The sequence below is a fragment of the Grus americana genome, chromosome 22 (genome assembly GCF_028858705.1).
Source record: "Grus americana isolate bGruAme1 chromosome 22, bGruAme1.mat, whole genome shotgun sequence".
NCBI classification, from domain to species: Eukaryota; Metazoa; Chordata; class Aves; order Gruiformes; family Gruidae; genus Grus; species Grus americana.
In genome coordinates, this window is record NC_072873.1 from 1,624,511 (window position 1) to 1,692,739 (window position 68,229).

A 68,229-nucleotide genomic window follows, 5' to 3' on the forward strand; every position below is an offset into this window, starting at 1 on the left:
TGGCTCTCACGTGAAGATCACCGCCACAAGGTAAAGCGCTAACAAGGTAAAGTGCAGGTAGTTTTGATGCTAAAGCGAGTCCGGATCATCTCGCCAGCCTCCGGAAGCCGTGACAGCGCTCGCTGCGCAGAGGTAAAAGTTGCAGTTGTGAGATTTTTATATGCGGCTCGGTGGTCCAAATAAATCTGCCCCGCGCAGACGGTACAGGTGCTGCTTTCTGTTACGGCAGTTACTGTCCTGTAGGTCCCTGCTCCTGGGGGGTATGACAAGAATTTAAGAAAAAAAGAAATGAGCAGAGCATGCAACAAGGAGAAGTCCATACTCTCCATGTTTTGTGGTTCCCATTTTTTAGTTGTTGTGGGTTTTTTTCCTAAAAAAACAAAGAACCGGCAATCAGGAAAGCTCTGAGACAGCCACCCCTGTGAGCTGAACTCGTCAAGAACGACCGCTGGAGCCTTAAAAGGCCCTAGGGTTTGTTTGCAGTTAAAAGGGAGTACTGGCATCTAAAACCATATCTGGTATTTTGCCATTGTGAAAAAACCTGCTCCATTCCCACGAGCACCGGAGGGGGAGACAGGTCTGAACCCAGAGGAGGGGATGAAGCAGCATTCCTCGCCCCAGAGATGCCCTGGAAATCCATCCAGCCCGTCACTCGTGTCCCCAGCGCAGCTCAGCGTGAGCGCGAGGGCTGGCACGAGGAGCCGGGCAAACCCTCGCTGCCGTCAGCTGGAGCCAAAGCCGCTCTCTCCGTGGTTCGCTAAGGCTGAGCCTCCTGGCAGAGTCCTGGCACCTGGGCTCGGGTGTGCGGCTTCCCCTCCTGACAGCACCAGCCTTTGCTGTGCCAGGCACGGGAGATGCCGCAGGAGATATGGGAGACGCCGTAGGAGATACGAGAGATGCCATAGGAGATACGGGAGATGCTACAGGAGATACAGGAGATGCTGTAAGAGATATGGGAGATGCTGTAGGAGATACGAGAGATGCCGTAGGAGATATGGGAGATGCTGTAGGAGATACGAGAGATGCCGTAGGAGATATGGGAGACGCCGTAGGAGATACAGGAGATGCCGTAGCCGAGGCTGTGAGTGGGCAGCAGGACCCCAGGCAGCCCCGGGAAGGGAGGGGAGAGCCGGCCACGGGCTGTGGGGTCGGGGCTTGGGGGAAAGCAGCTCATATTCAGGACTTGTGCTCTGCAAAGGTGTAACAGGATGAGGGAGAATAAAGCACGGAGGAGTCACCTCCTCTGCGAGACGTTGCTGGTGTTTTAGGGAGAGACGAGCTCCCAAGAAAAGCTTTGAGCCTCTGTGCCTCTGACAGCAGCAAAGCTGAGTTAAGAGCAGAATCGGTCCTGAATCAGGACCGGAGTTTGAATGATACTCCAGTGCCTGGGATTTCAGGGAGAGGATGGGGATAAAAAACTTAAAAATCCCTCCTTCCTCTCTCCCTGGGATTTGAGGAGCAGAGCAAGTGCTAATACTGATCGATTGTAGCCAGACACAATTAGGAATCTCAGATCAGCGTAATATTGCACACACAAACGGAGCAGAAAGCGTTATTTCCACCTGGGACGTGCAACACCTGAAATCTGTGTCTGGCAGAGCTGAGGTGCCCTGAGAAGCAAAACAGCAACCGAGGAGCGCTGCTCCTGAGAGAAAGGGAAAATCTTACTCACCACCTCCCCTGGGAACAGGAGCGAGGTGTGAACTGTGCCATGGAAGGTGAGATGCTAGAGCTAAACACTGAGAAACGTCTTGGGAAGTCTGCAGCATTTTCATTTCTGAAAACTTTTGGGAACGGATCAGACTCGTCCATTCGGAGTGATTTAAGCGGAGCTGAGGCTCTCGGGGAGCAGGGGAAGGAATGGATGACCTCTTAAGGTCACTTCAAGCCCTATTTTCCATGATTACAGGGACATCTAATACTTGAAAGGCTTTGTAATCAAAGTTGCCCTTGAGATGTTTCGGTGCCTCAAAGCAGAGCAGAAGGACCGTTTCAGTAACGCAGCTGCGATCTTCCCAACACATTCCCGAATTCCTGAAACACCAACTCCTCGAGTCAGGTCTGCTGCGGAGAAGAGCAGAGCTCGCTCGCTAAGCGCTGCCTGGCAGGGCAGGACGAAGCAGGGCAGCCCCAGCTCTCCTATTTAATTTGCAGGGAGACGAACGTCGTGGCTGGGTGAAACTTTAAGCTAAAGCATCCTCTGTCCCAAGCTGGGACCCAACCAAAGCTCGTGAAACGACTTGTGCTATCAGAGAAGGCAGCAGACCACGGATAACGCTACGAGGGTAGCGCTGCTCTGGCTGCGATGGGCTGAAGCTAAAGAAGAGCGAGGTTTGCGTCGTGGATCAGCCCCTGTTACGCTGGAGACAGCGGATGTGGGTACGTGGCCCTTCGCTCTGCACGTCCCAGACCTGGTCCGGCACGCAGAGGTTCAGCATTTTAAGCATCGATCGGTGGGTATCACACAGACGGAATGACATGCAGACAGTGCCCACCTGTCTCTGGAAATAACTTCTCCATAAATGGGTTTGGGTTTTTTTTGTCTGAAAGACTGTGAGAAGTTTTAGAGAGGTGCTGTCTGAACTGCATCACGAGCAGATGCCCTGAAATAACCCTGGGTCAACATTTAATGTTGCTGGATATTTATTTCACTCTATTAACTTTATATCCTACAGAGGCACTTAATGAGAGGAAAACAAATAGCTTACACTTTGGAGAAACAAGATATCGGAGTTGGCTGGGAGTGAAGTACCCAGAATACATATAATAAAGACACCGGGATAAACTATTCCATTTTATTGATAAGCAACTGCGCTAGGAGTGTAAATTGGTGACTTGTAACTGTTATAGTGCATCATTTATTACAGCAGGCACGACGCTCCTGCGTGGGTGAAAAGCTTTCGGAGACCCTGGCACGCTTGTGCGCTGCTAGTTAAAGGACCGAGCCACGTGATAAGTAGTTGCTGTGAAAGTAGTAATTACTCCCTAAAAGCACCCAACTCTTAATCTACCCTAACAAACGTCCTTCTGAGCCTTTATCTTAACGCAATATAGAGGCAACGCTTTTTGCTGGAGAGGCTGGTTGCGCCGGGGAGTTGTATAACTACAGAGCAGCGAGAGCTCGCGTCTGCCCGCGCCGGGGCAGGCTGGATGCGATCCGTGCTGCGCCCCGCGGTCTCCTGGTGCGGGAATACGGAGAGCGGTTGAACCCAGCCTGCGTCGGACGCTCTGTCCCAGCAGCACTTCTCACGAGAGCAGGAAAAGCACTTTTTATAGAAAGGAACTGTGCAAGGGATAGCTTTTACACGGAGACACGTACCTCATCACGCTGCATTTCTGCGCGTGCTCGGGACAAGATACGCTGGGGGCACCGTACCGGCACGGCGAAACCCTCTCCCACGCCGAAACCACCGACGATTCAATTTGGCCATTATTACTGCACTTCCACTAAGGGCTGCTTCTTGCTCAGCCCTGTCAACCAGAAATCCTACTTCTTTCCCACACAAACCCTGACGTGGCTGAGCCAGCACGAACCCGGGAGGATGCGCGCTTACACACACATCCCTCCTACATCCAGGTGTGCGGGGTAACTGCTCCGAGCAGCGCTGCTGAACTCCATGAAAACAACAACAACAAATCCGGTGCTGGCAGACCTGAGGGGAAGGTTGTAACTTGGATAACCTCCTGCAAAAGTGCAGGCTGCTCGGGGGAACCGAGCTCTGCAAGCCAGCGCAGCCACGGGCGCCGCTTCACTTCGGTGATGGCGGGAGCAGAGCTCAGCTCGGGGCTTAGGCTGGCGCAAACATAATCCTGCTCTGCTCCTTCAACAGACTGAAGCTGGGTGTGACGGGGGTCTAGAGCAGCAGGTACGCACCTGGTAGCGGTCCCTGAAGAGGATTTGCACGTCACGATGTTCTCCCAGAGGGGAAGCAGGGCAGGGCAGACACCGGGCAGCACATCCTGCCAGGCACGTCGTCACAGCAGAGCCGATGGGAAGTAGATTTACCCCTTGTATTCTGATGGCACCGTTAACATCTGCAGAACATCTGCTCTCCTAGATCCAGCTGTGCAGGGGCAGGGTGAGGTGGTGGCCTCACTGACCCACGTCCCCAGCAGCTGCAGAGCCACAGGGAAACGCTCCAGCACTCCCCGGGCAGGAACAGCCCGAATGGGTGCTCAGCTCCAGGCTAACCCAGCTGCTCTCCCGCACCCCACGTAGGCGGCTGCTGTGCCACCACCCTCCACCTCGTTAGCCAGCGCTGCCTCCCCGTTTCCCACTAGTTTCCTGTCTGCCACTCTCCATCTCGGGGTTGGTTTTTTTTTTTCCTCTTAGAGTGCACATTTTTGGGGACAGATACTGTTTTCAGTATTTGGGGGTTGCAGACCACCGTTGGGATGCCCTGGCTTGATGGTGACAAAAATAACAATGATGGGAGCTATCGATTTTAGCAAAGTTATTCCTCCGGTAAGAAAGAGGAGGAGGAGGTTGGATCTCCCTAAGGTAGCTTACACTTGGTAAAAGAAAAGATGGAAATTAAAGAAATTTTTACCATGGAAGGAGGTACTACGCAGAATTAAGGTTTAGACCGATGCCATATGTATTACGTCCGTAATCCACGTTCATTCTTGATTTTGTGATATAGTAATGTTTAATTGCCATTAACGTAAACATATTTTAAAAGGTTATTTTCCTGCTCTGCAGGTCAATGGACCTAATGAAGCAGCTCTAAGTGGGTTTGAATTGCTTTGATTAGGTGCGTGATTTCCTGTTTACCTCATGGAAGTGGGTTTGGTCCTGCCCAGCTAACGTCTATAAAAGCTCTGCAGGGTCTCCTCGGAGCACCAGAACGGGCTGAAATCCTCTGGGCAGCTTCAGAGAAGCAGAAAGGTAAGAATTTCTCTATCAGTCTTTCTTTTCAACCTTTTTTTTTTTTTAATATATACTTTTTTTTCCTACGATAACAGTGGGAGCGAGCGGTGATTGCGAGCGCCAGGCAGTAGCCGTGGCAGCGCAGGCACAGCCCGTAGTTTTGGCTGAGTTTTTCCCAAAGTGGTACGGACCGGCCGTTCGCTCGGTAGCGTTGGCAGGAAGACCTGCGGCAGCGTACGTGTGGGGCGGGAACGGGAACGGCCGTTATCTCGGAGGAGGGTTCAGCACACGGCGAGTGTCAGGTTGGGATCTGCACCTCTGAACGTGTGCTGCATAGGGAAATGGGGAGAAACCGGCTCTTAGCTGCTTTCGGGGACCTCCCAGCTCTGGATGAAACGGGAATAACGCTTCTCCCAAAGCAGATAGTATTGCCCAGGGGACTGGAAGACAGAGATCCCACCAGTTGCTCCTCCTTTTCCGAAGGAGTCAAACCGTTGGATCAAACCAGCGCAGGAGTCGCAGCAAAGTCCGTGCCAGCCGGGGCTAGCAGAGCTTGGCTGCTCCAGCTCAGTGTCGCACAGGCAAAGGGGGCTTGTATGAGCTCCAAAACGGTTTTTTCAAGAGTCTCTGAAAATGTGGACTGCTTTTCCTCCCTGTTTGGGTAAATTCTGCAGAGGAGGAGTACTGCTCTTCCTTAAAATTAAGGCTACGATGCACTTCCTCTCCTAGCGTCATAACTAATTACCCGAAGCCGAACAATATTCTTGCACAACTTAGTTACTTTCAGATCCACCATCGTACCCACAGTTAGATCGCCGATATATGAAATGAAAAACAAAAAAGAAGGAAAACCTCAGTTATTTAATCACTTTTTTCTGTTCTCATTTAAAATATTCCTCAGCTTTTTCTATAATGGAACTTAACTCTGTAACCATTTGTCTTTTATTGCTTTAGCTCAAAGTGGTTTAGGGATTTTGCCAGCGTTCAGAGTATCACACCTTTGCTTTTAAGAGCATTCCTCAGAACTTGATGTATCTGAGATAACGTAACACATTTAGTAGTTTTCTCACTTAATAGGAAGGGCTGAAAACATTTGTAAAAGATGTCACAATTTTCCAGAAACAAAAAAATGCCTCAACGACAAACGACTCTCCACAACAATACTCGGGCTGTTGTAAGAGTACAAGTAACTACTTAGAGGAGTAAAGTCCAATCAATGTATGAATCCATTTTTGAGGGATGGGATGCTTGTGTCCTGATCTAGACCTTCTCTTTTTGTTACTGTATTATTCCTGTTAGCAGCAGCTCTCCATTGCAACGAGGTTTCCAGAAACCGCTGTAACAAAGAGTGAGGTGAGGGACAACAAAACATATCTGTGAGCCACGATCAAAACCATTTTTGTACGGAGTTTGCAGAGCTGGAATAGTAATTAAAAGAGCTCAAATGTCCAAGGGCCATTGAGCCGAACTGTGGACGTGAGGACTAGGAACAGCTTGAAACCAATAAATCCAGGAATCCGATCCTGTCACTGTCCGTGGGATATTTTTCATAATTGATATTCCCTGGCTCTGGCTCCAGTCCCTATGTAAGGCATCATCCATCCCAACAGAAAACCCCCCAGAAATTAGATCAGGCTCCCAAACCCTGCAGAACCGCGGTGCGGGATAAGCAGGACGCCATCGCTACTGAATTGCCCGATCCAACGTACGTTCCCGGTCACATACTCGAGATTGAATCGCCCCTTAAAGCACAATGAGGTACCCACAGGGTCAGCTTGTAAACACGGAGGAAGACAAAGCCCTTGCCTCCCGGAACGCGCGACCCACAATGAATTTGACGGTGACAATAAAAGTATAGGGAACCAACATTAAAAGACACCACGGTGGGAAAGAGCGTTGGCATTGAAAAAGTAATTTAGCGGGGAACGGCAGAGGAGGGCTTTGTGGGACGAAGGCTGCTCCGAGCACAAGGACCGAAGAAGCACGTTTACGAGCACAGGCACGTGCCCAACCACCGCACATCCCCCCGGCTTCGCTGTCCCGTTGCTTACGTGTCCCGTGTGTTACAGGGGCCGGACATCCGGATTGTCCTCTGCTTTTGAACAGAGAAACCAGCCAAGAAAATGATGTCTTTCAAAGTTCTCTCTCTGCTCCTCGCTTCTCTGGGCTTTGTTTTGATGGAGGAGAACGTCTCGGGGTAAGTGTTTTGGAAAGCTCGCAGTGTGCTTTGAGCCTTTTCCAGCTCCCCACTGGAGGCAAATGGACTCTTTCCATTGGCATCCTGGTAAGTGGGTGAGAACATGAGTCCTGCGGTAGATCTCAGATAACAGAGACAGCCAAGCGTACAGAGATGAGCAAACGATAAGGGAGATAGATAGCAAACTAAAAACCTGAGCCTTTGAGCCAGAGCCAGGAACTCCCAAGTTTTCCCTACAAACTTCATGGCTGTGGGTTAGGAGGAACAAGCTGGAAGTCAACCAGGAAGAGAAGGTTGGCTGAGAACTAGAAACAAGATGTAATTATCTCACATGAATGAGGCTAGAGGGCATCCAGTATTTGGAAGCTCCTGAAGACATGACCAGTTACATAAAGCAGGTATATAATACAGACTTTCCCTCTCTTTCTCCAAATCCTGCTACAAAATTTCCGACTACCACCCGAGAAGATCCAGAAGAATCCTCATTAGAGCAGCAGGAGCTGCTGCAGTCCCAGACAATAGTACTAAAAAAGGATCAGCCTTGAAATCCTCTGCTAACTTAGGTAGCCACCGGCTATGTCGACACTGTCAGACCAGCACTGGTCTCGAGGTCAGCCCTTGTCTCCCACCATCCACCCCTGAACCTCTCGAGGACAGAGGACCAGGTTTCCTTGGCCCTAGGTGTGCAGCTCGCTGGAGGAGGGAGCCCGAGCACACTTGGTGCCTTAGCTCGGAGCCAAAGCCCGTGTGAATCGGGCTACGGCAGGGAAAACCACACTGACTGCAGGCTACCAGCAACTGTCCTGAGCTCATCTCCTCCCGAGCTCTCCGATCCGAGCCGCAGCCGTCCTAGCAGCCAGCAGAAAGGGTGAGGAGGGTGGCAGCCCCTTCTCCGGCCACCTCCTGGGGTTACAGCGCAGGAACGGACTAAAGGAGATTAAAAGGGATCGCAAAACCTCACCGACTTGTAGGGACCGCGTGGGCCACCGCGTGCAAGCCAAGCAAAACTCGGCGTAGCGTGCGCTCCCGGTCGGGGCAGGACTCACTCTGTCTCTGTGCTCTCACCCCAGCGTAAGTATTAGGACTCCCAGTGCCAGACCAGTGCAAAGACGCTACTCCGAGGCCACCCTGGCAAGCGATTACAGCCGCGCGATGGATCACATGCTGAAGAAGAACTTTGTGGAATGGTTGCTAGCCAGACGGGAGAAGAAAAGCGAGTAAGTGTGCAGACTTTCAATGCTCCTACGATCCAAACTTACAGCTGTCGTCAGCCAACTGATGGCTACAGAACGTCGAGCCCAGGATATTTTTCTTGGACTGCAGCCGTGATTCTCTAGGGAGTTCGTTTTCTTTTTTTTTTTTTTCTTTTTTCTTCTTTCTTTTTTTTCTTCTTTCTTTTTTTTCTTCTTTTCTTTTTCTAAGTCCTAGAAATGTTTCTGGTCTGTCGGCACAGAACACAACCAGCCCTCCCCCTGTCCCAGGACCGCCGCCTTCTCTGGCTGCTGGTAGATGGGGTGGGAGCTGGATTTTGTGGAAAAGCAGCATTTTGGCACCCTCTTGTGGCATCTCGCGCTGATAGCTTCCCATTTCACCTTCCAGCAACATCATCGAGCCATACAAGAGGGAAGCTGAGTCCCAAGTATCGGTTGCCAACGGCCAAAGATCGGACGTGGACACCCAGGAAGCCAAAGACTTCTTCGCCTGGCTTCTGAAAGCCAAGAAAAACCAGAGGTGAGCCGGGGGAATAGAAAGTCCGGTCGCAGGGAGCGATGAGGTCCCCGAGCGTTTAATTTTTGAAGGAGTATTTTTGGGCAGGAATCTATGGTAACGGCTTCAGCTAGGAAAACGAGGGGATTTTAATTTCAAAGGGAAATTTCACATTTTGCAATTCTGACTCATGAGTGAGGAAAAGAACAAAGACAAAAAAAGCCTCTCTAATTTTGAAATTTCCCACAAAATACAAATTTCAAAAATTTGGGGTCTTTTTTTGGTTTTGCAAATGTCAGCACAGACTCATCAAAACCCAGCGCTTCGATAAGGTCAAAGCATGGACTTTTGACAGGGCTGAAGCGCATCCGCTCCTCTAACACCCCAACATCACTGCAACGGAGAAGTCAAAATGAAGTGCTTTGACCTAATCAAAACCCTCTCAAAAGAAAGCTCGCCAGCAAAAATGACACTAAATTGATCCACTTCTGCAAAACGGTTTGATTTAATCCAATCAGCCCACCCAAGGGGGGGAAAAAACATCCCACTCATTCGCACTCTCAGCACGTTGACCAGTCCATTTTTTAAAAAGAAGAAACAGAACAGTTCTTTCCTCAAATTATGAAAAGCCTGAAAGCCACCTAAATGTAAAACCATGCAGGAGATGCTCGCCTGACCCAGGGATTTCCCAGTTTGTTTCTGATCTCTGCCCCTTACCAGGGACGCTCAGACAGATATATAGATATATAGATATATGGGGGTTTTTTTAAGATGTAATCATCTTAAAATCATCATGATGAGGGTAACGATGGCAATACGAGCTCGCTCGGAACAGGTACCTCTGGGCAAGGTAACCGAGTCCATATGGAAGGCTCTGCCGCCGCAGCTCGTGCCTTCGTTTCCCAAACCATCTGGCGGAGAACACACTCGCGCATCTCGGCGCCGCGCGGCTTTGTGCTGTGTCAGCATATCCACAGCCTGTCAATAGCCTGTTTCACCTCCCCCAATCTCAGCTTATGTCACAAATGTTCAAAAAGCAAATTAGACACACGAGTCCAAAGAAAAATCTGTTCTCAAGCACTTTCTATATTTACAAAAATAACGCCGACAAATGACTGAGGGATATATTTCCTTTCTTTAACACGAAGGGGATTTTATAAAACCTAACAGGTTGCTGCTGCTTAGTCCTAAAATGGTGGCACGAAGGAAAAAAAGCACTTACCGCACACAGCCCACATCCTTCAGGCACAATCCTAGAGTCTTCTGGCAAAAAAAATGGAATTTCTAACTACAGGGAGTCATGGGACAGTCACCCAGAACAAGAATCTGGGGGAATTTGTTGTCTTTTACAGCCTTTGCATGAAAACTGCTTTAGAAAGCAGGGAGCAGGGGATGACCCAGGGTGGGGGAAATGAGCAGAGTTATGGTTCACAGAGGTGTCTCAGGCCAAGCACTCAGAAAATCAGACACCGAGAATTGCTAGTCATAGGGAAAATACAAAATCAAAGAAGCGAGGGCTTTGAGGGATCTCAGGAGGTCATTTAGTCTGACCTCTGCTCCAAGGCAGGATCAACGCACCCTAAACTGTTCCTGACAGATGTTTGTCTAACCTGTTCGGGGGGCGGAGGGGGAAGGGAACCCTTTGATGCTAGAGATTAATCAGCTTGATTAACTTCATTTTTTAAAAAAAAAAAATGTTTTCTAGTGTCTCCCTTAATCTCCTTAATTGCAAATAAAAACCGCGACTTTCCTTCTTGGAAACAAAGACTTTCCTTTGTGAGTTTGGAGCGTAGGTGCTGCTTCACCCACGCTCTGCCGCCGTTTTGATGCCTGCTGGGTCTCGGAGGCGGTGGGGTGCAGGGGGGGTCGCTGGACTGTTCCTTCTTGTCCCCCAAGCCTGACAGACATGTTCACATGCCAAGATCAAGGCACTGCTGTGTGCAAGGAGCACACAAACAAAATGAGCTTAAAGCTTTTTGTGGGTTTATCCGACTTAGTTATTAGAAGACAAGGAAAATAAAATATCCCTGCGAGCTAGAGGGGAGCGGGACACGAGGCTGTCACACAGCGCGTCTGGGTTGTCGCTTCTCCTCTGTCTTTATGGCGTGGCACGTTTCTTGCAGTTTTACTTCTCCGGAAGGTTCAGAAGGTTTGAAGGATGTTTTGAACCAGGAGTTTCTGACATGGCTGATGTCGACTGATCTCTGCAAACCAATGTGAGTGGTTGTTGTACCTAGTCCTGTCGTTACAAGCATCCCTGCAGAGCCTTTCCCAGCCCTTGTCCCCAGAGGCACTCGCTGCAGTGCTCAATCAATGAGTTTAGGATTTCTTTAACCACCGAGTGCTTACACGGCACAGCTCAGCTGGATTTGAGTGGAGAGTTGAGAGCTCTGGCCAGAGTTTGGTTCTGCAAAAGTGCCTTCAGACCACTGATACGACAAAGATATGGGGGGGAAGACAAATTTCAAAAAATTACTATCTAGAGAAGAGAGGTTAGTAAATCCTTTCCCCCTCTTTTTAATGAGAAAAGGAGGTGTTCATCAAACCACGTATAAGAAATACTTTTTCTGTCCATCATACACTGCTGTGAAAGGCATTCAGAGAAAAATACAAGAAATTGGGATGCAAAGGTGCAGGGGAGGCCCCTGAGGAGGCTCAAGGGAAGAGTGAGCCCATCAGTTGAGTAAAATGAAGGCTGAGAGGAACAAAGTCACCATCTACCAAAAAAAAAAAAAAAAAGAGCAAGAAAAGAGCTGTTTATGCTAATGGAAAAAGTTGGCACAAGAACAAAAAGGGATGAACTGGCCATGAATAAATGTAGGTTGGAAAGAAGAGGCAGCTCTGTGCTACAGACAATTCCACGCAGCTTGGTCAGACAATGTGAACTGAGCGGCCGACCAGCAGGCCAGAGAAAACAAATCACTGTTGAGCTCATCCTGCAGAGAAACACTTATTTGCATCTCCCTCCTCTACCCAGTTGCTGATTTTTCTCAAATCCTGTAGGTACTTACTACTAGGTACTAATTTTGATAGGCATCTTGCCATCAGAATGCATTTGCAGGTTATCAGAGGGGGCTGGAGGGTCGAGAACACAATAACTTATGTCTCATTTCCTATAGGAACCAAATGAAAATGGGTTAAGCGCAATACCAGAGGAATTTACGGTTTTCTCTCCCCTTCTGCGTTGCTAGGGCTGTGTAACCCCAGGACCTTCCCGAGGAGCTCCCTCTTCATCCCATGAAGACGCGTGAGGAGGAGGACGACGATGTCTTACACTCGCTCTGTTCTGTCCATATTGTCTATTTTGCTAAAGCAAGCAATAAAGAGTTTAGTCTGAAGCTGAAGTAACACTCGGATAAGACTTGATTTGGGGATGGCCTATAAAATATCACTAAATTGCTAAAAAAGCGTCCTTCCAAACAAGGCTCACGCGTCACAACACCCACGGAGCCCCCCCTCCGTGGACTTACCTCCGTCCGGGGGGTCACCCCACCCCGGCAGACACTGACACCCCCCCACCCTTCAGTGAGGGAGACCCCCCCCACCCCCACCCCGGGGGGGGACCCGTCCCACAGAGGGGACCCAACCGCCCACACTGGGCCTCTCCCCCACGCCGGGGGGCCCAACGCCCGGCGGGGCCTCACCCCCCCGTACACCCCCCCCCATACACCCCCACACGGCCCCTCCGCGCGCTCTGAGGGGTCCCCGCCACGCGGGAGGGGGGCGGGGGGGAGGGGGCAGCCGTGGGTGCCCGGGACAGGGCCCCACCCCGCCCCCTGCCGTACGTCAGCGCCGCCCGTCGCGGAGAGATGACGTCAGAGGGAGCGCGGCGGGGCCGGGGCCGGGATGCACCGGCGGGGGGTGGGCGCGGGCGCCATCGCCAAGAAGAAGCTCGCGGAGGTGAGGGGCGGCGCGACCCCCATGGGGAGGGGGCGGGCGGGGGTGCCGGGTCCCTCCGGGCCTGCGGGAGGAGGTACCGGGCCCGGGGGGGGGGTGCGCCGGGCCCCGCAGGGGTGCTCAGGCCCCACCGCTCTCGGGTCGGGGAGCTGCCAAGCTCCGTCGGTACCGGGTGAGGGGGGACCGGGCCCCTTCGGGCCTGTGGCGGGGGGTGCCAGGCTCGGTGCGGGGCCATCCCAGCCGGCGCCAGCTCCGAGCCCAGCGTGCCCCGAGCTCCCTGGCAGCCTCCCTGCTTGCCCAGGGCTGCGGCTCCTCCTGGTCCCTCCGTGTGTAAGGAGCATCTCCCTCGTCCAGTTTTGGTTTCTGGTTCACCTGTCCTTGAGCGCTGTCTCCATCATCCCCTTTTCCTCCTGCAGGCGAAGTACAAGGAGCGAGGGACGGTCCTGGCCGAAGACCAGCTGGCCCAGGTGGGAGATCTGCCCCAGCCCGGCAGCAGGAATAACCGTGGTTGTGAGCCCAGCCGCAAACCCCAGTTTTGGTTTCCCACTCTGCTTCGGTGTCCAGAGCGTTACCCACAAGCAGCGTGGATAACGATGGCACCCGTTAGGCTGCCTTTCCATCGGAGAGCCACGATGTCACAGAATACCTGCTGCCCCCCTTCTGAGCCTGTCTCTTGGTTCGGAACAGCCCTTTGCCTTGTCTCCACTGATAGTGGTTTGTATTCAGCGTTAAAAGTGTACGTGTGGAGAGTTCTGACTCCATCGAGCAATTTTTAGGTTGTTTCCTTCCTTTAAGACCATGGGGGCTGTCTGCACAGGCAGGACATCAGACACCTGAGTGTTCCCTGAGGACTCTGCTCCCTTAGTGCCTGTTGGGCGCTGTGTTCATGGAAAAAGTGCGTTAAATAAGCCTTAAGACAGAAACACTCCTCTGTAATTCTCTTTCAGATGTCTAAGCAGCTGGACATGTTTAAGACCAACTTAGAAGAGTTTGCTAGCAAACACAAGCAAGAGATCCGTAAAAACCCCGAGTTCCGGGTCCAGTTCCAGGATATGTGTGCCACGATCGGAGTGGATCCTTTGGCATGTGAGGAACAGGCACTGGGGTTCATGACTAAAGATTCATCTCGCCGTGAAGCTGTCCTTCCTTGAGGAGAGCTGATGCTGGTTTGATTCTTGGGGTTTGTGAATTGATGTAATGTACTGTTGGGTGTTATTTACTTCAAAGGGTGGGGGAAAACAGCAACCAGAACAGAAACTCTCCACTAACAGATCGGAGAGTCCTCACAGCAAGGTTTGCCAGCAGCCTGCTTGGCACCAGTAACTGTTACGGAAGGGTATTTTTGCCAGTGGTCCGATCTCTTTCCCCTCTCTCGCTTCACAGCCGGTAAAGGATTCTGGTCGGAGATGCTGGGAGTTGGAGACTTTTACTACGAACTGGGTGTGCAGATCATTGAGGTTTGCCTGGCTCTGAAACACAGGAATGGAGGTGAGGATCCCGCTGTCCCTGGTTTCTAGGAAATAAGGCTAATAGGAGGATACCCTTTCCCTGTGGAAAAGGAGTCGCCATCGTTCAGTGTGATGTTCTTCGGTAGATTTCACAAAATACTGAGATGGCAGTTTTGCATTCATTGCCCCCCAAAACCTTCTTTTGTTTCTACAGCATGTTACAGGTACTCCCTGCTGGTAATCACCCAGCTTTATTGATTTGTACAGAAATCAACCAACTCTGCCCAGTTTAGGTAACAAACCAGTAACTTGGCAGCATCATGGGGAAGGAGCAGGGATCAATGACAATCTTAAAGGAGTATGAAACTGCAAAGTTACTGCTTTGAGTCTGGCAGTAAGATTGTCTCTGCAGGATCACAGCAGTATTCCAAAGAGTTGGAATGCCAGTGCTAAGTGCCTAATGAAAAGGCAGTAGATGTTCTTCACTCCAGAAGGGCAACCTGAGACCAGGAACAGGCTACAGCAAAGCCAGCTGAAATTTGAGCCCAGTACATTTGTGGGAGAAGGCAGCAGCTGACTGCTGCTTGTTAGCTCTGGGAACAGAAGTGACTCATTGCTTATCTCACCCAAGGCTTGATACTGGGAACAATGAACAGCCACTTGTAAAATGGAAGGCAGGGGTGAGCCCGTGGCAGGCACACAAAGGACCCTTGACTGGTCTGGCTGGAGGAGTTTTGTTGCTCTGCAGTAATGTTTTCCTGTCCCCTTTTGGTGACTCCTAGGTCTGATAACGCTGGAAGAACTTCATCAGCAAGTGCTGAAGGGAAGGGGAAAGTTCGCTCAGGACGTCAGCCAGTGAGTGCCTGTGTTACAGGAAGGGGGAATCAAGTAGAGCTTGGGGAAGAAAAGGGGGTGACTGATCTCAGCAGCACTTGAAGGTGCTGCTGTTAACTGGACTCCAGATTTCACCTGTAGCCATGTGATCCACATTCACTTAGATGTGACCCACAGTTAATGACATTACAGAAGCAGATTTTAGGACACAACTCACCATGATCGCTAATTGGGGCTGAATCTTACTTAGCACTTGCAGCTCAGGTGCTACAAGTGTGTCTCTGCCACACATCTGCCCTTTTGAAGGGGGCACAGATAGGCAAACACATTCTAAATTGCTTTATAATTTTTTTCCAGCTGTTGATTACCTGAAACTGCAGCAAGCTCTAAGGAGCTATTATTGCTCACAGCTTCTGCATGCCAAGTCTTCCTCATTTACAGAACCTAGCGTGCAGTTTGAGAGGGGCTCTCGCTTTAAAGCCTTGCATTGACTTCTGCTTCTCAGGGATGATCTCCTTCGTGCAATCAAGAAACTGAAGGTCTTGGGGAATGGCTTCGGGATTATCCCTGTTGGTGGAACATATCTGATCCAGTCGGTACCGGCTGAACTGAACATGGATCACACGGTCATCCTGCAGCTGGCAGAGGTACTGAGCCAGGAGATTTTAAAATACAACCACCTTTAAAGAACCTTACGCCTCCATGACAGGGAACTCTGATTAGACCGGGCCTGTAGGCAAAACTTCCCATGCTCTTCTTAACTACAAACTTCAGGCTTGACTATAAGCACACAGTATTTTTCCTCTCATTTCAGAAAAAGGGCTACGTAACGGTCAGTGAGATCAGGTCCAGTCTGAAGTGGGAGACGGAACGTGCAAAGCAAGTGCTGGTACGTATGAAGGTCTCTTGTGCACAGTGGAGTTCACTGACAGTGTAGAGTGACTGCTCCCACAGCCAACACTTTGCTGGGGATGTGTTATCACAGCATGTACGGGGGATCCTGAGCTTGCTGGTAGACCAAAGGCAGAGCACAGGCCAAGGAAAGCAGAATCCCAGAAGCTGCAGATATTCATGTGGCTTCACTAATCCCCGCTGAATCCTACATAAACATGTATGGCGGGCATGGCTGGATGTCTGAACCGTATTTCTCCCGGTCAAGTTGAGTAAAAACTATTGTAGCCCGAGTTCTACTCCCTCTCTTACCCTAGAATAAAGCGTGGGGTCAGGCTGCTATTGTGAATGGCTTCTCAGCCATTTAGTTAAAGTTTCACTCACAGTTTCCACTCTGTTTGTATAGGAACACTTGCTGAAGGAAGGAATGGCCTGGCTGGATACGCAGGCAGCAGGAGAACCTCAGTACTGGCTGCCTGCTCTCTTTACAGAGCTGTACTCTCAGGAAATCACTCCAGAGGAAGCCAAGGAGGCAATACCTTGACCGCTACGTGTTCTGTGCCTGTGTACAATTCTTGTGAGGTTATTTGCATATCACCTGAAACACAGGGACAGCGCACTTGAAATAAAAGTTTTGTAAAAAGTGTCTAGCTTGAAAAGTTTAATAGGACAAATTCATACTTGCTTACCTCCAACTTTTCTCCTCTCTTGTGGGTGGAAATGCCACTTACCATTACAGACAACTAAATTACCCTGTCACAGCAAGCGGGAAACTATCTAAGCTGCTATTACAACTGCAGTCTCAGAGGATGCAAACGTGACTCCAGCTAAACAATCTCGGAGTGACACTGAGAAACTGTTCTGTAGTCCTCTCTGCTCTGTGAATGGGTTGTTGTTCCACTAAGGAGTACCACAGTCTAGATTCTGCCAAAACAAACTTTATTGCACAAAAAAAAATCTTATGTACAATAGTATATAAACAAGGTATCTTAGAGTGACTCTTGTGCATATATTTTCAACTCAATTAGGTCTAAAAATCTGTTGCTAAAACATCTCTGCCTAGAGCAGTCATTTGAGGATTGTCACTTTGAAATGGAAACATTCAGAAATGGTAGGACAGACAACATTAGAGCTAGAAAACTAATACTTCTCTTTTACAGCCACATGCTAGTTATGTGAATAGTGTCCACAATAAGGCATTTTCTTGTTTCGTTGTATCGGTGGATGGTAACGCCACATGCATCACAAACAGATTTCAGAACCAGCTCTGCCCTGGGAAGGCAGCAGAGTCACAGCTCTACCCACAATGCTACTGAGTGGTGAAAAACAACGTGACATTTACAATGGGATTAAAGAGGCAGTAAAGCAGCACACAGCTCATGACTTCTCGGGAGACCCCTCTGCCTCCCCGAGACCTCATTTTGAGGTGAACACCACTTTATTTACTCTCGGCTGCTGTATGTGTTGAGCGAGTCCTATGTAAGTTCAGCTTTCCCTCAAGGGAAGACAGGGTTTAAGCCTAAATCAAGCTAATGACAGACCCAGGGGAGTTTGCTTGCTAAAGAGAAGAAAAAAGAAAAAAAAAAAAAGGTTCCCGAGTTGTTAAACGGCACCTTAACAATTCAGAAATGTTTCCACCTTTCAGCTTTTCAGAGCTGCTTAAGCAGCAGTGTGCAGGCTTCTGAGTTCTGCAAGAGTCGATATCAACCACAGAGACTGAAAATAATTCACTGACGCATGGGGCATTGCCTTTCTGAACAGCGCGCGGCAGGGGTCTCCTGACCCCTCTTCCTGCGCTTTTTTGAGAACAAGGATGACTGCGTTGGAAGTTCTCCCACCACCGTCAGGAGTCTGAAGCAGGGCTGAGCTGGTGGGAAGGTGTTTAAGGAAACTGGGAGAGGGCCCAGGACAACGTGCAACTTTGTGCTTAGCTTTCTATCAAAGCTCCCGTAAAAATAATTAAAAAAAACAAGTAGATTAAGCTCTTTATCAACAAAACATTATACTGCTCCAATCAATCATCGCCAGGCTCATTTACCTGGAGAAACCGGGTATTTCACCTCCACCCAAGTTACATCTTTGATGTAATGGCACTCGCAGCCAGCAGACACCTCTCCGAGTGGCCGGCCTTCGCTCACAGTAAAAAGCTGCTGTTTAAAACGTTCAAAGCACTGAAGTGTTAAACTCTACAATACTCAGCTGGCTTGCGCTCGGCCAAGTTTGGCAAAGGAATTTGTCAGTAACAAGGCATACACCTCTGAAGAACTCCACCCAGAAACGGTGGCTTCGTTAGCTAGAATTGCCCCTTATTCTAGCGTTGCAATGTGATGGATCAAGGTAGCAGCGGGGAGTGAGGTGGCAGGAGGAAAGAGGGAGGAAAATAAAATGCTACACTGAGTAGAGAGGTGGAAAGCAAAGAGTATTTCAGTTAAGGAAACAAAACAGTTCCGTTCAGCCAGAATAAAATATTTCTCGAATGCTAAATTCAAATCAATGCCTTGAAAAATAATACACAAACTGGACTTATTTTTAAGTGCTCCCTCCATCTCTGAGCAATGATTTCCTCACCTTCCCTTCCCCAAAATGCCAGAATGAACACACCTGCACCGGATTCTTGCAGTTTCCACTTTTCATCCGCCCCTTTGTGCCTGAAGTCTCAGTGGACGAAGTCACCCAGGGCTTGAGTAAAGCTTTCAGAAAGGAGCCCACATTCCACCACTGCTCTTTATCTTTGGTCTGTCTAGAACAGTGTCTAGAAGAAAGACATCAGGTAGATGGGCTCCACAGAGCAGGGAGGCTCCATCTCTCCCAACCCGCACAAAAAGGTTTCTCCTGGGCACACGGTCCGTGGGCCCTGTCATACCCTGGACTCAAAATGCTCCCACAGCTACAGCTCCACGTTCAGCACGGCCCCACGGAAGGGCTCACTGTCTAGGAACAGAAAAGCTGTAAAGAGGATTTGCAGTCTAGATCTCATTCTTTAATCAAATGGAGAAAAAAAAAAAAAAAAAAAAGAAAAAACCCAACCAGTGTAGGTGTTTCCAAAAAAATAACCTGATGCCACATGCTCCGGCTTTCTAGCATAGTAAGTACCTTTTAAGAGTAGCCTGTCACAAGCTTGGCTTTGTCTAGCATGAAGTCGTCTCGTTCAGCGTTATCCACCAGAGCAGTAAAAGGAGACAGAAGATATCCTGCAGTTTTCTCCGCTCTGGCATTGGTTTGGTTGTCGAGTCTGTCAGGGGTACTCTAGAGTGTGAAGACAGAACATCCCCACGGCTTGGCCTCTCCACTGTTAACACAGCTCTAAGCTTTAGAGCAACCTTGAGTGTCTGTCTCTGTCTCGGAGGAGCTGCTCTCAGAGTCTATTTCTGTATTCTCCTGCTGGTGTTTCTCTTGCACCTTCTGCCGAATTCCTTGCAAACGCACTAATAGGGACTGATAGTCAAAGTGGCCTCGTTTTTCACCAAAAGGATCCTGGAAGAAAACCATAGATAAGCCTATTAATACAGACCGTTATCCTTCTGGCAAGAGGCAGAAAGAAAAAAGCAACTGGGCAACAAATGGTCAAAGACTTAAGGGTTAAATCCCATCTTATGTTGGAGAGAGGCCCCTAAACTTTCCCCTGTGGTGGTAGAGGGTGAAAACTGATGGTAATTTCTGTTTGGAGTCTCTTTTGGGAAACCTTACAAACCCAAGCAAACATGAGAAACAGATGAAAGGCTGGGCAGACATGGGTTGGATTTCTACCAGCAGCTTTGAAGAAGTAAACTATTTCAAAGATTTCGTCTCAGGCCTGCTCCAAGGAGGCAGGGAAAGTGTTACGAATGAAAACCCCTAAAATCCAGAGGCCAAAGACTTGACCACACTTTATATTAGAGCTACAGACCCTTTCCAAATGAAAGCATCACTATTCTCAGTTTAAATCAAGGCCCTAGCTGAGGTGCAGCCAAGTCAGAGGCAGAAAGTCTTTGGAGATTATGTAGCATTTGCTGCTTTTATCCCCGTCCCAGGTCGAAGATGGATTGCCAGGGCTATGTGTCCCATCTGATGGGAATCTTTGGTACAAGCCCCAGAGCTAACAAGACAGCACATCTGGCAAGCACTCAACTGATACTGAGCCCGGAGTGACTTCATTTTAAATAAAAGGTGAAGACGACGACAGCGCCATCTCTCCAGCACGCTGCATTCATGCTTCCTGCACCGCTATTTACAAGTGAGCAGAAAACAGACCGTGGCAGTCGCTGCCTCTAGGAACTGAACACAACACAGTCCCAGGCCACACTCCATAAACCTGTGGGGACAGCAGCTGAGCCCCAGCTCCTTGGAGAAGAAACGAGCAGGCCACTCCTGACAATCCTCTAATGTCGCTGAACTTCACTACACAGCCTTCAGTTCAGTACTCTGCAGGCACAGCCATTCCTTATGGGAATTTCTCACTCCCAGCATCAACTCCTCTGCTTTAGGAGCACTTTCAATTTATGAATTACAGAGCCAGTGAAGGCACCGACAGGAAAAAAGGGCTCAGAGACACAAGATTATTAAATCAACCACCTCCATCTTTTCTTAGCAGTGGGATTTCTCAATGAGTCAGACAAGAGGTGGCTGATGAGGACACATCTGTTCATATGCAAATAGCTCAGCAATCTATTCTTTTAAAGTCTACTTTCCTGCAGAAACAAGCTCCTGTATTCAACCTGTCTAGATGTGTCTGTGTATTGTCGCTCTTCCCCCATCCCTTCCTCCTCCGGTAACTTTTGACTCAGCCACTTTCAACTTCGTCTGACAGAACAAGGAGCGTCAGAGCAAAGTTCCTATCTGCTGTATGAGCAAGGGAACCTCAGAAAAAGAGAAACTCTTGCCAGCGTCCCAACAGGCAAATGCTGCTACGGAGTTCAGTTGCCACCAGCATTGCACAACCTGCATGTGCCCTTCCTGCTTAACCCCAAATCCACCTGAAAGCAAACGGTTCTGGTTCCACTGCTGAAAGAAGTACCCGCTTGCCTGGAGAGTGGCTCAGGTCCAGCACTCCAAGAAGTCTAACAGCCTTGAAAACACTGTGCGCGCACTCTGAACTTGGGGAAGGTGGTGGTTTATCCACAGGAACGTCTCAGGTCTCAGTTTCACGGTTGATTCAAAGTCGGAATATACGTTTCATAGAAAAGATCCAGATCCATGCCACGTACCTCTAGGTGGTGGCACGTTGTTGTCTGTCACTAACCACACACCCTTATCTAAGGCAGCGTGTTATCAACAACCAAATTGTCTGCCACCCACCTGCATTGTCTGTCCTTGGAGATAAAGTCTCTCTTTACACACCCCTTCGTAAAAGTCGTAGTATTCCATGAAGGATTTCTCCATTACACCCCTGAACGCAACAAGAGAGCAAACAGTCAACACAAAATGACAGCGTTACAACAGTCACATCATTCAGGGTCACCCCATCCCACCGAACTCTAGTTCATGTCACCATCGTGGGCACCCATACAGGGTGTCCCAGACAACTAACAGGGTACGGCGGGGCAGGACAGAGTGAAACGAACTGCAGCGTCGCTACAGCTGAAGAGATTCTGCACGTGCTTCCACAACAGCTGTGCTCCCCTCCCTCCGAGGTTTGGGTTTTTTCCCCCCTCAGACAAGGCACATTTATTCTCAAACACAAGTCAGAGGATGCAGCCATTGTGCACACTAACACAGCCTCTGTCAATGCTCAGCTCCTCGGCACCACACCGATGCAGCCATCCACTTTGAGGCAAATAAAACAACTCTTTGCTGGACCAGGGAGAGTGAAAGTCTTGCTCTTCCCTGAAGCAACTCTCAGGATTTCAGGAAGGGTAGCCAGAGAAGTTGAGTCTGCTTCCCCACACCCACTTTCTTAAGCTCCCTCCATGCCTCCCTTCCATACCGTAGCGGCTCAGGACAGGGACACTTTCCTTCCAGCATGTCACACACTGCTACCCGGATGGTCTCATGCCGAATGCACTCGTTATAGTTCTTGCTGTCCCCGGGGTGCCTCTCCTGGAAACAGAATTTGGGCCAGTGAGTCCATGCGACGGGAATGGCTCTTCATCTCTCCCTCCTGGGCCCAATGAATTTCACTGGTGCATGAACCCACTACGGCTTTGTCTGTTCTGTGTATGCTGAGCTAATTTATATTGCAAATGAAAAGCTGGCCACATTTTACACGTCTCCAGAGCCTTGGACTCACACAGCTGTGGAGACAGGTCAACTGATAAAGTCAGCACAGAAACCTGCCTGCCTCTCAGATGCTGGAGACCGTGAAAACCTGAGCAGTTTGGTTCCTGCATGACAATAGGTCCCAAGAAAGCCATTTCAGGAGTCATGTAGCAGAGAAATGAAGAGCCATCCCATCTCCCCAGCAACTTCTCAAATGCCTCTTGTTCTTCTGTTACCTTACACGTACACGAGCGAGGCAGCCTCCGGTTCAGAGCTGGCTTGTAACTCCCCCTCAAGCTCTGACTAGAGGCAGAGCAAGCTGGAAAAGAGCCAAGCGACATAACCTACTTTTGTTCCCATTTCCAGAATGGGATTTGCCACTGGGAGCAAGGTGTGGAGGGAAGAGAGACAAATAGCTGCAGAACCAGAGACGATCCACCTCAAACTCTCACCTGCTCAAAGCCGGGTTCGTTGTGATAGGGGTTCTCAGTCATCAGAGACTGGATGGAGATGAGGACTGAAGAGATACTTTGTGCTGGGCTCCACGCAGGCCCGGTCCAAGTGCTGAGGCATTAAAACAGAAAAGCATCAATTAACAACGCAGGACTGGCCCAGTGAGCACTATCCCTGCAACTACCAAAGATCAGAAAGCTTGGGAAACCACATCTACACCTTACAGAAGCGCGACAGGAAAAGAAACAGCTGCTACAGATACAGAAAGCACTGGACGCTGAGAAAGTTTTCAGGGTCAAAGTTGTTTATTCTCTCAACCAAATGAGTACTTTAGCTTGAGCAAGACAAGAGAGGCTGGTAAACTTCACTCCACTGCTAAGACACACAGGGCATCACACGTGAGTTGAGGAAAAATAACATTTCCAAGCATTTTACAGGGCACCTTAAAGCTATGGCTATCATCTCGCACAGCAGCCTGGAGCAACACAAGCTACCAGCACTACCATATGTCAAAACCAACAACTCTTTAAGAACTGAAATCTGATTTTCAAGACTCAAACAAGACCACCATTGTGCAGTCTGTAATGCAGACACTCAGGTCAACGACTGCCATCAAAAGCACTACCGGATGCTCTGCTCTACCCATACGCACAGGGTAGCAAAAACCTTTGCACAGAACAGCATAAGCAGAAAAAGCTGTTCTGCTGCTTGCCCTTAATATCCTAGTTCCAGATACAGCCCTGTCTCCCTGTGAGCTGAACAAGGATGCGCTGACCCACATATGCTCTTCCTAAATCCTTTCATTCGCAGCTCCCTCTGCGCTTCCCATTTCTGCAAAGGCCGAGGCTCTTTGTTCACTCTTCGATAATTTAGCTTCCATGCCAGGGTTACAATCGCAAGAGCAGCAAGGCAGCTTGCGCAGGAGCCGCTGGGCATTCGGACCCCCAAGATATCCCCAAGCCCTACACATTTTGGTGCTTTGCAGATGTTCGCATCCAGCTCACTGGATCAAGAAAGACTCCTGTGCTGAGGAAGATGCTTCCCAGCACAGTGCAGCTCTCACCCAGCCTTGGGCCAGTATCTATCAGCTGGTGGGTATCAGCTACTTGGACCAACTTTGGTATAAGTGGCACTGCTGAAACCACCCCGGCAAAGGCAGTCTTCTAACCGCAACAGCGCTCAGACTCTCGCTGGTTGATCAAATCCCTACAGCAATCCAAGCCATCGCTGCCCCTTCCTCACCTGGCTGCCGTCACTACCTCTCTGCGGCAGAAGGAACCAGGTACGGCAGGCATCAGTCCAGAGTCTCAGCAAAAGCCTTTCTTTACCGGCAACTGAAACTGTCACAGCTGGGGTCAGGAATATCACACCACGGCCAGGGTTCCTCTGGCAGAGCCCTCAGAGCCGTTCAATCAACCTGGACTTTCACGTGTTTAAAAGTCAAGCAGGTGAATAACAAGAATTTGCAGCAGTGGAGCCTGTTGGAACAGGCAGCACAGGAGCAGTGCTTGTAAATCATTACACCCACCGCTCAGCCCCATTCACTGCGTGTAGGTGGAAGCCCAGAGCAGTCAAATGGCTCTCAAGGAAGTTCTTAGCGGCCTTTAATTTTATTTATTTATTTTTAAACCCACACAGAGAGAGGAAATTAAAACCACAAAAACCTACATTCAAAGAACATTAAGGATCAGGCTGCAAAGCACAAAAGCAGAAGAAACGCAGTGCTCGGGCCGAGGCTTTGCAAGCGGAAGCAGGAGAAAAGCGACAGCGTCCACTGAACTTCATGCTTCCCCTGCCCTGTTCTCAGGTGCTTTTAAATACAGGTTAGACTCTTATTTCAGTAGAGGAATTTGTGCTGCGTTATGACTCTGATTCTGCACACGACTTCACAGAAGCATAAAGGTGCATCCAAGCACGCGTCTGGGGCAAAATCAGGGCACAACGCACCGAGAAGGATGCGCGAGGCAGAATACAGCCTGCAGCCACCTCCTGATTTCCCATCAAAACAGCCAAAGTCTCCTCTTACCCTAGAATACTCAGGCAGACTTTCCCATTGCGGTAGAAGTTGGGGTTAAACCTCACTGTGTTATTTCCCGTTGTCATCAGTTTGACCCTTGGTGGGTGGATGGGATAATCTGGAGGACAGCGAAACAGGAACAAGAAGAAACCCCCTTCATAAGGCGTGTCAAATGGGCCTGTGATCAATGCATGAATCTGGAAAACAAAAGCCCGTCTTGCGCACCACTTCAAAATTGTGCAGCACCGTCAAATCCTCAACAAAGCCAACCGAAGGCAAGAAACCTCCACCCAGGCAGCAGCACGGAGGCAGCATCTTCCACAAGCACACGCCATGTGCGGGCCATCCTTAACCCTCCCTCCTTCCCCCGTTAGCCAGAGCCACTGCTGCGCACTTCTCTTCCCCTCTGCCACGCTCAATGTGCAAAGCAGGTTTCCAGCGCAAGGTTTGGCCAGAGTCCACAACAGCTGCCTCCCATACATCTCTATACAGCCCAAACCAGACTGAATCACAGTTCAGCTGGTAAGCGCTGCTTTAAAAAAAAAAAAAAAATCAAATATGAAAAAAAATCTAATTTTAGAAAGAAAAAAATTCAGAATTTCTGCCAAAACTAGAGCATTCCTCCATTTTATGGTCTCGTGCTGATTTGTTTCGTCTTATTGAAACCAATCGCTCAATTTCCTCTGCCAGGATCCAAAATTAAGACCCTATTCTCTCCATGCTAATTACCCTCAAAGATCCCAATTGTATACCAGGAAATCTACTCCCTTGGGGCTAGCAAGGAAGCTTACTCCCCAGGTGATCCCAGCCATCTCCCGTAATGATCCTCCATAGGATTTCACCCAAGGCCGGTGTTCTACAACCTCGCATTTCCCTTCAAGGGCATTTTGGCATTTTCAGCTTCCAACGCCGAGGGCGGCCGGGTAAGTGCCCCAGGTGGGAGCTGCCTGCAGAGACACTCCCTGCCTGCTGCCTCCAAAATCCCAGGGGCCCTGAGGCAGGTGCTTACGTGGGGAATTTGGGGGAATCTAAGGGAATGCCACGTTTGTCAGAGGGGCGGGAGAAGTGCACAGCAGAGGAAAAAAATCAAAGCGACCCCACAGACACACACACACACCTCTCCGAAATTGGCACAGCCAAACCAGGTGACACTGGCTGGAGAAAGGGCAGCACCAGCCAAGAAACACACTGGATGAAGAACATGGTTTGAGCAACCTCTGCCTCCCGCTCGCTGCATTCTCTCTGACATAATCTGAAACTCCCAGTCCTGGAAACCCCCCCTCCGAGGGGCAGGAGGTGAAGCTCCGGGTCAGGAGAGGCCGTAGCCATGCCTGTGTCCCGAGGGAGCAGGTCTGCTGGAGCTGCTGCATGGGTCAGACCCTGGCACTTGTGAGGACCAGACGGGCAGCTCCCCGGGGCACAGGGTCTCGCTGCCAGCTCACAACAATTAAACATCTCCAGTTTCCACAGGCGGATTATAGACACTCCAGCACTGCTTCTGGCAATGGAGGTTTCTTATTTCCAGCTTCCTTGAGAAGCCCCCCAGGCCAACAGCTTTCCATGAAGCTCTCTCTTCTGAGCTGTTCTACTGATTGTTTTTAAGCATTGGAAGGATGAAACGAGCAGGATCAGAACCCCACTGGTTCACAAGGCCACTAAAGCAGTGCTGGCTTTACCTGTGGAAGCTCTTCAGATCCCTGTGACAGTATCTCTCCACAGAGCCAGTTTCCTTGAGAGCCTCCTCCCATTTTAAATGCAGCCCATCTCAACGTCACCAAGAAAACTGGAGCCTCATTACGCTCTTGCGAGACTCACCCCGAGTTCTCTCAAAACATTAAGGGAATACGCCATTTGGGCAAACCCTTAAAGCAGCCATCAACAGCAACATACAGAGAAGCAGAAAGTTGAACCAGCTCCAAATCTTCTCTTACCTTGGTCATGTCGTGGGGATCAGGCACAACAAACATTCCCGGGGGCGGCTCCTTGTAAATGGACATGATATCCCTGAACAATGGAAACAGGAATTAGTCAAGATCTCCCTTGGCGTTCATCAGCCCATGCAACGTTCTAGACGACAACTCTGTGCACGGACACAAAGGGACAGACTTTTAAGATGGAAACTTGCAACTCGTAAAGAGCTGGACGTTTTGCTTTTGCCTCTGACTGTTTTCTGGCTGATGTCTTTCAATTTACCCAAAAAAAAGCTGAGGCATTTCAAGAGCACAAGCAGCATTCAATTAATCCATACGCGAGGCATCACCCCAAGCACACCTTGACTACCTGCCACCTTGTATTTTGCCACGGATCACCTCCAGCAGATAAAACTTCAACTACAAACTTCCCCTAAGGTAGGCATTTAGAAGTTCTCTTCGGTGAAGTTTGCTGTTTAAAGGATGACTTTCCCACCCCATGTTTTCCCTCTTCACACTCTGACTATTTACAGGAACCCTGTCGCATACCCAGTCATTTGTGTTCCCCAAACATACTGTGACTCAACTGCCTTTGGGTTTAATCAGACAGCGGGTTCAAGAGTTGTTAAGATGCAAATACACACACAACTTGATCAAAACGCCCTCCTCTCCTTAGGAATGTGGACTAAATGAACCGAAGTCACAAATCACCTACAACTCTCTGCAGACTGCACGTAAACCAAACAGCACCCGTTACCTTCCATCGCCAAAAAACCTCCCTCCCATACCTGGAGCTGCGCTGAGCTCCAGGACAAGCTCCCGCTTGGGAAGCGACCAGAGCTCTGAGAGATTTCAGGGTGAGAAGAAGCGTGAGAGCGACAGGAGAGCCTCGCCTTCCTGCCTACCCTTACGAGGTTGGTGCTTTTGGCATTTGGATTGGAAACTGCCCAAATATCTGGTGCCATCTTTGGAAGACGTTATACAAGATCTAGAACAAGGATGAGCAAGAGCCTGGCAGGCAGCAATACTTGCTCTGAAGGAAGAGGAAGAACTTGTTGAAACGGTGCCAGCACGTCTAACAATACAAGAGCATATTGCTCGTTATATCAAAGGCTATCGACACGCCGAGTTTCACCAGATGATCCTTTAAAGAGCTAGAGCGGCCAAACGGGCGGGCACCAGCAGGAAGGAGGACCACAGACAGAGAAAGAGACCCCGGGTGGTGGTTCGGGGGTCCACGGCTCCAGGGCAAGGCGAGGTGCGAGGCTCCATCCTCACCCAAACATCTGGGCACGGAGAGTCCCGGGGCACGGTGGGGACCGGGTCTGTCCCCAGAAAAGCCCCGGGGCACGGGGAGGGACCGGGGTCTGTCCCCAGGCCGGAGCCCCGGTCTCCAGGGCCGCTGGTGAGGGGGTGGTGAGGCCCAGGGGATGGTTACCGCCCCGAGGGTACCGGGGACGAGCCAAGCGCCTCTGCCGCGAAACGAGCCTCGCCCCCCCCCCCCCCCCAAAACACCGGGCAGGGCGACGGGGGCTCCCCGGCTCACAGCTGGCCAGGCCCGGGGCGTGGGGGGGGCCCGCGAGGCCGGCGGAGGCAAGGACCGGGGCCACCCCCGGGTCGCTACGGGAGCCGGCCCCAGGCAAGCGCCCTCAGCGCCCGGGGCTCTCTCACCGTTTGATCCGCAGGAGGCAGGCCGGGCTGGGCCGCTCGCTGTCCCAGTCGCCGCTGACCGTGGGGTCCCAGAAGGCCGAGTGCGTGAGGAGCGCGGCCCCCGCGGCCGCCGCCGCCGCCGCGATGGGGGCCCCGCCGCTCCCCGGGGCCACGCCGGCGCCCGGCGTCGCAGCGCTGAAGCCCGCCGCCGCCCACAGCTCGGCGGGGATGAAGACTCCGGGGCTCCCCGCGCCACCGCCCGGGCCGGCCGAGGCGCCCCCGCTACCCGCCGCCGCCGCCAGCACCGCGGCCGGGGCCGCCTCCTCAGCGGCCGGACTCTCCGCCATTCCGCGCCCGGCCTCGGGGAACGCCGCTTCCGGGACTCCGCACCAACGAGTCCGCCGGCCAGAGCGGCCCCCGCCCCGCGCCTCCACCACCGATCGCCGGCCAGAGCGGCGCCTCCCCCGCTCCCCCCTCCCACTACCGGCGCAAACTCTTCACAGCCGCCCGGCGCCAGAGCGCCCCTTGCACAGAGACGCCTCCTCGTAGGCTAGAGTGTACCACTGGGAGCAGCGCGCCCCCTGCCGCGCGGGGGTGTTCCCAGGCTGGAGGAGGCCGAGCCCGGTGCCGAGGGCGCTTTTACCGGTCACAGCAACGGGAGTTACGCACGCACTGCTCCGTAAGTGCGAGCGAGAATAGCCGTAAGCAGCCCAGACGCGGGTAAGGGCCGAGCGCCCCCGCAGCCGGGGGGACGACGACGACACGCTGGGCCCCCGGAGCCAGCCTGGCATCTCCCCTCTCCGGCTCTGCCAGCAGGTCTCCTTTGAGGAGTTTTTATATTTTATTTTTTATTTCAGAACCACATTTCTCCAAGAAAGCCCAGGGAGGGGATTTTGAAGAGTGAAGTTCTTCCCCAGGCGTTACAAATGAGGGGACAGAGCAGCCCCTCACAACCAGACCCGAGGGGCTCTGGGCAGAGAGTGGCTGCGTTAATTCAATTACCTAAAGCAGATAATGAGACGAGCTCCCCCCATGCTCACCTTCCTTAAAGGCACAGCTGTCTCCCCACAAAGGCCAAGATTCTGGTTAGATTTTACAATTTCTCCTCCCTACTATCCTCCAAACTCTAAACCAGCTGCAGCACGGAAGTGTTGGAGGGGGAAGGGAAAGAAAAGCAACTCAGCGGTGGCGTACCCATGCTTTGGGGAGGCACAGGAACAGCGTGACCTTGAACCCAGCTCTTCTTTGTGAAAGAAAATTCACAAGAAGAATCGTGTGCTTACTGGTGAGTTAGTTATGCAAACACTACCGACACACTTCCAAGCGCACTCACCTGTACCCATCACCTTTTCTACATACTGTCTTTCAGATGTAAAAAAAAAAGTGCAGTTATGTTCAACAACAGCACATGGAAAAACCCCACTTTGTCAGCCCATCTAGAAGCGTTTGCTTTACTAGGGCAACGCTTGTTGGGGGTTTTGCATAGTTTGAGCTGTTCAAGGACATCCTCTCTTATCTAGCCAGCTTCACATTAGTCTTCCTCCCCTCCCACCACCATTTCACATTCCCCTTCTTTATCAGTGGGTGCCCCCATAGCTGGGACATCACCCTCTTCAACCAATAAACCAATTTCCCCCAAGTACTTCCCCACCAGAACATAAGAAAAAAGAAATAAAGAAAATAAAGCCATCAGTTTATTTAGAGAAATCTTTTCTTTAATTGTCAGTCTGGAACGCTCTGATGGAAGCAGACTCAAACCGCAGAGGACAGAGTGATGGAAGCCACAGCCAGGACCAGAAGTTGTCACATAGCAAAGAGGATAAGGAATGCCACCATCAAACAGAAGAGACCCATGGCCTCAGACAGGGCGAAGCCCAGGATGGCATAGGAGAAAAGCTGCTGCTTGAGAGATGGATTCCTGGATGTTGTACAATGGGGAGAACAGGGGAGAAGGGGGAGGGAAACAAACAAAAAAAAAAAGATCCACAGTGAGAAAAAAAAAAAAACCACCCCAAACCAGAGCCCGTATCGGAAAGCCAGGATTATGTCACATAGGCAACAGATTTTGGGGCACAAAGCAGTTTTACGGCAGGCAGCCACTGGCTGGAATGAGAAAACCATGATTTTTCTCTGGGTTTAGTGATGCAGAGATGTTGAGCCCTGAAGGCTCATTTCACCTGCCCTGGTGGTGTCCAACAACAGTTCCCACTAACAACTGCTGCTTCATTTCTTCCAGAGGCAGGCAGAGCTGCACAGAGCAGCTGCACTGTTCAGAAGTATAGGGTGGACTCAAACAATCCAGGCACTTTTTTATTCATTTTAATAAAATAATGGACTATAACAACCATTTTATATTCCAGGTTAAATGCAATATCTGCTTATATACACAACACATGTAGAGCTGGACATATATTCCAGAGAAAGCTCTACCAATCTACTAAATTTAGTGCTGAAGAAGGGAATAAATTCAAGCCAGCCTGGCATCTTACTTACCTGGCATAGCCAATGATCAAGCTGCCAAACACCGTTCCAATACCGGCTCCTGAACCAGCCACCCCGACCGTGGCAGCACCGGCCCCGATGAACTTCGCAGCAGTGTCAATATCTCTGGAAACAGCACTGGTTTGGAACTCGCGGCGGGTCAGCTGTGGATGGGAAACGGCAGCAAACTGTGGAATACAGGAGAAGAAACATGCTAATGACACACTTTTAATCATAAATATATCTAAATAAAACACCATCACCATTTATCCACTACTCAAGACGAAGTAGGATCAGCCAAGCTTGCTAAGCCATCACCGATCTGCACTAGAAGCTACGTCTCCATACTATCCATCCTCCTGATACACAAACTTACTCCTCCACCTCAGGAGAAACAATCAAGTATGAGAGGCAGCGAGCACAGAAATACAGGAGCAAATTCACCACAAAGGAGTCTCACCTGCACAGTCTGCACCTCAGGCCGGCTGAAAACAGACACCGAAACTGGTCTGGCCAGAGCCCTGGAACAGCACCGGAACTGGAGGGAAACACAGACAATTAACACCTCTAATTGGATGCATCTGTGGTAATCCTCAGAAAAGAGCAGTTATTTTATGAAAAACAGTCTTAGAAGTTTCTGAAAACACCTCAAGAATGAAACAAGACTAAAAATCAAAGGCATCGGCAACTGTAGTTTATTTCTATTTCAGCCAGTTGGAGTAAGTCCATGAGCAGCAGCCCCACAGGGCACACACGACAGCATGGTGTCGTACCCGCTGCAGCAGTTTGGCCGTTACTACAGTCCCATACATTTACTTCCTAATTCATACCTCGAAAGAAAGGGGTGATCAAGTATCTCCACGACAAGCAGTTAGCTCATCTTTGGGCCTGCAGTTCAACCCACGTCTCCGAAGACGGTAGGTATCACCCTCCAGTCACCAGAGGTCACCTTGTTTCCTCTCCTTGTTAAATCCACGATAAAACCAACCCCCACGATCCCACCTCAGCTGAGGGGCATCCAGGACAGCGTTTTGAACCAAGCACCACAGAGAAAGGCTTCACAACCATTTATCCCCACTAAATATTCCTGTACTCCTCTGAAGAAAAGCAACTTACCAGAGCTGGGGAGCCGAGGAGAGCCACGGGAGCCTGCATTTTGCTTAACCTATTACAAATAAAAAAAAAAAAAAGAGGAAATGGGAATCCCAGCGCTATCGCCACCAGCCAACACCCCCCTCTCGGGGCTGACACACAACACGTTTATCTTCAGCCGCGTCTTTTCCCCACCGCCCCCTTCCCTCCGGTAATGCTCGTTCGGGCCCTTTCCAGGGCAGAACCCTCTCACCGAAGGGCACGGCACGGCTGGGCGCCATTCCCACCGGCCACCCCCCCCCCTTCTCCGGGCGACTCGGGGCCTCCCCGTGCCGCTTCCAGCGGCACGGGGAGCCCCGAGTCGCCCGGAGAAGGGGGGGGGGTGTGACCGAGGGGGGGGGGTGGCCGGGAGCGGGGGGGTGGCCGGGAGCGGGGCCCACCTGCGCGGGGTCCGCTCGGGGCTGCGGCGGCGGCTGCTGTGAGGGGAGCGCAGCACCCCGGCCCCGCTCACCTTGCCGTGTCCCCCCCGCGTCCTCCGCGTTCATTGGCTGCCGCAAAGCGCGCGGCATCCTGGGATAACATCCGCGCTTCACTATTGGTTGAAACCGAGCGAGTACCTCCCATCAGCATCCGGGATAACGCAAGGGAGGCGGGAAGGTGGTGTCGCTACGCGTATCGTCATTGGTTGGTTATTTTATCTGCTTGCTTGCTGATTGGCTGGTGACCTGGAGGTCTTCCAGAGGACCGTGAGGCGGACTGGGTTGCTCCTTGTACCATAGAGTTTACCATAGAGGCCGGGTGGTGATGGCGGCGGGGCGGGCCCAACCCGGCCGCCCTCTGCGGTTCGCCGGCGGCTGCTGCGCCCGCCCCGGCCCCTCCCTCTCGAGTCTCTTCTAAAAGCTCGTTTTTAAACATTTAAACGTCTTCCCGTGGTTTATTAAAGTGCCCGGTTCAGCCGTGGGCGAACGTCGCCGGAGCGGAGGTTTAGCGCCGCCGCACCGAGGAGGAGCTCGGGGCCCCGGGGAGGGGGATCGCCGCCCGGCCGTGGTGCAGGGGCAAGGCCCGGCTCTGTGCCCCGTTACCGGCAGCCTGAACCGCTGGGCACCGCCGTTGGGGTGGGCCGGGGGGGGGCGGTAGGCCCGGCCGAAGCCGCCGATGTCCCGCCCAGCGGGGTGCCCCGGGGCAGGAGGGACCTTCCCGGGGCCGTAACTCGTTACCGGGACTTTAAACTCCCGCTTTGCCAAACTCCCTGAGCTCTTATCCATCCCCCTCCCGAGCCCAGGACAACCGGCACCGGTGTCCCCGGTCTGCCCCCCCCCCGTCCCCGGACACACGACACGCTCCGGCGCTGAACTACAAGTCCCAGCACCGCGGCCGGGGCCGCCCAGGGAGGGGTATCCCGGGCGGGGCGGCACGGGGGGAGGCTCCGCCTTTTCCTGCTCCTCCGCCTCCTCGTCGCGGTCCCGGAGGTTTCCAGCCGTTCTCCTCGGTGAGTGAGGCGGGGAGGAGGGTGGCGGGGTCCCGTGTACCCCTCCCGGAGCCTGATCCCCCCCCCCCCGGGGGCCGTACGGGGCGGGGGGGGGAGCGGGGCTGCCCCGCTGCGAAGCGGCGGCGACGACACTTTCACTTTCGTTTCTTGGTGGCGGAGCCGGGGGTGCCCGGCCCGGGGGACGGGGGGAACCCCACGCACGGGGATGCTACCGGGGACCGGAGCCGGGGCACCCCCCCTCCGTGGCACCCGGGGGCTGGGGGCTGCCCGGTGCATCCGGCCCGCGGTGTCCCGGTGTCCGACCGCGGCTGGAGGTTGGTCTCACTCGAGGGGGGGAATCCGCGGTTTCCTACATCTTCGGGCCGCTGCAGGTTAATGAAAGAAGGAAACAGCAACGACGAAAGAAAAGGGAAAAACCCCAGAAAGTCCCCGGAGAGAGGCTGGGCCGTGCACACCGGAGGAAGCGTTGCGTATTCCGCCTTCGTTAGTCACTAACGCCCCGGAGGTGAAGCTGGCCCCGGCCCCTCGGGGCCTTGGCTGGTGACCGTTCGGTAACAAGAACCTGAACGTTCAAGTGTCCTCCCCCCTCTACTTCCTGTCATCTTTTCCTGGAAGTGAACTGCAGACTTTGCCATCAGTGCACGCTGCACGCTTTGTCTTCAAGATCGCAATTGTTTTTTACCAAAACCAACATCTCTTTTTTTGCAGCAGCAGCAGAACGCGTTGTTTTGCTGCATCCAGACACTGACTCTTTGTTTTCTTCACAAGTTACTTTTAACCTTTGTGGCAGCAAGGGCTCGTGTCCTGCCCAGAAGCGATGCAGTAACATCGTTAAGGTGCTGCCCTTAGATTTATTTTCTTTTTTTTTTTTCTGTCTGGTGGCTGTCAAGGAGTCCCTGCCATTTGGGAACCGTAGATCATGAAGGCATATCAGGGTAGGAAACATTGGTGTCAGCCAGATAAAGACTGAGGCTTAGATGAAATGCACACCATTTCCTGCGCTTTACTGAGATCGCTAAAAGTGAAACTGCAGTCCCAGAGATCTTGGAGGATCGTGCCACGTCCATTGCTAGCGGCTGTCCTGCTTTCTGCTCCCAGCAGGAGGAATTCTCGGTCCTCCTGAGGAAGGCTTTGTCAGCGCAGTTGTCGCTGCTCTTCCCAGCTGTGCATACCCTTTCCTGTCCAAGCACAGCCCTGCAATCCCCATCTGAACTCCTGCCTGATTTTCGGGGTGTTCTACGGCACGGAATACAGATGATCTCCTGGGTGATGCCAAAAAAAAAAAAAAACCCCAGGGTTCCAGAGAGTTCATTTCCATGTGAAACATCTGGATTGGAGATGACCTGAAATGCTCCAGTGGGATGGTTTTTCATGATGAACTTTCCCTCCGTTATGAGGTCAATACTTGTCACTAGGATCGGCCGAGAAGGTTCTGCTTTGGATTCCTGGCATTGAATTGTCCGGGATTGGCAGCAGGGTCTTCTCAGCAGCGATCTGCCCCTTGACAGATTGCCAGGACTGAAGCCTGGCTGCCTGCAAGCCGTAGTGGCCAAGAGGGTGATGTAGTGTTCTGTTTCCAGTCCTGCCTGGGTCCTGGCAGTTTGGATACTGTTTTGATCGGTGCACCCACTACAGATTTATGTTGTGTGATTTGTAGTGTCACAACGCACTGCAAAGTTTTCTGTGTAGTTAACTCATGCGAAAGCTTTAATGCTATTTGTTGACCCTGCCATCATGCAACATATTAATGTCGATACTGAGAATCACCTCGCAGTTTCAGCGTAGCAGTCACGAGTACCAAGGCTATAATAGCCTCGTGTCACAGGCTTGCGAGACAGAACTACGGCGACCTGCCTAGACAGGATCTGCTCTGTTTGTGCTCTTCCATGGGAGCTCAGCTTAGCAAGGTACCTCCCTTCCCTTGGCACCGGGAAGCTGAAGATGAAAGATGCTGTATTTGGAGGTCAAGTCATCGCGTTGGATTTGAATGTGGAAAGCGAGGAGGCTGTGGAGTTCGCATGAGTGTGTCTTGTTTGTCTCACCACGGTCAGCCGGTGAAGGTGGAGTGTATTAGGGCTGGCACTGCAGGAGTCCTGGAGCTCCTAGCATGGTAGATCGTAAGCTGCTGGTTCTGTCTTGTGTTGGAGCATTTCAGTGATGCAGCAAAACCTCTGTTCTTCTCAAGCAATGTGCTAGTCTCCAGATTTCAGAAGAGCTGACGCACCCCCACATTAACTACATATGGTGGGGATGTGCCTGGCACGTCAAATCACATAAAAAACGTGATGTGAGGCTGCATGTGGGGACGGCCAGCGTTCCAGCAGGGTCTTCACGCGTGGGATCCCACCAGCAGGCACGTGTGCTCCTCCTGCTGCCAGCCACCACTGCCTCTCCCGTGTAGCAGATCCGTAGGAGTCAGCGGGTTCGTGGGGTCCCACGCAGGAAGGAGGCTGCTGTGCCACGCTAGCAGCCGCGGAGCACCAGCACCGTGGCTGGGAAGCAGCAGTCAGATCAAAGAGTCTCACACGCGCCTGCTAAAGAGGGTCTGCAAGCTGCCGTGGATGTCGGGGGCGGCAAGGACACCAGTGAGCTTGTGTGCCTTGCTGAGACACCTCGGTGTGTGCGTCAGGGGTTTTGGACCTCACAGCTCTCATTCACGAGCCTTCATACCCTTCACAGACGCAACTCTGTCCATCAGAAGATGAGATAATCCACTTATTCTTTCCTCTTGTAGACTTCCATGATGGATGAGACCTCAGACGAACCTCCCACCTCTGCCGTCCTCTTAGACAACTGCCACTTCTCCCAGGTCGTCTTTAACAATGTCGAGAAGTCTTACATTCCCGGAGGAGACATAACCTGTTATTATACCCTCACGCAGAACATCGTTCCTCGCGGGAAGGACTGGGTGGGCATCTTCCGGGTAAGTGAGTGCTGTGAAACCAGAAACAAATAGCTTGGGCTTTCATAGAACAGGGTTGGGGGTTTGGGTTTGGGGTTTTTTTCAATAATAACTTGCGTAATGGAACATCTTAATTCTGCTTAGGGACAAAGTGCTGGACCTGTTGTAACCGGAACAGCTTCAAAGCTAATCAGACACTCTGATTATCTTTTCATGCATAGACCACAGCTCTCAGAAGTCAGGATATCACTGCAAAAGTCCTCCCAGTAACTGATCTATGTGGAAATATAATCCCATTGCCATAGGATAAACATGAACTGCATGATGCCATGTAAAAATTTTGCTGTTGCAGGTGGGATGGAAAACAACCCGGGAATATTACACCTTCATGTGGGCTCCTCTGCCCACTGACGTCTGCAGTGACGGCGCTGTGCAGCAACAGATCCAGTTCAAAGGTGAGGTGGGAGCTGGGGTCGCTCAGGGAACGTATGTGCACGTGCACCCCCAGACTCCCACTTTGCTGCCACTAATAAGCACTGCGTTCGGAATAACAGAATATCTGTAGGACCGTGCTTTGGGAGACATTTCAAATCCCCTAACAAATCACAAAATTTTGAACCTGCTAAATTCTGTCACCTTGACTGAGCGGTATTGTTCATTTTCTTATCACTGGCACAAGGAATTGCTAACAGTTCTGGAACCATACTGAACTAGGCTGTCTCAGTTTTCTGAGGTTCTCACTTTCTGTGCTATACACTTAAGAGAGTTAAATAATTAGAAGCTGCATATGACGGGGTTGTTGTGTTTGTCTCAAGCTTACTACCTACCGAAAAATGATGAATACTACCAGTTCTGCTATGTCGACCAGGATGGTGCGGTCCGGGGAGCCAGCGTGCCTTTCCAGTTCAGAGCAAAGACTGAGGATGATATCCTGGTGGTTTCCACACAGGTAGGTGTCCTCTCTTCCTCTGCTTTTTCCTGCCTTTGCTTTTATTGGCATCTGCTCATTGCTAACGTGGAGCGATCCAGTAAATCGGATGCCAGGCTAGAACTCAGCAGACTTGGGTTCTATTCTTGGCTTTGCTACTGATCAGTCACACAAATTTGGGCAGCCTTTGTTTCTCTACCTGCCATTTATTGCTTAGATTGTGAGCTCTTTGTCATGGGGAGACACTTAATACATAGTGGTTTAGGGCATTTTGAATATTTTTAAATAAAAATGTCATTTTCATGGCAACAGCCTCTCATTAGATGGGAGTAAGAGCATGCACGTGGGCAATAATTGTGAAGCCAAGCGCTCTTACTTCGCAGTGTCTTGTGTGCAGCCCTGTCGTTAACGACTACGCTGCACTCTCCCTTTTGCAGAGCTCATCTTGCTTTGCTCTTCGCACTGTGCTATTTGGAATGCAGCTTTTCAGTGCTTCTGTTATGACCGAACAACTTTGTTGCTTGCCAGGAAGAAGTGGAAGAAATTGAACTAGAAAACAAAAATTTGCGTAAAGAAAATGAGGAGCTGAAAGCAAGCTGTGCAAGTCTCCAGAAACAAAACATCAATCTGCAGGAAGAGCTCAACAAGACACAGGTAAACAAAAAAAATAATATATTAAGTCAGAAGCTTTAAGTCTGAAAGATGAAGAGGGACTGAGTCAGGTCTTGTTCCACTGTATGCTTCCAGGAGAAAATTAAAGAGGTTTCTCCCCATGTTATCTGTTTAATCTTTTACCAAATCGTACAACACCTCTACTGTGATAAGAACAATAATGATGAATAAGACACTTCAGCAGACACAGCAGTCAGCAACATATGGGAAGGGGAGGGTTCAGAAATGTTTTGTAGGCTGTCCCAAAATCACATTATTATTATCTTTTCCTCCTTCAGTTTTGCTCAAGGCTTAATATAAAGTAAACGGGGTCTGAAAGAGTAGTCAGGATGCAAAGGAGATACTTCCCTCCTTTGGAGGGGCTGCCTGGAAACGTTGCATTTGATGGTTGTTGCAGTTCTAGTGCAGAGCAGGACTGTTGCTTGGGTCCCATTTACCTCCTATCGACCTCACTGTGATTTTCAGGAGCTGCAGAATAGTTTAGAGTCTCTAAGGAGCAACACAGAGAAACTGGAGCTGGAGCTGCATTCCCTGAAAAAGGAAAATAAACATCTAAAGGACCTGTATGACTGCAGAGAGGCAGAACTGCACCAGTAAGTGTATTTACAGCATATCTCAAAACTGGATTTCATGTAAGCACCTCGCCTTAATGGATTATATTTCCATCGGTGAAAGTATGGTGTGTTTGATTTGTTCTGAGTAGACTCAAGGAGCAAATTCAGAATGTGACATCTGACAAGGAATGCCTGGAAACCAGACTGAAAACAGCGCTGGATCAGATGGACCAGCTGCAGGTAGCAAACATATAGCTGCCCTCCTTTGCTTTTATGAACTGTCTCCGATGAAATCAGTTTCCCTCTGACAGAGAACTGAGCAATCTTGAGCAGAGATGTAGCGTATGAGTTTCTTTTTTTGATTACGTTGGTTCTTTAGGAAAATGTCAACCTCAGGAAAGCTGTATTCTGGAAGGAAGGGTAGAGGGGGATGTGCCAAGAGAGACTGTAAGGATTTTATTCCCTAAAAACGTCCCCTTTGCATTCCATTGACCAAAATCAGACTGTTATTTATCTCCTGCTAGCTAAGGATCCAGGCAGAAAACACTTGTTTTGACAAACATGCTAAAATTATGTTCAATTCTTGGGTGAAAACAAGACTTCTGGCTGGGAGGTATGTGACGGGAGAAGGTAGACTGGAAATAGCTTGGTTGTTAGGGCTGGAGCATGGGAGACCCAGAAGGATGGGCTAACAGGCTGGCTGTGGAGTCTCTGTTTTTCTCTTTGTTCTCTGACTCCCCAGACTAGAAGCAGCATGTTGAAACTTAAAAAGCTCCTCAGAGAACATCTGAATGAATACTGTGTTCTGATAAATACATCAGCTCCAGTATATCCCCATGTGACTGGTCTCAGTTTCTGCAAAGGCTTTCATGGAAAAATGTTTGCAGAAAAAAAAATAATTAAGTGGCCCTGGGTTCTGGAGCTTTGCTTTCTGCAGCAAAAGGTGCCTGAGCTTCTCACTGAGAGCTGTTTGATTTTCAATTTCTGCCCACCCTTCTTTCTGCCCAGTCTCAAGTGTTGAATTATGAGAAAGAAGTGGAAAACCTATCTCATATGGACCACGACAAGACAGAGCAGCTTGAAAGTTTAAAGGAAGAGAATCGCCAGTTACACATGGCTGTAACTCAACAGGTAAAACCTTCCCCCACGGTGCTTGGGGGAGCCAGGGCGGAGAGGCTGAGGCATCCCAGGCAGTGAGCAGGTACAAATATTGCTCAATCTTACGGGATTCTAGGGGATTCCGTGACAGAAGGAGAAACGTCCCTGGTGGCATGGGTGTCCACATAGGTGGTTCTGTGAACACACCATCTGACAGATTCATATAGCATACATATATTCTTATGGCATACACATATGTTTTAGTTTTGGATGAAATGCCTTTATAACTAAACATTGTCATTTTGATTCTCTGTAGCAGGAAATTCAGTCTCTGTCTTGATCTCTTCTGAGTCAGCTCAAAGGGTAAAGTAAATCAGTGGGAATTCAGGATTGATATTGGGCTGATTGCAAATTGCTGCATCTAAGCAAAATTGTTTCAGGACTGGGACTTACGGGTAAATAAACCAAGTTACCCTAAATCTGCCCAGACTATATGCTGTTAATTTTACCTCTAACAGGAAGCTGATTAGTAATTGGAGTGAGGCAGCATCCGTGCTGGTCTTCTCTCCTCTCTGTTTATATTTTCGTCCCTTTCTCATCTTTAATATGTTAGATTTAGCATTTAATAATCAATGAAATAGATGCAGTATGGTCAGAATGCACCAAAACAAGCTGTAAACAATACAAAGTTTCTGCTCTATAGTTTGGTGCTCTACCCCACATCCTCCTCTGACACCTCTTTGCAACTCTGCTCGTGAAAATCTGGGATTTCTGTGCAGAAAGAGCAAAATAAGGAGCTTGAACCTTGCATGAAATACATGAAGGGGTCGAAGGCCGAACTATCGCTTTGCCCCACTGTCTGCAGAATGAGCCCAGCGTTTCTGGGGGTGCAGCTGGGGCGATGGTCCCAGAAGCGCTGAGCACGGAGCTCTGCTGTATTGTATGGGACCTGCTGGCAGCTGTGCGGGGGAGCCGGGATTCTCTGACCGCACTGTTTTCCACCTTCATCCGATTTGCAGAACCATCACGATTTCCCTGTGATGTTGCAGATGACTATATGTATGACAATTTTAAGTTTATGGACAAAAGGCTTGCTTTTCTTAGGTAACTTCTGCAGACCTTTTAGAAGTAATCCACAATCCTCAGCACTGGAAATCACTCCTTGAAGGAATGTGAAGGATATAAAAGAAAAGGGCAGCATGCTATGGCATTTCCTCCTACTGACGAAACCATCATTGGCAATGACTGAGGCCGTCACATCATCTTTAGCCTCTTTCCCTGAGTGACCTTCTAAAGGTGCTTCTGTCTCCATATGTGCTACTCAGGAAGCTTCTGAAGGCTCTACTCTGACTTTGGCATTGAAAATTAGATGCCTAAAATAGATGATGTGATTACCTCCGCTGTGATGCCAAATGTTCAGGATTCTTAGAGTGATACTTTGAGAATGACTGCAGAATCCCTAAGTACTCTAGCTTAGCTAATTTACTGATTTAATTCAAGAGGCAGCTAAAAGATTATTCCCTAAGGATGCACTGGCTGTCCACCATGCACGCAAGTCTCACAGCACCAGGGAACCTGGCATACTTGGATAGCTCTCACCTGCCAGGGTGGATTTTTCAGCTGTAAGAGTTCCTTTTCTTCAGCCTCCCTCTTGGTTTGACCTGTCATATGTCCCCTTCAGAGGTCGTGTCATCTCGCATGCTGTAATGAAAATACAGAGTGTGAGTGGTCACAGGCAGATACCCTAGATGACAAACCATGAAATGGTAAGACTCCCATTGAAAGTGGAGGGTTATGTGTTGGCAATAAATGGAGCATGAGGCAGCTAGTGTATGACAGCTACAGTGCTTCGAGCTGGCATCCGTTTGTCTGCCGGTTTCCTATGATTTACCAAATAACACTCTTCCTTCATAGCAACAAAACCATGACTTAATGAAAGAACTTGAGGAGCAGAAGCGCTTGTATCAGATTCTGCAGGCAAAAAAGAATGAAGCTGATGAGGAAAATCAGGTGAGAACTTGGCACAATTCCCTCGCCTTTCTCCTGTGTTGAATACAACGCCAATCTCTCAGTCTAGTGCTCAGTTCCATTAACCCTTCTACCAACTGGGTCACTAATTGTGCCTGCACGCAGACCATCGCCTAAAGCCAGGCTGCCGTGCTGTCTGCGGGCACGTACAAATGGCCGTGTGCGCACGCTCGCAGTATGTTGCTGCCACGTTTGTACTGTACAGAGTAAGGGTCCAAAAACTCGCACCTTTTTCCTCCACCACAGAATAGACCGGTTTACCCATCGTAGCGTGGGGATTTCCAAAAACTCCTAATGTTACCTTAATTCTGACACCACTGAACTGAGCAGACTTACCCATTTAAATGGACATAGCCTTTTTGTCCAGTCTAAGCAATGACTGCTCAGTTTTGTTCCTTACTCTGCATGACTTCAGGATAGTTTTCTGTCTTTTAAAGTGTATTACTCTATTCCGATCGTCTTGTCTGCCTTTCCGGGCAGGCCACAGAATAGATCCTGGCACTTTCTTACCTCACTTTCCCATTTGGTCAAGCAGGACTAACACTGAGCAACCTAAAAGAAGTTCAGAGCAATTTTCATTCTGATATAAGAGGATCTGTGTTAGTGCAGAGTATGACTTTTCTCTGGAATGGTCTCCTGAGCTTCTGGAAATTCATTCTGCCGTTCTGTCCCTCTGCAGAAACTACGGGAAGAGAATGACGGTCTCCTGAGGCATCTCTCACAGGCTAGAGAGGTTTCTTCCTTCTCCGTTGCTTCGCAAGCTCATGCTCCAATTCCAGCTCCTAAAGTAGGAGGCCTTCTGTTTGGAAATCCATATCGTGGTGAGATTACTTGGCATTCTGTCTGAAACTGCAAATACATGGCAGTTAGAGTCTTGGCCAATTATCCTCCCTCTCGAATTGAACGCTGTAGAAAAGACATTACTAGCAGCACCTCTGTGCAGCTTTGCATGTGCGCAGATGACTTGGCAGCTGCAAAATGCTGCCGGGTGTTAAGAGTTGACTTAAGTGTATCAGCTGTCTGTTCGTTTTCTGCCAAGAGAGACAACTATTAGCTGGTTTATTCAGCTGTGAGACAGCTAGTTCTGTGGCGTATGTCCAGTTTCCATAGTCCTAAATATAGAGGTTTAGATCCAGAGCCACATCTTCGTGTTTCAAGAATTACTAGTTATCAGCACATTACGTTGTTAATCATTTTGTTGTGGCTAAATCGATGACTTCTTTTTCCAGTTGCAGAAGCAAACCTGGAGGCAGGAGCTGCAGATGTAAGTAAAGTGAACACGACTGGACGTGAATTAGTGGTTTGAAATAAAAAGCTCCAAGTTCAGCTCTGTAACCAATTGTCTACATGCTGGTTTAGTGGACAACAAAAGGGAGCTACGTGTGCTTAATGTATAGAATTAATGAGAGTTATATGTCTTACGGAGGAGAAAGGAAACTCTGTTGACCTTAATTTTTAAGGACCAGCTCTTGGCAGCATTTAATGTCAGAATGAGCAGCATGCAGCTGCTAAGTACCTTATTTCATATTGGAGACATGGAAATGTGCAACGTAGGATGGAAAGGCAGAGTACCTGTCAGAAGCTCTTGTCTTTTAAGTGGTATTTAGAGAAGCTTGGAGACATTTGAAAACTTGAGAGTGTTAAAAGTCAGAAAGACTTGTCCAAAAGTGATAACATCTGACTACTAAATTTTCCTGTTTCTTCTCTTTGAATCTAATTTTTAAACTGACTTTATTTGCATTTGCTTTGTACTTCAGGCTTCTATAAGGAAATGCCCCATGTGCGATGATGTCTTTCCGGAAGATATTGAAACAAGTCAGTTTGAGGCCCATGTGCAGAGCCATCTTCTGGAGTGCCCACTCTGCAGTGAGACCTTTGAAAAGTCCAACAAGCAGGTGTTCGATGACCATATGTTTTGTCATGGCCTGGAGTAATTCTGAATTCATATCTGCTCTGTAGAATAGGTGGCAGAGGCTGCAGTATAGAGTAGACCAAAATCACTATATAGGCTTGATTCATGCTAAGATCACCCAGACAAGACAGACTATGCCTCTAGTATGGTAACTCTGAGCTTTCTGTTCCATGCAGCATATGACCAACACATAAATCAGGTCAGACATCCACAGCCTGAAACCAAATCACTGTCATCAAACTTAAGTCCTCTGTCTTGGATCAAGTGTATATGTTTGTTAAACAAGTTACAAATCCTATAATTAGTAATTTAGTTGAATGTGATACCAGTTCTTTAGAACAGCATTGGCCACGTAACTGTTCATTCAGGTAGGGATCCAAGTGATGGGATGTAGTACAGCAGTTTTCTGTGCTTGGCTGATACATATCTATTATAATGGTTTTATTCTTTAATATAGCACTGTGATTGCTAACCAAAGATCAGAAACATTTTATAATCTTTTAGGATCACACCTTCAGTCCTGCTCAACTTCTGGCATGCAGAATTAATTATTAAAAAGTAAAAAAGCTAAGTAAAAATACATCTTTTCTTTCACCATCTGTCGTAAAGCAAGTGAAAGAGAAATATTTATGAAGAGACCGAATATCTTTGCAGATCTGAAGGTCTCAGGCCGTCCTTCCAGCAAAGTAGGCAGCACAGCTTATTCTAGGGTGAGGCACGTGCACTGTGTTCAGGAAAACCTGATGTTTCTGAAAGAGAAGATTGCTATGGCCTGGAGCCCGTTGAAGAGCAGTAGCCGAGTTGTCTTGGCAGCACAGAGGATAAATGGTCTCTCAATCAGAAACTGGGCATCCTCATTTAAAGGAAATGACGAATTTGGATTATTTCTCTTCTATGTTTCTAAACCTTCTTGATTTAACAAGAAGAGCCTGTTCTCAAACCAAACCAAGTGATTCAGAACTAAGTGCCTTGGGATATTACAATGCTTTGTGCACAGGTTATCCAGTTACTATTTTTATTTCTGATTTGGGATTTTCAGTTTATGATTAACAGCTCTTTTTTCCTTGCAGACACAAATGGGTAAAGGTTTATTATCCAGCTGTATTAGACTGTGGCTGAATATCTGAAGCAATAGAAAATCCTAAGAAGTTTACTTAAAGTTTTAAGAATATTTAGAGTAACAAAGACTTCAAAATGTTTTATTGTTTTGATTCTTTTTATCAATCTAGGTTTAAATAGAGTATTTCTGTCTTGAGACGTACTATACTGATAAGCATTATTTAAAAAAAACTGTAAAAGAAACTAACAGCAAACAAAAATAAAAGCTATATGGAGAAAATCTTTGAAAAAGCTGTCTGTGTCTGTTCATTCTTAAATAAATTGGAGGAATTGACGGGGTCTTAAGGGAGCTATTTGCGGGCTTTCAAATATTTTCTGAAGCTTCCGTCTAACAAAGTACTTAAGCACATCTCTGAATAACTTCTAGCATGCGACATGGTGTGGCTATGGGTGGTGGGACTGTTTCTGCTTAACGTCTTTTACTGGTTGATCCTCACAGCATGGGAATATATCATGAGGGCCAGTGGATAGTACAGGATAATGAGAATGAATCAAGAAAGTAAAATGAGCTGGATGGGATCTATTTGTTTCTATTCGTTCCCAGTAGTGCTGGTCTAAAAACCTAGAGCTGGCTGAATTTCTTCTGTCATAGGAACGTCCAGTGTATCAACACCTTTTTTCCCTAGGCTAGGAGAAAAAGCTGAAAACGTCACTCGGGATGATAAAATATTATTTAAAAATAGTTGGTATTGTACATGTTTTGACATTATTGATTACTAAATCTCAACATTCCTGGCATAGCTTTATCCTAATTTAGACGGTCAAACACTCCATGGCTAATTTTTAACCGAACACTTGTTTCCTCAGGAAGAGTCCCATTGTTTTTCAAGAAAATGCTTTCCCCCCAACCTTTTCCCATACACCCTCATTCTAAATTATATTTTTCTTCTTCTGCTGCTTTACATCCTGACAGAAGCAGATCAAACATGGAGAGACACAAACGCAATTTTGACTAAAAGCCTGGTCGTTCGCCCTGATGCCAGTTACCAGACCTCTTTCCGTTGTACGCTGTTGCTAGTATTGCCTTTAGCGGGTCGTTTGCTAAACCCAAACCCTGTCACCTGGTCTTAGAGTTATGTCACAATATTATCTATGTCCTTGAGCTACCGGTGCCAAGTGTCAGTGCCCCCGAATTGCCTCTCCATCCCTTTTATGCTGGTACCTACAATTTTCCACTTGCCTCCTCCTATCATTTCTACAAATCTCGGTGCCAATGTTGAAGTGCTGGCCCTGGGACACAGGCAGCGAGCGGGTGACCGGCAGAGGGGGTCAGACTGCAATAAATCTCATGAGGATGCTGGCTTTTTGAAGTATTTTAAGGTATGTCATTTGTTTTCTGTAATAATGACACAGATTCAGACTCCCAACCATATACTTGGGCTTGATGCAGGTCATACCTTCCCTACCCTGGGCAGCCAGGGACAAATTTACCCCTAAGCACAAATTACATCATATATTTTCTGACCAAGTTTTCATTTTGCTTGTAATTTACAGCATTATTTATGTTACTGCTGCATTTAGCCTTTGGAATCATAAGAGGTTTCAATCCTATCTCAATTTTATGGTTTAATACAGAAGTAGCTCAAATGGCTGATAATTAGATATAGTTATACTTTGGATGAGATCCAACATTACATCGCTATGTATTGGATAAGGACCTTGAAATAAATTTTCAAGAGGGACAGTAGGGGTTTGGCACAATTTATACCCAAACTCATGTAGCATCTGAATGGACATTCAGTAGAAACGTATCTAAAAGGAAGAAGTCATACTTTGTGGGCCAAATCTCCGTGAAAATATATCTTTTTAAACTTTTACAGGGCTTATCTGTTTGGTCCAGCTTAGGAACTGGCCCAGTTTGATTTCCGTGAGCAATCGCTGCTGCGATGCAGCGTAGCATTTTCTGATCCCCCACCCAGGCAAACCCGCTCAGCCTCGGAGAGCTCTTCTCCCTTTGCTTGGTCCTTTTGCTTCTCCCTCGTTTCTGTCAGACCCTTTGCCTTCCTTTTCCAAAAAGTTGGTTCTTCCCTTGGGCCTTCTCTCCCACTCACACAGAATATATTTGGAATATATCTGTCCTGTCCACGGCACATCATTTTCCAATTAACAGGTATATTTCTGCACGTGTAAAACGCAAACCAGATGACAACTTCTCTCAGCCGCAAAGACACGCTGCTAACTGTGGTCACAGAGGGCATCACATACCGACTGACGTCAGTTCATTTCACAGGAAAGACCATTGTTTTGCCTGGGAAAAGTTATTTTTGGTGCAGAAAAAAGAGACTGGCCACAAGGGAGATAGTTACAGATTCCAGATTCCCAAACTATTTCAGCCCTGGAAGTCAGAGTATCCGAAGGCTTGCTGAAATAACCGACTGGTGGCTCAGCTTCTTTCAGGAAGCGATTCGTACAGCCACAGTCCCCTTCCTCACTTGAACCGCCTCTTTCCTCCTCCTGGTTCCTCCTCACCTCTCCATGTCTTCTTTCCTTCTCCTGCAGAACAATTTGGACCTTCAGCATTGTCAATCTCCTCCAAAAACACAAGGCTGGGAGTGCAGATGAGGGGGAGGTGGAGGCACGGAGCAACGGTCCATCTGGCAGTGCTGCCTCTGCCTGCCTTTCGCCCTGCAGAACACGGTCTGGGAGCGCTGCTGCTGCTGCTTCTCTTCGCTTCACCTTAATGAGGCTCCCGTGGAGAGTGGAGGAAGCAGAAAGGAAATAAAAAGATTCCTAACAAAAGGAAGGTAAACAGACAAGATGCAGGTGAACAAGGGAGGAACAGGAAAGCCGTGCACAAGCCAGCAATTGAGTGGTTATACTCGGTAATCAACTTGTCAGTTTGATTTTAAGACACAGCAGAAAAGATTGATAATTCTTTACAGCAGCATAATGCACATCCAGGGTTTAAAGTGTTTTGATCATCAAAGTCCTTATGTCAGGGATCAGTCCTGTGGTCAGTAAGCAGAGGTGCTTCTGGATTTGCCATGTCAGTGACAGGAAGGGGAAGGGAGCAGAGAAAGGAATGGTGGAAAAAAGTGTTCTAAAATGACACTTAGACAGACTGCCAGGCTGCTTTAGGTGGGGCAGCTCAGAAAAATGTGGGGAAGGAGATGCTCACAGGCCCTGCGAGACGGAAGAATGAAGATCTTACACTCACGCAGAGGGGGGGGTTGTTGCTTGTTTATCTTTGCTCTGCTGTGGAGATCCAGACCGACCTATTGCTGCTTGCACAGAAGTCAATGAGTCCCTCTATCTCCAGTGCACTAGTACAAATAGAGAGTGCTTAGTGGGTATATAACGGCACGAAATCCAAACGCTGCCATCTATCACCCTCTTTGTACTGAATTAAATCACTACGTGAAATGCACTGAAGAATCGAACCTTTATTGTTTTGTCGGTGAAAGGATTGGGTCCCAGAATTACATCAGTTGTTTTCTCTAAACAGCTATTAGCCTCCTCCATTATACTAACAGAACTGGTTTCCATCCTCTGGCTCATTTATTCCAAACCAGCATTATTGAAGTGAATGGGGTCTAGGCCCTGGATATTAGAAGAGCTGTTGGTCTACTCATAAATAACAAGTTGTCAAGGATTTTAATGGAAACCCTTAGAGTGCTGTAAATCTGTGCAGTTCTGCCTGCATCCCCTCCCTCATTTCCATCACAATATCACTCCAGTGGGACTGCAGCTTGCAGCATGTGCCAGGCAGCCTAGATTGGTAGGACACAGGGGGGGAAAGAGGGAAAAAAAAAAAAAAAAAAAAAAAAAAAGCTGGAGATGGGGTGGGGGGTTCAGAACAGTTGGTACTGCGGAAGCATCTGCTGGGTGGCCGGTTTCGGAGTCACCTGGCCTATTCAGCATGGCAAGGGGAAAGGGCTATTCATCTGGGGGGACCGGAGAGGGGAATAACAGAACCAGGGATGCTTGTGGCATAAAGACGGATGTATTGCAGTTTGCATTTCGCTCCGTTGGTCTGTGAAGCAGTAAATCTCGGCAAGTGGAGGGTTTTGTTAGGTTTTGATCACAATTTAAGTGGTAGAGCTAGTACCGTGGTGCTGCATAGACCGTCTCTTGCTGTTGGTCAGAGGACTTTCCTTTTCAAGATCAATTTTTTTAACCTTCCTAGCCAGTCCAAACTATCTTCAGGGAAAATTTAACACTGCATCCTGATCCAAATAGCAAAGTTTCTCTAGTTCACTGGATCTGGCCAGAAACTGGGTTACTACAAACTATGCCCCTTGACCTGTGCTTAGTCATCCCCCAAATATCTGTAGCTCAGCTGCCTGCTCGGATCATAGCACCCTGCTGTATACAACACTAAACCTTCTAGGAAGGAACCTGAGCTCACTCCTCCGTTCTCTGTTGGCTATATGATATTATGGAATATATTATGATTGGCACAGCCATGCTTGTGCCCATCCCACTCACAAAGCAGATGGGACTGCACAGGGGCCTGTTTAAGAGATCGTGTGGAGACTGCCCTCCGAGGCGCCAGAGCTCATTAAGATTTGTACGCAAGGTCAGTTTAGGCTTAAATGTAGGCTTGCACCCTGGCTTACCATGTAATATAAATAAAAAATGACATTGGTGACAAAGCATCCACTAGTTTCAGAGTGCCCAGGGCTTACAGTCTTAGATAATTACTAGTCTGGCACTGAGAGTCTGAAATACAGCAAAGCCATCAGCAACACAGATCCTAAATTAATTACTTTAAATATAGCTCCTTTCACATTACAACCTCACATGACAAGCACTGACAAAGTAGCCCTTACGAGACTTATGCTCTACATAACATAATTAAATATTACCCCTGCGTTACAGAGAGGGAAACAGTTATGCAGACATGAAGGAATTTAGCCAAAGTCACTCAGAAAATTTGTGGCATAATCCCCCTTTCCCTCGCCAGAGCTAACATTCATTTTGAGAAAGGCTGAACGGCACAAGAAGTGAGCCAGGATGGAGGAAAAAAATGGACGGCTGCCAAAAGGGATTGATGCCCTTCAGACTCCAGGGAGTTTTTAAACCTTCCCAATGGTTTTCCAAGCCTGAAAAACCTGGTGGGGTTCATCAGGCTGTACTTCTCCTCTACTGATCCATAAGAGATTTGCCAGTGGGAGCAGCTGCTTCGAGAGTGAGTTGATAACTCAAGCCCTGAGGCACTTACATCTGTACGTCTCGTCCCCTGCCTGCTTCCCTTCCCCAGGAACAGGATGAGACTAGAATACTGCATGTGCTTTTATAATGTGTATTCCTCTGGGGCCTTGGTCATGATTACGGCATCTAAATGCAACCAGAAACAAATAGTGACAATGAAAAGGACAAAAAAGATGGTCAGCCTGAAGATTCTGAACATTTTTGACACTAGATTTGTTTCTATTTAATAATAAGTTGCAGTTTCGTAAGCCATACAGTGTAGTTAATTCCTTTTTTAATAACAGTTACAGTATTTTTGAGAGCAGCTGCTGCACGTTATGTAGTACAGCTGAGAGAGCCATATGGATTTTTAATTCCTAAGAGTTATTACTTGGTTGCAGCAGTATATATGAACCCACGCTTGCCTTAATGGAGTCATTAGACTTGACAATCCTTCCTTAAAGAGGGCTATTGTTAGGACAGACCTGATCCAAAATGTAGGAAAGGTTTGGAAGAGGAGCTCTTCGTTAGATGAAACAGAGAACACAAGTATTTTTTGAGGCAGCTCAGTGGTTTTTATACCTTCAGGAAGCTCCTTCTCTGTTAGTATAAGGTAATTTTAACGACCTGTATTCTGTCTTTTCAGAGCTATACCTAGAAAGTGTGCTTTGAGGTATTATTATTGCTTTACACTGGTGGTTTTTTAACAAATCAGGCAAGATGAGGACACTCAAACTTTCTTGCAAGCTACCTACTAGAACGCCCCTCTAAAGGAAGAAATCTTCTCAGAGTATTCAGTTACAATCCTAACACATATTTGGGAAGAGACATTAACTTTGAAAGAGATATTAAATCATATTTCTCAGTGAACTTTTCTAAGACAAGCCCTAAACATGAGATTCTCGCACTTTATCCTAAAACACGTGGCCCAACGAGAGACCGAAGATAGATCAGATGCATCACTGCGGGATCTGAATGAAAATTTCTTTAGTCCCAGTAAAGACTCAAATCCTTGTGTTTACAAGTAGCAGAAGAGAAAAATACACTGTTTTAATGTAGAAGCTATATATATACCCCTATATATCACTTGGATGCATCGTATTGAGTATGCTACAGATTGCTCAAATAAATCTAAGGAGCTCTCTCGATCTTTAGTTCTATAGAAAATGTTGGAAAACTCTTAACCTTCTGACACACATCAGGATTGTAAAATTTAAAATGAATTCTAGTAAATCTGCTGCTGGCTGCCATGGAAATGGAGCAGGTTAATTTAAAGGAATCAGTATCACAAAAAAAAAGAGGGAATCCAAGGGTTTTTGTGTGTGTCAAACAATTAGCTTAGAACAACCTGCTCCATTTTTAGCCCTCTCAGTCTGTTTCCATGGCAGCAGGAACTGAATTCATATGACTGTTGCAAATTCTGGATGTAAATGGTGCTACCCGTTGTGGCAGCAGCACCCACGGACTTCAGCATCTTGTTTCAGTTTCCCAAAGCTGGTAATTTTGTTTCATTATTATTTATTTAGGATATTTTTTGTGCCATTTTCAAGATTTAAGACAAAGTTACTCTAGGGTCTGTGCACCACCGTTAGCCCTGAGTTAGGGTAGCACAGACAGATCCAGCGCAGACCCATCTGCAAACTTTTGGCTGCTTAAAACCGAGTCCTGACATCTCACCCAGCCAGCTGCATGGGGTCTCATGACAAGGTTTGTTGCCTCACAAATGAATTCATCGTGGGAAGATCCTGCACACCCACTGCTGTTTAGGAACCAACATTTGGCCCTGTGCAGAACTTTGAGACGTTGCATAGGCCTCACACCCACTCACCTCCCTCCTCCTGGCCCCCCAAAATCACATGCCACAGCGGCCCAAAGCCGGAGCCCTCCACACGAAGCCTGTCCGCAGGGGGGAAAGCAGGGCTCTGAGGTGGGGACCGGTTTCGTAGCGCAGGACCCCGCCGGGCAATGAGGAGAAGGGACAGACCCCGCCAGGAACCCGACCGCCCCCTCACAGAGCCCCTCCTCAACCAACGCCTCCCAGAACCCCCTGCGCGGCCCTGGCGGCCCCCGGCAATATTCAAATCACCTCGGTCCTCAGAGCTGTGATTGGCTGTGGCCGTTCAAACGAAGCCACGCCTCCCTTGCCGAGGCGCGGCCGTTAGCGGCCGTTAGTGGGCCGTTTCCTCGGGGGCGGGAAAGGAGGCCGGGAGCGCTGGAATGCGCATGCGCAGCTCCGGCGCACGCCCGTGACGCCAGCGCGTCCTCTTGTTGCCGTAACAACGGCTCCCCCTCCCCTTACTGCTTTTATCCAATCAGAGACCCTTCTGGCCGCTTGGTCCAATGGAGGGGCAATATGTTAATAAGGGGGCGGGGCGAAGGGAGGATGAAGCCTGTCGTTTTGCCCAATCAGAAAGCGGGGAAGGGTAGGGGTCTGTTCTCCTCAGCTATTCGCCTGCAGCGGGGGTTTGCCTCGATTTTTTACGTCAGCGGCTCCCCGTAGGCGGAAGGTGTCGCGCTGCCGGCTCGGCCCAGCCGGTACCTCCGTGTAGGCCGTGGGGGTGCGCCCCAGGGCGGTTGTGGGGCATGGCGGGGTCTGTGAGGGCGCTCCTGGCAGTCGGTTCCTGCCGGGGGAGTCTCCTGCTGGCGTTCAGTTAATGCTGGGTCCCGCCTGACGAGTACAGGGCCTCGGGGAGAAAAAGTGCGTCAGAAGTTGTGTTGTAGCCGTAGATGAGTCTGTTGGGTTCTCGAGGCTGGTCCTGGCACGAGCAGAGCGGTTCTGTCCTCTCTTGAATGGGGAAGCCAAAATAATTGTGGTAGAGTTGATTCCTAAAGGACTAATAAATTTACATTTGCACAGGGGTCACAGCGTTAACATAGCACTTGAATTGTTAGAAATCAAAAGCTTTAGTGTGTCCTGTTTTGCACAAAGTTTGGCAGCCTGTCTCAGAATTCCCCATTGATGCAGTTGTGCTACCAGTCATTAGAGTGTGTATTTATTGGCCCCCAAGTGTCCCCTGTTATTCTAACACTTGCTCTTTGCGAGTATGTACTATCCCCAATGTTTAATTTTTCTAAAGTACTAGCTTGTGATCATTGTACATATTTCTCTCGTAATGACTGAAGTTAGGCAAGAAGTCAAAACTTAATATGCTTGTGAGCTCTTGCCAGTATTTTCTGGATTCGTGCCTTGAGAGAAGAACATGAAGAAGCACTATAAATGGCTCCGTTCCCAATTCAAATAAAGCATTATTCAGAGTTGTATTCCAGGAATCTTTGTTTTTCACCACTCGTCAGAAATATCAATGGAGCTGCTTGTTCTTGCAGTTATTGCTAGCTAGTAAGCTTCTGAAAGAGTAACAAATTGTGGGTTTGTTTGGTAGTCATTTATGACTAATTGCCCAGATTATCATCTAAAGCAGGCAGTTTGTAAATAATACATCTGCAGTGAGCAAAAGCAATCCACCTCAATTGATTCCCAAGGTCTAATTGAACGGTGATTCTACATCTCCCTCTGAGTCCAAACAGAGAGTTTGAAATGACAGATCTTCAGTCTCTGGAACCGGCTTCTGCTCTGCGATGCAGCGCGTGGAGCTGGTAGCAGGTATGGCTTTTGGGGAGCAAGAGAGAACGGGGAGTGACTAGCGTGCTGCACAGATTATACCGTCTCAACAGATCGGTTAATGGAAACAAAACTTAATCAACTGCTGATGAGTGTGAGTTGGTTAGGCTGTGTGCATATGATGATCCCTGGAAAAGAAATCAGGGAAAATAAGAAGTTGTCACTTAAAACTTTTTTAAGTGCAGAGGACTGAAGGAAAGTAGTCCCGATTCTTTAATCTTACAATATTCCTACAATCCTATTTGCTGTTACAGTTACACTTTTGCAAAATTCTTGCAATAGCTTGAAAACCTAGGCCTAGCAAATCCACATTAGAAGGCAGCTTTAACACAATTGTTTCATAACTTTCATAGTGTCCCTCTATTCCATTTCCCTCCTCATAGTTACGACAATTTGTAGCTCAATAGCAGATCAAGGAAAGACAAGATTTGTATCTAGAATCTGGAATCTGGCTGTCAGGGCAGAGGCATCTTCATCATCGAAGCTGAGGAGGACATAAAACCTGGACAGGGTATGATCTGCCAGCTCTACATCTCAAGGGCAATCCCTCCATTCCACGTTTCAAGACTGCTGCTTTGTCACGGAGCTGGGGTTTGAATATCCACTTTAGCCTTGCCTTGTTGTGGTCAGTCAGCCATAAATAGCGTTCGCTGGTCATTTTCTTCAGATTCATCACTGTCAAAAGAATTCGTCACTGTCAAAAGACAAATGTCTGCTTTACATGTTATTCTGTAAAATCTTGTTCAGAAATTACTTCTAATATTTTGAAACAGAATCACCTTGACAAGAATTTAGGGCATTCAGGGTAGGCAAATTGAGCAAGGAAAACTTTATCCCTCATCGGTGAGTGAGCACTTAAAAGATCCTCATTTTTCCTGAGTCCCATTAAGCCCTATCGTCCTATTCCAAACAAGAATCTCACCAAAGTGTTTTCGATTGACACTTTTAGGTCATGTCCCTAATGAAGTCTAATATAAAAACTTCAGTAAGCCTCTCATTATGTGGGCTTCCAATAATTTGAGGAGCAGAACCTTAATTTACTTTGTTTTATTGTTGACCTTTGGACACACATTATTTTATGGGCTAAATTTGTTTGACTTTGCTTTGACCTCGTCGTTATTTTTTAGGGAATGTTCCAAGGAAAGAACGAAAGTCTATGAACGTCTGGAAAAAATAATAAAAGATGGAAGGGAGGACACATGGAGCCTCTGGCTTGGAGAAAAAGCAAGTAGGAAATCAGATCCTCTTGAGCAGGAGATAGGGCGGACTGACCCACAGGCTCCTTTTCTCTTGTTAATGTTTCATTCCTGCAAACATTCATGCTTGACGTGAACCTCAAACACTTGCTGAACTGTACAAAGACCAGCGACAGCTTTAAATGAAGTGGAGAACCCGCAAACACTTGCTGTAGTGCAGACCCAAGCTGGTAGAAGCATTTCTGGCAGGGACATCGGCTGGGCTTGTCACCTTTGCTGTAGCGATTAATGAGTTACCAGTTTGTTCATGTGTTTCAAGCAAGTTTAGGAGCAAATTGGCTTCCTGTTCTCCTTCCCAGCCTGTTATTATTGGCAGATTTAAGTTTGATCTGAGGATTTATGTGCTGGTGACATCCTGTGACCCTCCGAGGATAGTTGGCTATAATGAGGGCCTTACACATTTTGCTGCTTCAGCATCCTCTGACCTTTTGCATAATAGCTTGGTAAGTAAACAAGCCTATTAGCAGAAGTTAATGACAGTTCAATACATGGTAGCCAGAAATACAGGGAAATCATAATGGTCCAACTGTCTGAAGATCTTTCTCTTGAGAATCTCTAAGCACTTCGTAAATACTAGTAATTCATCTTTGTAGTATCGGAGTGCCATAAATAAAATTATGCATGAAATATTTGAGCAGATTCTATAGTACAAGGCAGCATGTGTTATATTATCCAGATCAGTGCTGCATACAAGTTTTGGCACAGTTACTACTTCTATAAATACATACCTAATTAACTTGCTGTGTTATTCTGGTACTATTTTTCATGAAGCATTATTGGGAAAAAAAAAGATAGAAGAGAAAGAAGTCTTGGAAGGAAAAAAGGTCCTAAATGCTAAGATATTTTGATTTAATTCTTTATGAAAGGAAGTTGTGGCTCAGCTGATGGCTGGAAAAGGTTCTGGTATGCAGTTCTGGATCATTCCAACACAGAATTAGCTCTACTAATAAGTGGCTGTAGAATAGGGCCTGACTGAGAAAGAGGGTTATCTTCCATTGAAACTGCTGATTTCTCAGAAGTGATGGAATTGGAATGCTGATGAGATTGCAGTGAAGTGAAATTGAAACTGTTGAGCCTCATTTATTGGGTTCTTTAGAGTAATGGGATCAGTATAGGGCTGATCATATTTAGTGCCATTAAATCTTCTGTGCTTAATTAAGATGCTTTGTACATTAGGCAGTGTGACCAGGATCATGTAGAGAAGAAGGGAGGAGGCTAATACCTTTCTAACCCTGCATCTTGTTCATTCATTTGCAGCATAATGTATGCATGCATCTGACAAATTATTCCATTAACAAGAACAGACTTAATTCTACCAGAGAAAAAGACACTGGTAGTAGGAGGTAAAAAGGAGAGAACATTTCTAAGCTGCTCCCAGAGGGGGTGGTGTTTACCTGTTCTTGTACATCTTCATATGCTCGACTTAAGTCTTCCAGCGTCTCTTTGTGTTTCCCCAATGTACTGTATGTTTTGCTGTTGAATAAATCAAGTGAAGAAACTCAAATGAGTAACAGAATTGGGCAGCAAGCTTGGGGAGAAAACTCCACAGCGAGGAGTTTGTACTCCAGCTTGACAGCATACATTGGATTTGTTTCAAGTTTTGTCTTGAGATTAAATGCTTGTCTGCTTTTCCTAGGTACGCTGATTTGTCTCATAAGATGTCACCACTCCTTCCAAACTTTGCTTGTAATCTTGGACCATCGTGCTAGAACAATTCTACATCTTCACTGTATTTATCTTTGTCAGCTGGGATAGGCAGTTCTACAGTAGTTTACCCAAACAAAACACTTTTCCTATTGCAAGCATTTCTCTTTCAATGTTCCTTCTGTGTTCTTTCTTTGTAACTAAATCAGCTGCAGTGCTGTGATTGTACAAGGCATAACGCTTGTAAGGTGATCCAGGAATATATATTTCTTCTATACATTTTGCTTCCTAAATCCTTTCCTGTACTAGGAAACGGGATTGCTCTAACTCACTAATAGTTTGGGCAATAGAAGTTTCTAGGCATGACTACGGTTACAACGGTATAACGAAGCCATACAGAGACTGAGCTATTGCAATATCAGGGTAGAAATACACCAGTTCAGTTACGTTTGTGTGTGTTATCAAAGTTTCCAAAAGTTTCCTGGCCTTTCTAGGAAACTGTCCGCTTCTTTTAATAACTGAATGCAGCAAAGTGGCTGTGACAGCAGCCAGGTGTGGCTGCACGAGGCAGATGTTCTCACTAAACCATGGATAACAGCTCACGCTACTACGAAACATAACCATCGGCTCGGCTCCCCTAGTTACACCAGGGTAGCGCTCACTTTGAAAAACCTGAGTTTGACATTATCTTGAATCACGAACCCAAGCTCCAGTTGCTTGAGCACCCTGATAAAAGTCTCTCCTTGATCCCGCAACATGATCATGTATTAACTGGTCTTTTTTTTTTTTTTTTTTTTTTTCCCCCCAGCTTGTTGGTTCCTGTCCTCACCCTCTCAGCACCAATTTCGGCTTGGTTTTGGCTCTTCGCAGGTCTCCTGCTGAGCTCCCGGAGCCGGATGGCTGGTGGGCGGCCGGCAGAGGGGGATAGACTACACCGAATGGGTGAGCAACCAGCGAGGTGCTCCCCACCACTGCCGGGAGCCCTCGCCCTGGGGGCCAGCTTCACCCCAGTTCTTTGCAGACAGAACTATTTAAATTAGCCGTTGCCCTCGGTGGAAGTTACTCCGTAGTGGAAGGGGCAGACCGCGGTTCTCGGAGCGCAGCGAGTTAGTGCCGGTTCCTCCTCTTCTACTCCCAGCACATACTGGATTGGGATGAACTCTGCATTCAACCCGAGCCTGTAATTTCTAACTGTGTTACTGATTTGTTTTCCTCTTTGCAATATGTAAAAAAGGAGCTGGCGTCGCTCTACAAGAACCCGCTGGATAAGAAGGCGTTCTCCCCAGCTTAAGTGACTTCTTAACAAATCCGTGTTGAAACCAGCAGCGAAACTCCCGATTTCCTATGTCACCTCTGACCTTAGATGCCGGGATCAAGCGTAGTGCATCCCCTGACCTGGCTCCACGCATCTCCGTCACCTGGCAGAGATGTTTAACTTCCTACTGCACCATACGTACTGTGTTCTAGGTAGCCGTCAAATTGCATGGGAATTCAGTTTGCATGCAGGTAGATGAGGGTTTTCACATCAGTTCTTGTATCTTATCAGTCCCAGTAACAAAGGCAGCTGGACCAGACACAGCCCAGTTTGTGGGCTCTGCTTCCTGCAGAAAGTTGCACACAAAGGGCTGGAGTGGGCTCACATTGTCTCCGACATTTCCTGGAGCCACACAATGCAAATACAGTTCAAATCTAGGCAAGCGCAAGCGATTGAGATTAGATTTAGGATGTGGTACAGCCCCATTCCTTTAGCCCATCTGTGAGCTCAGATGTGCTGAACGATATTGTCTCTCTTGCTCCAGACTGGGTTTGATTTTTAGCAAATATCAAGTAAGACTTGGAGCCACTGGACGGCTGCAGCTCCAATCCAGACCCCGGAGATCCAGCAGTATGTGGTCATCACGCTGCAACAGAGCAGAGAGTCGGATTAGTAAATCAAAAACACTCAGAGCACTATAGTCTCAGTATTATTTTTTTTGTTTGTTTACTAGTTCCAGTCCTCTAAAACTTTAATCTCCTTATGAAAATACTAAACGGCTTGTGGCAGCAGCGTACTAGCTATTTGTCACAAAGAATATCGTAGTGTGTCCTAAGTCACAAACAGTGGAAGCCACAAGCAAATTTGAGGACGAAGGAAGAGAAGAAGGAGGAGCTAGGTGGTAATATCTAGCTAGCCAAGAACACCCACCTTCCAGAAGTGTTCTGCAGATAGAGGGTGCTAGCCAGCCAGGAGCAAATGGCATTCCGTGGAAAAGGGCACGTTTCAGTGGGCCCCACCACCTCGTAGCTTTGGCTTCACACTGGAGTAAGGAGAGATGCAAGTTACTCAGCAGGTGATTTTTCTTCCTCTGACTCAGCATTGTGTCCTCAGCATACTATTTATAGACGTTAAGGCGAAGCGTCGAAAGAGCAAAAGATTGCTAATTTTAATTTTACAGTGATTTAGGAATGAAGGATTGAACAGTAAGAGGGGAACCGGTTTGCTTTGTGTGCTAGATGATTAATCTGCACCGTTCAGCGTATGATAACTGTCTCAGAAGTGATGTGTTGACTTGGTAGAAGCTATAGTTAGAAGGGAAAACCTTGAAGGTGCTACCTTCTGCTGCCTTCACTTTGACCATCATGTCATTGCCGTTACTGGGGACAGTATGGGACAAATATACTGCCAGGAAGAGGATTTTCGGGGTCTGGTTTGCAAGTTCCTCAGCAGTCCCAAGCACGGGTTTAGTAGAATCCGTGGGAGGAGTGTCGCAAGCTGCTGGGAAGGGTGTGCTTGCTTTCATTCTGTGATCTCAGCCCTTTTCCAGAGCACGTATCTGCTCTGCAGTCTTATAGTGGTAGCATGGAGTAGCTGGTCTCAAACTGTGATGTCTTTATGAGCAACGGCACATAGATTGCTTAAAACGATGAGTGAGTATCACCAAAATAATGAATCACTTCCCTGCATAAAAGTTGGTGACGTGGAGGAGCAAGCTAATTTGGGAACCCCCTTGTGAAGCAATGTCTCAGCGATCTTTAATTTACTTCACTGAGAACTGACGATGCACGTGCGTCTCTGCCTCAGCTGTACCACCCCCGGGATCTGAGCTCGGTTGTTTAAAGCCTCAGCCTACGGTGGGGACATACCACTCATCTGCTAGTTAGTGTACTTCCTTCCTGCTGGGGCTCGAGCAAACCTCTACTCCCAAAATCGTTGTCTCCCCAAATCAGAGAGATCCTCTCTTCTGTAGGCAGCGTTGTTCATCAGGAACTGCCAGCACCGTTTTGTTGTTTCTTTTTTTTTTTTAAATATGTTCTCTGGCAATTGGTTCTGTTTTTACAGCTTTGCTAGCACGTAACATCCATCAATAGACGACCAGTGAAATTTGCCTTTAAAAAAGAAATATCAGAAGTTTGCGGGTGTCCTGACGTCAAACTGGTGTACTGGAACTTGATGTATATATGCTTGCTATGGTGGTATCTGATTGCTGCCGGCTCTTGTTTTGCTCAGTGAAAAATCTTTTGCGAAGAATTACGGTCTGGTGTCTGATCTACTTGGCGCGATATAGTTACTGAGGGGAAAAAGTTCCGAACTCCAGCTGAACAGCTGAGTGATGGCCCCACATCTCGCAAATTTTCTCTTCACGGAGCAAGCTACGTTTAAAACAAACCTGCGCGTTTATGACTCTTCGTAAGACTGTGAAGAGCATCAAAAGAAACAACATCAACGTGGCGGAGCAGAGTCTCGCTTCTCAGGCTCATGAAGAGCAAAGGGGGGAAGAGGCCGAACTGAGGAAGACCAGCTGCGATCTCGCGCGTCGGGGGGTTGGCGGGGCTGCTTGTTTCTATCGCTCCATCGAGAGCCGTTCATTTTGCACTTGACCCTGCTAAGAGAGCGCTCAGCTGCTCACGGGTAGGCCCTTCCCTGGGCTACTTTTCATCTGATTAGAGGCAAAAGGACCTCATGTGTCTGACAAATTGCTTCATTGGATAAAGGGATTTCTTTTTCAAGCTGGGTTTCAGAAAACGTACATTTATTTACTACATATTAACAAAATTGTAGGTAAGGAGGCGCTGTCCCTGTCCAAAGCACTCTGCCCCGATAAAAGAAGGATCTGAGGCTGTCGCTTCTTGTTTCCTCTACCAGCACCAGAACAAAAATAATGCAGTGCCTCGTTCTGCCGGTCTTCATCCTCGTGTCCGGACCCTACCGCTGGTAACTGGGCCAGCTCCATGCTCAGCACTCGCGCTTTGAACTTCACCTGCAGAATTATGTTAGAAAAATGCTGTTGGTTTGTTGTGATTTTTACCAAAAGCCCTCTCCGGATCTGCTGCAGAGGTAGCTACAGCCGCGGATCGATTGTTTTCTGTTCGGTTGTTGGCTGTTCCGTTGCGTTAGCTCGAAGCGGGCACTCGCTGAGGGAAGGTGGGGAACGAGCAGCTGACTGAGCAAGCGATGAAAACCTCTGCCCCAGCAGAACAGCAACGTGAACCAAAATTAAAAGGTAACCGGTGTCTCATCCTCACTTTTTTTTAGCTCATTTTTTAACAGGAGCCAATTTTGTAACGTAGACTGAGCCGATGCTCTCCATTTCACTGACCTCAGCAGCGTTGCGCCAAGAATGAATTTAGTCCGTACCATCAATCTGATTCTGAATCAGCTCCGGATACAAGCTATTTAGCCTTGTGAGACGGATGTGTCTGCCTTAAGGAAGATCATTCCAATGCAGGGCATCAATGAAATATTAATCTTTTCATATATTTTAATAGAAGTTTTGGTAGACATTAAGCTATCCCCTCCGAGACTGTTCCTATGTAAAAATACAGTACGGTGTGAGTCTCTGGAAACTGCGCAATGGAAGAGGTCCCTGGGAGAAGGATTAAGTGCTCGTGATTTCCCTCCTTGCTCTTTTTCTAGTAGCTAGATTCTCAGCGCAGTGATTCACTGTCGTGTGAGTACCCGCACAGTGGAATCCAGTGGAATCCGGATGGATTTCTGAGTTGAAAGGAGATCTGCTTGCAGGGGGAGGAAGTCATTTCAGGTCTTCCAGAGACTTTCTAAATACTGGAAGAATATTTGAGTATCAAGGAGAAGGGAGAAGCGCTCGTTCAGCATGATAACTAAAGAAGGTTGAGGGGCAGCAATCAAGGCAATTAGTACCTCTTTCTTTTATCCTTCAGCCTTCAGTTCTGGAGCCAAACGTACACGAAGAAATGAAGCACGGCGTCTTAGAAACACTGTCTGTACAAAGCATCGCTAGCGGATTGGGAAAATATGGTTATGACAAGAGTTTTGTGGACAGGGAAACTGAGGCGCCAAGCTCGTTGGCAGAGATGATCGTCTGTGTCACTGGACCTCGCTGGAACTTTCTCTGTCACCCACAGAGCGAGGCACAGAGTCAAATCTCGTTCTCTCCAGTGTGGAGTAGATCATTTGGACAGCTTCAGCCTGGTTTCGGCTCCTGCTCCGGCTGTTAATGGCACAGCTCGGATCCGACAGCAAAGACACCGCTCGGGCGTTAGCTCTTTCGGACTCTCGGGACGAGTGTGAGATCCCGTAACGTTCATTGCTCCAGCCTTGTTCTGAGCCTCTCAGAGCTCTTAGTGAGCCTTCGCAGTGCTGTTGGACATATTCAGGCCATCGGTCACCTCTTACCTTTTAACTGTGGAAAAGTGAATTTCATTGAGATATTATTTTTCTAAGCCATCTATTTCAATAGCAGAATGTCACTGCAAGAGGTTCTCTGTCTGTAAAAGGAAGTTCCTTCGTTGTCTCGTGTCACTGTGGAAAAAGAAAAAGGATACAGAACTAATTATTTCATTTTTGGTTTAACGCTGATATCGGTTTAGGTATTAAAATGGCCAGATATGTAAATGTAGTCAGGAAACAGCAAATCAAAGCAGCTAGTTTCAGAAGGACTGGATTTCTGAAAGTTCTTCAGCGTGCGGCCCTGACCAGTGAGTTAGGACAGGATGGGCTATCCTTGGGACCAGCAGCGCCAGGAATTTACTTTTTACTTAGCAGCTTAAATGGAAGCTGGCCATTTCTGGCTTCCACATAATTGCTAAATACTTAAAAATCTGTTCCAAGCTGTTACAAAAGGTTAGTCCTTTGAAAGCCCCTAACACATAATCCCACAAATTGTTAATACTTCTGAAAAATCAGATTAATGCAATTAAGTGCCCAAATGAGAGTTAGACTCCTTTAAAAAATCTGATCAAAAGAAACTATTGCAACTGCACCTTTTTATTTAAGTTGAGGAAAACCAGCTAAGCTCATATTACCAAAAAAAAAAAAAAAAAAAAGCCACTGTCCGCTTGGTCTGGCTGCAAAGCACATTTTCAATAAGTTTATGCTCTAACAAACTGTATCAGTTTCATCTGAGTAGATCTGATGGTTATTGAACAGTGTTCAATGTTCTGGAGGGTGCCAGGCACATAATTGTTTTTACAACACTGTAAAATGAATCAGACTGAAATTAGTGTCACTCAGCAGAATCACTTTCCTTCCCTTTAAATTACTTAATCTGAGGGTTAATCAAAAAGAAAATGAAGTTTTGACACTGCCCTTCAGCTAAGGGCAAGTACAGGTTCAGTCCTCTCCTCTTCATTTGGCTCGGAAGAGATGTTTTACAACCTCTGCGCTTGTCCGCGTGCCGCTTCCCCGCTGCTCGTCCCGCGGGAGCAGGGCAGTGCTGACTTTTCAGCGCTTCCCACTTAAAAGTCAAATTGGCAGAGGCAGGAAGCTGCGCCCGGTTTTTCATTTGAACTCCTGCGAAATGGGAGCTGGCGGAGAGGCGTTACAGGAAAGCTGGGAGAAGGATATTTCTGTGGGGAAAAGTCCTCACGAGGATCGACTGGCAGCTCCTCTGTTAGAAAGCACGGAGACGTTCTCGCCCCTCCTTTGGTGCTGGTTGCGCTCGGGAGCCGAGGCGGTGCGAACACCTCACATAGCTCCGATATGGCATTGTGTACAAATATCAAATACCATCTCCTTGATTCCTCTGGTATAAATTGGCTCCTTGCTGAGATCAACCAAACCTCCTTTGTTCTGCCCACTTTGAATCGTGTATTTTGGAAGCAATTTCCAGTAAATGTCTCTGCCTTGAAGGCTTTCAGGTCTCGCTGGATGTGACTATTGCTTTGTTCTGATCGTTCGCTGTAGCAGGTTTATTATTTTTTCACTCCGTCGTATTTTGTATGCGCGCAGGTTTCAGTGGCATTTATTAGTGGTATGTTTTTAGAGCAACGTCTGGCTGATGAGTTATATCAATAACAGCTGGGCAAAGTAAGATGATCATGAGCTATAATTATTATATACAGCAATACTGTCAACGAAAGGCTCTGAGAAATGATCTAGGCTAGAGGATATCTGTAGTTTCAATAGTGCATAATCCCTTTGCAACAATACAATTATGCAAAATGAGATTAAAGGGTTTATCTATGTGAAAATTGCATCAGTTTCCATTCATATTGCTTTTCAGCTGGTGTAGATAATATTCGTCCTCTGATAGCTTCATTTCAAGAGCTAATGGCACAACAAGCCTCAGCTTCCATTTCTCCTGCTTCCCCGAAAGACATGGGACATCAGGGCATTTTGGTCCTTTTGGGTTGAGTTCAGAGAGCCCCTTTTTAGACGACTGGGCTGCTAAGGCTAAGCTGCTGGTGGTCGGTCCTCCTCCATCCTACTAATGACCATCAGTTACTGCAGTTTTAATACAGCCCTGTCATAACCCCATGCCATTGCAGGCCACCTCGAGTGATGCGGATTCCTCGCTGCGGGATTAGGGCAGGGCTCTCAGGATGTATACCCCCGGAACAAATGGAAATGGGAGCGTAGCAGCAGAAGACGTACCCACCATACCCACCCCAGCTTTAGTGCAAGTAACAGCAGGAGCAAAACCAGAATAACAGAGGCGTAACACAGGTCAGGAGCCAAAACATTTGCTCAGCATCTTTCAGGGGCCTGTAGTTCCAGCTACCAGCTGGGGTAGGAAGGTGCGAGTCTCTGCTCGTGTGCGTGGAGCTGTGCTGCTCTCAAAGCACATCCCCTCTGTTGGGAACATGTGATTAGGATTTAATTAGTTCCAGTGCATATGGGACAGCTTCTTTCATTACAACATATATCTGAAGATTTATATTCTAGCAGAGACAGGGAGGGATGTAGCTTGTGGAGTGCTCTGACTCGTTTCTGCTGAAACTCCTCTAGATTTCCTTGCCCACAGCATAGCCAGCAAAGGAATTGTGTCTGAAATCCCTGGTTATGATACTGAAGAAATGTAGGGATGGGGGGGGGTAACACAGATTTGAGAGACTATCTGAGAGAAAACCCTTCTGCCTTTAGAAAGGATAGCAGCTGTTATGGTCTGAGGAAAATGTCATCTCTACAAGCCGTAAAAAAGGGAGAGCTCAAGAGAAGAGATGATTACAATAAGCCAGCCATGAGGAAACAATATTTACTTCTCAATCTCTTTTCTTAAGCAACAACCGATAGTGTTTCTGACACGTGATCAGTAACGAATGGAAAATATGAAGCCACGGATAGCGATGTCACACACCCTGCTTTTAACAGTTGGGGCCTGGGTGCAGAAATACAAGATGACATGAAGTCACACGGGTGGTAACATTGCTCACAACCACCGAGGACCAGCGAGCAGCATTTATTGGTCCTGGCATTCATAAAATGATCCGGCACTGCCTGATGTCTTGCGGTACGTGACTAGTCAGGAGGAGAAGTTGTACATAATGACAGGGGAAAGGGAACATTAATTGTGAACCATCTGTCAGACAGGTGCTTTGGAAGTGCTCTGATGTGCCGTACACACTACGCGAGGAGAGAGAACCCAGAGCTGCCTCTCCTTCTGGTGAATATAAAATGATGTGGGCGCAGGTATTAAAAAGTCTAGATTATCTCGGCAACGGGAGGAGAATGACTGGCCAGATACAGCCTCCTGCTGCGTGGGTGTGCGAGTGTGTGCGTGCTCTACCACTTTCGCTGTAAAGAAACTGGTCTGGGCAATGCTGGAGGACATTTGTCAAAGGGAATGACTGAAAATGTTGTTTTGAAAGACTTTCCAGTGTGGCAGTAAATAACTCTGTCACCGTCAATCTTTTTTTCCCTATATTATGCTTTGGGAATCAGAGTTATTCCCCAGCTGCATTGATCAGCAAGGATTGGACTAAAATGAGAAGGAAGAACATAGTCTGAGACCGCTAAAATGGTCAAGATGGGTTCCCCAGGGAGGCTGTGAGATATCGCTGCAGGGAGCAGCTCGGGTGCACGGCTGGGTGCTTGGAGCCGAGTACATCAAACCTACAGCTCCTTTGGAGATGTTGGTGCTGGCTGTTTCAATACCTAGACTTTTAAAGGTATTTTAAGAATACCGTGCAAGATAAAAAAAATCAGAATTCTGAAAATGGGGAATTTTTGAGTGAAAGTCGGAACAAGGGAAAATAACTTAGGTGCAGCCAGAAATAAATGGTAGAAAAAGTCTAGTTTGCATATAGCTTTCCTATCACCATGCACGTGTCGTTTATTTTTTTTCTTTATGATTGTGCTCTAATATCTTTAATTTTTTACATCCTGATTATTTGGTAATTAAGAAAGAAAATGGATTCTCCTTGCTGGAGGACAAAAAGCCATAGAGATTGCCTGGGAATTAAGATATGAAAAGGTATAAATCGGGTGGGGAAAGGTTTCTGAAAGATGCATTATTCCATTCCCATTAACGTTTCATGAGGAAACAGGGAAAGTTTCGAGTTTTTCCAGCCAGACCCAAGGTCCGTCCCCTGGTGACGCCCGGGATCTCAGGGACCCCGGACCCCGTGGGATAAATTTCCCGGGAAGAAGAAAAAAAGGAAGAAAATGAAACCGAAATAAGAGTTGGTAATTAGCGGGCACCGGCAGATCAGTCCCTGCTCGGACACCTTCCCCGCCTCCTAGCACACCTTCCCTCCCGGGGGAGGGTTTGGGGGGGCGAGTGCACCCCCAGAGCCCAGCGGGGGTTCCCAGGCGCCCGGGGGAGCCTCAAGGTCGGTGGCACCAAACCGGGAGAGGAAAAATCAGCCGTTTCCCCGGGACAGCTAAAAACCAGGTAAGGCTGGAATATTAGAGAGGGAGGAAGAGAAAACCTCCTCTCCCTTCGGGAGTTAGGGTAATTCGGGAAGCACAGGGACTAAGTGAAAAAAAAAAAAAAGTTTTAAAAAAACTTAACTAATTTTATAATTATTTCTCTGTTTTACATTATCTCAGTACTTTGTTGTTAAGGTTTTGGCGTGGGGTTTGGTTTTGTTGGGTGGCTGTTTGGGGGGTTTTTTGTGTGTGTTTTGGCACGCACTAATAAACTAGGGGAAGGAATGGAAAGAAACCTTTCGGATCCGCTGCATTAGCTGCGACAGAGGAAATGTGTATTTGTGACTTCAGTTACACGGTGCTTTCGGAGCCCGCAACGCTGCGCTGCCCTGACGGCTCTTTCCTCACGCTCCTTTGCATGTACTCATATACGGGTACGGGTGGTAAATAAAAAAAATTGTCGGGATTATATTTTGGTATTATTGTTATTGTTATTACTGTATCAATATTAACAATCGTAATGATTGACGATAATATTTATTCATATACTTACTAATATATTGATAAATGCACTTCAGTTACTTAAACCTCTCAGGGAAGCTCTCAAAGGGATATCGGGTCTTGGTTATAATTGGAGGGTCTTAATTATTTTATCTCCACGGCCCAGAGTGGAAGGCAGTGGTTTTCCCCCCGTGGGAAGCTCCGTGTCCCGAGCACCGGGAAAAGCAGCAAGTGCAGGGAGAAGAATCCGGGTGGGGAACGGGTCGGGGGGGGCTCTGGGCCGGTGTGAATCGATCCGGTACCGGGTCAAAAAAAGAATAAAAAAAAAAAAAAAATGGAGATCTGGCCACGGTAGTAGTTCCGACTGATTTGCAACACAACTCGCCTGAGGTGTTAATTTTGCACCGCAGCGGCGAAGGGAAAATATAAGGAATTTCCTGGGGGTTTAGGGAAAACGAGTGAAAAAGGCTGGGGGTATGGATGCTCATGTCGACATGAGGTCTGAGCCGTGCAACGTCCTTGCTGCTCTGCCACGGTCCTTATGTATGAGGAGGGCGTTAGGAGCAGCGGATATTAAAACCTTTACCCGGCTCGGAGGCAATGGAGAGGTGAGTTCCCGTGCCTCGACCCACTCGGATTCGGTGGATTTGTTTAGCCAAGATGTGCAGACAGGGACAGCTGCCTCCTTCTTTAACCGCGGCTGCGGTAAACTTTCCAGACGTGATTTCTTCAGTCCTAAAGCAGTTATTTCTGCATCGACAAGAATTGCTGCTTCTGCCGCCCCGACCCGAGCTCCTGGTCCAGCTCCCCCCGGTGGGTGCTGAAACCTGCGGGGTTTTGAACGGTCTCTGACTGCAAACGGCCTGAACTGCCGGAACAATCCCCGCTCACCCCCAAAACGGGCGGGGTTGGGGAGAGGAGCCCAAATCCTCCCTCCCGGGATGGAAACGAGGGGAGGAAAAGCGATTGCAAACGTCGGACTCGGGTAATGTGCTCTCCCTCCTTTGGAAAAGGATGGAATTATGTTTCTGCAAAGCAGAATACAAAGCATCCGACCTTGTCCTTCTCGTAAACCAACAGTCCCGCCATTGTATTCACGCGTAGGATTTAATGTAGTCTGGCACTTCTTGTAAACAAACAATTCACTCACCCATGGACTGAGACTTGGCGTTATTTTTTCCACCATTCTGGGAAGTAACGTTTGGGTGTTTAATTGATTCACAGCAACGCATTTATTCCCCGGACCAAATCAATTCGGCATCCGCTGGCTAGTCCGAACAGCCGGGGACGTGTCGCGGGAAAGCCGTGAATCCAGCGTCGAAAATGCCAGGAAATACCTGGATTTGGATACCGACTTCCATTTAAGGCTAAAAAGCTGTTGAGGGCCCCGGAGCCCCGGAACCCCCCGAGCTCCCCTGACCCCCTGGAGCCCCCCGAGCCCCGGCTGCAGCCCGGGGAGGGAGGCGGGAGGCGGCTGCGTGTCTCCCCCCGGCCGCCTCCTTCCCTCCCTGCCTCCCCCCGCCTTCCTCCCCACCCTCCTCCGCCCCGCCGCCCCGGGCGGCCCCGGCCGCCGCCCCTGCAATAAGGAAAGGGGGGGAGGGGGGGGGAAACTACGACCTTTGGAACCCCCTCCCGCTCCCCACCCCGGGCTCGGCGGGGACCCAGGCGCGCTGCGGGCAGAGCCGGGGCGGGCCCGGCGCTCAGG

At 48.3% G+C, this 68,229-nt stretch overlaps 5 protein-coding genes across 9 annotated transcripts; 3 read left to right on the plus strand and 2 right to left on the minus strand.

The window, feature by feature from the left end:
• Window positions 1-2,159: 2,159 nt before the first annotated feature.
• GIP (gastric inhibitory polypeptide) lies at window positions 2,160-12,509 on the plus strand. The gene is made up of 7 exons (XM_054801974.1): window positions 2,160-2,453; window positions 4,755-4,888; window positions 6,940-7,067; window positions 8,138-8,284; window positions 8,667-8,798; window positions 10,898-10,990; window positions 11,966-12,509. The coding sequence occupies exons 3-7, from the start codon at window positions 6,994-6,996 to the stop codon at window positions 11,973-11,975; spliced, it is 456 nt and encodes a 151-aa protein (XP_054657949.1). The 5' UTR covers window positions 2,160-2,453; window positions 4,755-4,888; window positions 6,940-6,993; the 3' UTR covers window positions 11,976-12,509.
• Window positions 12,510-12,577: 68 nt separating this feature from the next.
• Window positions 12,578-16,490, plus strand: SNF8 (SNF8 subunit of ESCRT-II). Of its 2 annotated transcripts, XM_054801730.1 has the most exons (8): window positions 12,578-12,674; window positions 13,088-13,138; window positions 13,619-13,757; window positions 14,055-14,159; window positions 14,902-14,974; window positions 15,459-15,600; window positions 15,768-15,842; window positions 16,251-16,490. In XM_054801730.1, the coding sequence occupies exons 1-8, from the start codon at window positions 12,621-12,623 to the stop codon at window positions 16,386-16,388; spliced, it is 777 nt and encodes a 258-aa protein (XP_054657705.1). In that variant the 5' UTR covers window positions 12,578-12,620; the 3' UTR covers window positions 16,389-16,490. The 2 variants fall into 2 exon arrangements, with proteins under 2 accessions (XP_054657705.1, XP_054657706.1); XM_054801731.1 differs by lacking the exons at window positions 12,578-12,674; window positions 13,088-13,138 and having other exon boundaries at window positions 13,714-13,851.
• A 276-nt stretch (window positions 16,491-16,766) lies between these two features.
• Window positions 16,767-28,442, minus strand: UBE2Z (ubiquitin conjugating enzyme E2 Z). Its single transcript, XM_054801729.1, has 7 exons — window positions 28,070-28,442; window positions 26,420-26,492; window positions 24,498-24,685; window positions 22,471-22,582; window positions 21,747-21,859; window positions 21,119-21,209; window positions 16,767-19,318 (listed from the first exon to the last, which is right to left on the minus strand). The coding sequence occupies exons 1-7, from the start codon at window positions 28,393-28,395 to the stop codon at window positions 19,148-19,150; spliced, it is 1,074 nt and encodes a 357-aa protein (XP_054657704.1). The 5' UTR covers window positions 28,396-28,442; the 3' UTR covers window positions 16,767-19,147.
• A 1,299-nt stretch (window positions 28,443-29,741) lies between these two features.
• Window positions 29,742-32,225, minus strand: ATP5MC1 (ATP synthase membrane subunit c locus 1). 2 transcript variants are annotated; one of them, XM_054801566.1, is made up of 5 exons: window positions 32,133-32,225; window positions 31,646-31,694; window positions 30,990-31,067; window positions 30,542-30,717; window positions 29,742-29,966 (listed from the first exon to the last, which is right to left on the minus strand). In XM_054801566.1, exons 1-5 carry the CDS (start codon window positions 32,201-32,203, stop codon window positions 29,852-29,854), a joined length of 489 nt encoding a protein of 162 aa, XP_054657541.1. In that variant the 5' UTR covers window positions 32,204-32,225; the 3' UTR covers window positions 29,742-29,851. The 2 variants fall into 2 exon arrangements, with proteins under 2 accessions (XP_054657541.1, XP_054657542.1); XM_054801567.1 differs by having other exon boundaries at window positions 32,062-32,173.
• A 737-nt stretch (window positions 32,226-32,962) lies between these two features.
• CALCOCO2 (calcium binding and coiled-coil domain 2) lies at window positions 32,963-44,554 on the plus strand. 3 transcript variants are annotated; one of them, XM_054801695.1, is made up of 12 exons: window positions 32,963-33,110; window positions 35,845-36,033; window positions 36,365-36,467; window positions 36,828-36,961; window positions 37,469-37,594; window positions 38,078-38,205; window positions 38,316-38,406; window positions 39,175-39,297; window positions 41,179-41,274; window positions 41,972-42,113; window positions 42,522-42,556; window positions 43,050-44,554. In XM_054801695.1, exons 2-12 carry the CDS (start codon window positions 35,851-35,853, stop codon window positions 43,224-43,226), a joined length of 1,338 nt encoding a protein of 445 aa, XP_054657670.1. In that variant the 5' UTR covers window positions 32,963-33,110; window positions 35,845-35,850; the 3' UTR covers window positions 43,227-44,554. The 3 variants fall into 3 exon arrangements, with proteins under 3 accessions (XP_054657670.1, XP_054657667.1, XP_054657669.1); XM_054801692.1 differs by lacking the exon at window positions 32,963-33,110 and adding an exon at window positions 34,937-35,017; XM_054801694.1 differs by lacking the exon at window positions 32,963-33,110 and adding an exon at window positions 35,055-35,073.
• The last annotated feature ends 23,675 nt before the right edge of the window (window positions 44,555-68,229 follow it).

Excerpts from the sequence above, each read along its gene's own strand:
- UBE2Z (XM_054801729.1), bottom strand. The coding sequence starts at position 28,395 with ATGGCGGAGAGTCCGGCCGCTGAGGAGGCGGCCCCGGCCGCGGTGCTG. Across the intron at positions 26,493-28,069 it reads TGCCTCCTGCGGATCAAACG|GGATATCATGTCCATTTACA; the intron begins GTGAGAGAGCCC and ends TCCATTGTTCAG. Across the intron at positions 21,860-22,470 it reads ACGAACCCGGCTTTGAGCAG|GAGAGGCACCCCGGGGACAG; the intron begins GTGAGAGTTTGA and ends TTCTGTTTCCAG.
- CALCOCO2 (XM_054801692.1), top strand. The coding sequence starts at position 34,997 with ATGGGAGCTCAGCTTAGCAAG. Across the intron at positions 36,962-37,468 it reads TCCTGGTGGTTTCCACACAG|GAAGAAGTGGAAGAAATTGA; the intron begins GTAGGTGTCCTC and ends GTTGCTTGCCAG. Across the intron at positions 41,275-41,971 it reads AAGCTGATGAGGAAAATCAG|AAACTACGGGAAGAGAATGA; the intron begins GTGAGAACTTGG and ends GTCCCTCTGCAG.
- GIP (XM_054801974.1), top strand. The coding sequence starts at position 6,994 with ATGATGTCTTTCAAAGTTCTCTCTCTGCTCCTCGCTTCTCTGGGCTTT. Across the intron at positions 7,068-8,137 it reads ATGGAGGAGAACGTCTCGGG|CGTAAGTATTAGGACTCCCA; the intron begins GTAAGTGTTTTG and ends CTCTCACCCCAG. Across the intron at positions 8,799-10,897 it reads AAAGCCAAGAAAAACCAGAG|TTTTACTTCTCCGGAAGGTT; the intron begins GTGAGCCGGGGG and ends CGTTTCTTGCAG.
- ATP5MC1 (XM_054801566.1), bottom strand. The coding sequence starts at position 32,203 with ATGTTATCCCAGGATGCCGCGCGCTTTGCGGCAGCCAATGAACGCGGA. Across the intron at positions 31,068-31,645 it reads TCCTCGGCTCCCCAGCTCTG|TTCCGGTGCTGTTCCAGGGC; the intron begins GTAAGTTGCTTT and ends GTTTCCCTCCAG. Across the intron at positions 29,967-30,541 it reads TTGATCATTGGCTATGCCAG|GAATCCATCTCTCAAGCAGC; the intron begins GTAAGTAAGATG and ends TACAACATCCAG.
- SNF8 (XM_054801730.1), top strand. The coding sequence starts at position 12,621 with ATGCACCGGCGGGGGGTGGGCGCGGGCGCCATCGCCAAGAAGAAGCTC. Across the intron at positions 13,758-14,054 it reads CGGAGTGGATCCTTTGGCAT|CCGGTAAAGGATTCTGGTCG; the intron begins GTGAGGAACAGG and ends CTCGCTTCACAG. Across the intron at positions 15,843-16,250 it reads AACGTGCAAAGCAAGTGCTG|GAACACTTGCTGAAGGAAGG; the intron begins GTACGTATGAAG and ends CTGTTTGTATAG.